Genomic DNA, 72,089 nt, shown 5'->3' on the forward strand with positions numbered 1-72,089 from the left:
GAATTATAAACTCTGAGCAGGTAGCAGGAATCTCATACTGAGACCTATAATACGCTGCAGACCTTTCAGTGTGGAAATAGTTAACATGTACTACCCAAGTTATACTCACCAATCGTATGAAAATGTACTTGAGATGACGTAAACAGCATAAGCTGTCAGCATCATACAAACGATATAGCTCCTACTGAAATATTGTTGTATCACTTTCTTTACTTTTGTACTCCTAAAAGACAGACATTAGTAGCTTCTATAGTAGACGCATATGTGTTTACATTGTCAACTGACGGGACACCACCTTGCTTGCGTATTACCGACTACTACGCGGCAGTCAGAGAAAGGTAACGGACGAACCATAGCAACGTAAACATTGGACGGGTAGAAAGATGCGACGAGCAGGCTAGGTACTACTGAAACAAGCAATTAAAATGTTCACGGCGAGGTCAAGAACGTGTAATACGTCTTACGAAAACAATGAATGAAGTCCAACCAAATGTTTTATCTTTTACAACGTTACCATCAAATAAAACGTGTTTCCCTACGTGCAAAATCAACCAATTACCACGAAATTTGTTGTGCAATAACTACAATCAACTGTTTCCTCTTTTTACAACAACACCATAACGAAAATAAAATTGAGATTATTTTCCTTTCCTACAACAGTACCGTAAGGGAAATTACACTGAAGGGCCAAAGAACCTGGTATAGGCATGCGTATTCAAATACAGAGATACGTAAACAGGCAGAATACGGCACTGCGATCGACAACGTCAATATAAGACAACAAGTGTCTGGCGCAGTTATTAGATCGGTTACTGCTGCTACAGTGGCAGGTTGTCAAGGTTTAAGTGAGTTGGAACGTGGTGTTATAGTTGGCGCACGAGCGATGGGTAGCAGCGTCTCCGAGGCAGCGATGAAGTGGCGAATTTCCCTTACGACCATTACACGAGTGCTCCGGTAAAACATCAAATCTCCGACATCGCTGCGGCCGGGAAAAGATCCTGCAAGGACGGGACCAACGACAAATGAAAATCATTCAACGTGACAATAGCGCAACCCTTCCGCAAATTGCTGTAGATTTCAATGCAGGGCCATCAACAAGTTGAGCGTGCGAACCATTCAGCGAAACATCGATATGGGCTTTGGGAGCCGAAGGCGCACTCGTGTACCCTCGATGACTGCACGACACAAAGCTTTCCGCCTCGCCTGGGCCCGTCGACGCCGACACTCGACTGTTTATGACTGGAATCACGTTGGCTGGTCGGATGAGTCTCGATTCACGTTGTATCGAGCAGATGGACGTGTACGTGTGTGACGACAACCCAAAAGTAAAAAGCTAGTGGATTTAAATCAGGACTGCGTAATGCCATCGTCGAGGACCAAAACGTCCTATCCATCATCCTGGAAAACGTCTATGCAAAAACCTGTACTGTGTGATCAGGGTCGGGTGCAACATCGTGGATGAAGCACATGTTATGACGTGCGGTTAAAGGAATATTTTCTAATAAAGTAGGCAACTATGTCTCCTCTGGAAAGGTCCGGCTATTGTTACCAGTGAATCGTGTAGGTAAAACGTAGGGCCCAATAATGTAATTATCCGTTATACCCGCCCAAACACTTCCGGAAAAGCGGCGCTGGAAATGTATTGCTACTACTTGGCGCGGATTGTGAACACCCCACGTGTGCATTTTATGGAAATTAATTTAGCGAGCGAAACACACTTCATCTGTGAAAAGTATCTTGCTTGCAAAATCATGCTTCGCATTTTGTAGCAAAAATTCTCGTCACGGAGGGAAATTTTGCTCTTCCAACGCTTGTACGCGTTGAATGTGGTAGGTGAAATCTCTGAAACCTAAATCTGGATGGCCGGACGCTAGTTTAAACCTTCGTCCTCCCGAATGCGAGTCTAGTGTGCCAACTTCTGCGCACATCGGTCGGGTACGTTCTGGGTCTCTGCCTTCTGTACACTGTGGTGAAGAGCCAGTGTCTCTCAATCTATGAAATTAAAAATACGTACTCGTAAGCGGTATTCTGTCATAATTTATGTAACAGTAAAACGAAAGCATATCAGAACAGAAAATCCGTTTCGCGTACAGAATTAAATATAGAAAGGTAAAGATAAGTACTGCACTGTTTTACGAATAAGGAGCAGAATAATCGAGTAAAAGTGGAGAGTTATGATGATACAAACCTTTAATGAACAGCAGCAAATGTATGTTGTTAAAGGAAGTCTTCGTTGTGGGAAGCGATCTCGATAAATTGGTACAGCTGCCCTCGCAACACCTTTTGGTTCGAATCGCTCTGAGAACTACGGGATTTAGCTGCTGAGGTAATCAGTCCCCTAGAACTTAGAACTACTTAAACCTAACTAGCCTAAGGACATCACACACATCCATACCCGAGGCAGGATTCGAACCTGCGACCGTAGCGGTCGCCCGGTTCCAAACTGTAGCGACTAGAACCGCTCGGCACCCCATACGGCGCAACACCATTTGCTTCACAATAAATTAAATGAATATCGCATCGTTCAGTGATTGTAAATCTCCCTTCTATCCCAGTGTTTAACGGAGTGGCAATAACATCACAGGAAAGTCGACGGCTGCCGACAGTAGGTGTATTACAGTGACTCAGCCACGCAGGCCGTTGTTGCCTACGTTTTTGCGACTCACGCCCGCCATGTCACTACGTGCAGCGATAACTAAAAAAACCGATTGCTTACAAAAGTGTACCTGTGTTGGGGGAGGTGTGGATCAGGCACCCCATAGTATTTTGATCTCCTTTAGCGAATTCTCCCATCTTACTGCACATACTGTTTCCGCAAGTCCCATGAACCATGGACCTTGCCGTTGGTGGGGAGGCTTGGGTGCCTCAGCGATACAGATAGCCGTACCGTAGGTGCAACCACAACGGAGGGGTATCTGTTGAGAGGCCAGACAAACGTGTGGTTCCTGAAGAGGGGCAGCAGCCTTTTCAGTAGTTGCAGGGGCAACAGTCTGGATGATTGACTGATCTGGCCTTGTAACACTAACCAAAAGGGTATAGTGGTATAAGTATTAGCAGGTCAGCAACTGGAAGCATAAATTATCTAGAAGTACGCATTAGGTGTGATTTAAAATGGAATGATCATATAAAGTTGATCGTCGGTAAAGCAGATGCCCGACTGAGATTCAATGGAAGAATCCTAAGGAAATGCAATCCGAAAACAAAGGAAGTAGGTTACAGTACGCTTGTTCGGCCACTGCTTGAATACTGCTCAGCAGTGTGGGATCCGTACCAGATAGGGTTGATAGAAGAGATAGAGAAGATCCAACGGAGAGCAGCGCGCTTCGTTACAGGATCATTTAGTAATCGCGAAAGTGTTACGGAGATGATAGATAAACTGCAGTGGAAGACTGTGCAAGAGAGACGCTCAGCAGCTCGGTACGGGCTTTTCTTAAAGTTTCGAGAACATACCTTCACCGAAGAGTTAAGCAGTATATTGCTCCCTCCTACGTATATCTCGCGAAGAGACCATGAGGATAAAATCAGAGAGATTAGGGCCCACACAGAAGCATACCGACAATCCTTCTTTCCACGAACAATTCGAGACTGGAATAGAAGGGAGAACCGAGAGCGGTACTCAGGGTACGTATGTAGAAAACGGCGTTGCTGTGCTGGTACTGCGAACGTCTGAAGGCAAGGGGAAACAACGGCCGTAATTTTTCCCGAAGGCATGCAAGCTTTACTGTATGGTTAAATGATGATGGCGTCCTCTTGGGTAAAATATTCCGGAGGTAAAATAGTCCACCATTCGGATCTCCAGGCGGGGACTACACGAGAGGATGTAGTTATCAGGAGAACGAAAACGCGTTCTACGGATCGGAGCGTGGAATGTCAGATCCCTTAATCGGGCAGGTATGTTAGAAAATTAAAAAACGGAAATGGATAGGATAATGTTAGATATAGTGGGAATTAGTGAAGTTTGGTGGCAGGAAGAACAAGACTTCTGGTCAGGTGACAACAGGGTTATAAACACAAAATCAAATAGGGGTAATGCAGGAGTAGGTTTAATAATGAATAGGAAAATAGGAATTCGGGTAAGCTACTACAAACAGCATATTGTGGCCAAGATAGATACGAAGCCCACGCCTACCACAATAGTACAAGTTTATATGCCAACTAGCTCTGCAGATGACGAAGAAATTGAAGAAATGTATGATGAAATAAAAGTAATTATTCAGATACTGAAGGGAGATGGAAATTTAATAGTCATGGGGGACTGGAATTCGTCAGTGGGCAAAGGGAGAGAAGGAAACGTAGGAGGTGAATATGGATTTGGGGTAAGAAACGAAAGAGGAAGCCGCCTGGTAGAATTTTGTACAGAGCACAACCTAATCATAGCTAACACTTGGTTCAAGAATCATAAAAGAAGATTGTATACATGGAAGAGTCCTGGAGGTACTAGAAGGTATCAGATAGATTATATAATGGTAAGACAGGGATTTAGGAACCAGGTTTTAAATTGTAAGACACTTCCAGGGTCAGATGTGGACTCTGGCCACAATCTATTGGTTATGAACTGTAGATTAAAACTGAAGAAACTGCAAAAAGGTGAGAATTTAAGGTGATGGGACATGGATAAACTAAAAGAACCAGAGGTTGTACAGAGTTTCAGAGAGAGCATAAGGGAACAATTGACAGGAATGGGGGAAAGAAATACAGTAGAAGAAGAATGGGTACCTTTGAGGGATGAAGAAGTGAAGGCAGCAGAGGACCAAGTAGTTAAAAAGGCGAGAATTAGTAGAAATCCTTGGGAAACAAAAGAGACATTGAATTTAAGTGATGAAAGAAGAAAATATAAAAATGCAGTAAATGAAGCAGGCAAAAAGGAATAAAAACGTCTCAAAAATGAGATCGACAGGAAGTGCAAAATCGCTAAGCAGGCGTGGCTAGAGGACAAATGTAAGGATGTAGAGGCTTATCTCACTAGGGTTATGATAGATACTGCCTACAGGACAATTAAAGAGACCTCTGGAGAAAAGAGAACCACTTTTATGAATATACAAGCACTAGTTGGGAAGGGAGTGAGACAAGGTTGTAGCCTCTCCCCGATGTTACTCAATCTGTATATTGAGCAAGCAATAAAGGGAAAAAAAGAAAAATTTGGACTAGGTGGTAAAATCCATGGAGAAGAAATAAAAACTGTAAGGTTCACCGATGACATTGTGATTCTGTCAGAGACAGCAAAGGACTTGGAAGAGCAGCTGAACGGAATGGACAGTGTGTTGAAAGGAGGATATAAGATGAACATCAACAAAAGATAAATGAATAACGGAATTTAGACGCGTTAACTCGGGTGATGCTGAGGGAATTATTTTAGGGAATGAGGCACTTAAAGTAGTAAATGAGTTTTGCTATTTGGGGAGCAAAATAACTGATGATGGTCGAAGTAGAGAGGATATAAAATGTAGACTGGCAATGGTAAGGAAGGCGATTCTCAAGAAGAGAAATTTGTTAACATCGGGTATAGATTTAAGTTTCAGGAAGTCGCTTCTGAAAGTATTTGTGTGGAGTGTAGTGATGTATGGAAGTGAAACATGGACGATAAATAGTTTGGACAAGAAGAGAATAGAAGCTTTCGAAAACTGGTGCTATAGAAGAATGCTGAAGATTAGATGGGTAAATCAAATAACTAATGAGGAGGTACTGAATAGAATTGGGGAGAAGAGATATTTGTGGCACAACTTAACTAGAAGAAGGGATCGGTTGGTAGGACATGTTCTGAGGCATCAAGAGATCACCAATTTAATATTGGAGGGCAGTGTGGCGGGTAAAAATCGTAGAGGGAGACCAAGAGACGAATACACTAAGCAGATTGAGAAGGATGTAGGCTGCAGTACTTACTGGGAGATGAAGCAGCTTGCACATGATTGAGTAGTATGGAGAGCTGCATCAAACCAGTCTCAGGACTGAAGATCACAACGACAACAACAATAAGTAAACAAAAGAGCAATAAATTGCAAGGAGATTATAGATAACATGTTGTCATCTTACGAAAAACTTGGATGCAACAAGTCATTGAAAATGCATTTCTTACATAGTCATCTTGACTTCTTCCCAAAAGATTGTGGTACAGTAAGTCATGAACATGGGGAACAATTTCATCAAGATATTGCCACAATTGATAAGCAGTATGTCGGAAAGTGGAGCCCTACTATTTTGGCAGATTACTGCTGGACTGTCATAAGGGATGTTCCCGAGTGTGTGTATAAACATCAAACCAAGCGAAAACGGTCATCTTCTGAATTTATCTCTGAACAAAATTTGTAGCTGTATATGCTCTACATTTGGACACTTAACATTTATAATTCTTTATATATATTTGTGGCCATTTAATTTATATATTTACTTTTGTGCTTTACGTAGTTCTGGTAAAAAGTAGACTTAGAAAGTATTTTCATTCATGTAATGTTATCTTCATTTTTTCTTAATATTTTACTTTTGTGCTTCCAGAATGACACTGAAGTTTATCAATGCACAATACATAAAATAATTTAAGTAATTATTCACTTACAATTTTTATGTTGTATCTTGGAACAGTAATGCATATTCAGGTAGTAAGTTATGTATACAAAACTACAGATTACATTTAAAAAACTAGGGCTACATGTTTATGAAGATGATGATTTTATATCATTTTATACGGAAATAAACATAACTAACTCAAAATCATGCGATTTAAACACTTTCACTTCAAATTTGTTGTGGTGTTACTTGTGTTTTGCTAACAAGATTTGTTGACAGCTTACAAAATAACAAGGCACCTCACCGCAGGCTACGTTGGCAGTTGGAAACCCTTGAGTTGGAAGTCGGAATTGCAGTCGGAAATGTACCTCCCTCCTTCCTTTTTGAGGCTATTGTCAACATTAGTCTTTCATGAAGATTTGAGAGGAGCGAACCTTCCAATAAATTTTCTAGTTTACTTATCTTTTCACGTAGAGCTGGCTCCAGTTTTTACTGCCTAGGAGTCTGATTCTTGAAGCTGAAATTCTCATATTTTAGGTCCTCATGTTTAAATTGATCTTAATAATTTTGAAGATCGTTGATACAAAAATTTGTTGTTACGTTAATATATTTTGTCACATTTTAATATATCATACTGTCTTCTGATTTGTCACGTTAACTAAGTCGAAATTATATTGTTCGTACAAAATACAAAAATTGGTCCTATCACGTCAGATGCATGCTTACTACTGTCTCACTACGCGGAAATAAAAATATTCCAAAGGGTTCAGAATTTTTCTTCAGAAATGATTTTCTATTAATTTTGAATATTATTCCATAAATTAATCTAGAAATAAGCGTAGTAAACAGTACTACATTGCGTAATTAGTAACAGAAATTTGAAGTGTGTCAAATAATTCATAATTTCAAATGTTTCTAGAAACAAATAACTATAACTGTACATTCAGAACTAGTGCTTATCGATTATCACATTCAAAATAAAATAATCCCTTTTCATAAACTTTAGCTTGAAATTCTTGAAATATAACAATCTCTGTATAAAATTATATCAAAGTTCTCAGAAAAGAAGCTGAGATAATATTGACGATTCCAAAATCATAAAAATGGTATTGGGCCGGCCGGAGTGGCCGAGCGGTTCTAGGAGCTACAGTCTGGAACCGCGCGACCGCTACGGTCGCAGGTTCGAATCCTGCCTCGGGCATGGATGTGTGTGATATTCTTAGGTTAGTCAGGTTCAAATAGTTCTATGTTCTAGGGGACTGATGACCTTAGTTGTTAAGTCCCATAGTGCTTAGAGCCATTTGAACCATTTTTTTGGTATTGGTATCGACAAATGATGTTGAGGAAAAGTAATGCTAGAGGAGGTTGTCAATTTACAAAGGACATCTACAGCTTTTGAAAATTCTCACAATTACGGAAAGTCTCACAGTTAAGGGTATTATAGTATGAACAGGTTTTGAATTCAATGAAGAGGTACTGGCAATCGTAAATGCAAAGGCAGAAACGTGAAATGGGTACGTTGAAAACAAAGTTAATTTTCATCTGACGATAACTGTCACCTTCCCCACCTTATGCGTGCCATACTCCGCAGCGGCAGGGACTGGACGAACAGAAATGCGGAAATGCGGAAATGTTCGTCGATAATTATGGGAGAGCGAAGAGGCTGCCGGTGGGGTCCGGGCAGCGCCGGCAACCAACTTGGGCCTAATTCCGAAGTTGGACAGAGCGCAGGCAGCCTCCCGCGCCTGCGGCTCTCGCATTGGTGGGCAGCTGCGCTCGCAACCTCTGACGGATTCTCCGCAGTTTAATTACCGACGGGCCGTACGCTCCGTGGCGAGCGCTGTGGAGCAGACTCGCTGGCTACAGCGACGCCTGCGTCTTACCGGCCTTGCCAGACAATTATCGCACCTGTTAATTAAGGATTCTGATGAGTCTTAGGCATGTTGTAGGGAGACGTATCTGGAGTACCTGGCTGCCGGATTTTCATTCGACGGCCCCTTGATATCAAAAAACTCGATGTTGGAAATTTTATGCGTAGTACCTTCACCTGTCTCGACTACGCGGAGACAGCTCAGTGGCTAACGTTCAGATCCAGCCTCTGTACACTTTTTTTTTCAGTTTTATCATAAGGTGCTTTGGCCCATAAGTACGTAGTGTTCCTCAATTTAATTAATAAACGTAACAGACACACATAACGGTGACTTAAGTCATCAATAATATACACTACTGGGCATTAGAATTGCCACACATCGAAGATGACGTGTTACAGACGCGAAATTTAACGGACAGGAAGAAGATGCTATGATATGCAAATGATTAGCTTTTCAGAGCATTCACACAAGGTTGGCGCCGGTGGCGACACCTACAACGTGCTGACATGAGGAAAGTTTCCAACGGATTTTTCATACACAGGCAGCAGTTGACAGGCGTTACCTGGTGAACCGTTGTTCTCATGCCTCGTGTAAGGTGGAGAAATGCGCACCACACGTTTCCGACTTTGAGAAAGGTCGGATTGTAGCCTATCGCCATTGCGGTTTGTCGTATCGCGACATTGGTGCTCGGGTTGATCGAGATCCAATGACTGTTCCCAGAATATGGAATCAGTGGGTTCAGGAGGGTAACACGGAACGCCGTGCTGGAACCCAATGGCCTCACTAGCACTCGAGATGACAGGCATCTTATCTGCATGGCTGTAACGTATCGTGCAGCCACGTCTCTATCCCTAAGTCAACAGATGAGGACGTTTGCAAGACAACAACCATCTTCACGAAGAGTTCGACAATGTTGGCAGTAGCATGGACTATCAGCTCGGAGACCATGGCTGCGGTTACCCTTGACGCTGCATCACAGACAGGAGCGCCTGCGATGGTGTACTCAACGACGAACCTGGGTGCACGAATAGCAAAACGTAATTTTTTCCGACGAAACCTGGTTCTGTTTACAGCATCATGATGGTCGCATCCGTGTTTGGCGACATCGTAGTGAATGCACAGTGGAAGCGTGTATTCGTCATCGCCATACTGGCGTATCACCCGGCGTGATGGTATAGGGTGCCATTGGTTACACGTCGCGGTCACCTCTTGTTAGCATTGACGGCGCTTTGAACAGTGGACGTTACATTTCAGATGTGTTACGACCCGTGGCTCTACCTTTCATTCGATCCCTGAGAAACCCTACTTTTCAGCAGCATAATGCACGACCGCATGTTGTAGGTCTTGTACGGGCCTTTCTGGATACAGAAAATGTTCGACTGCTGCCCTGGCTAGAACATTCTCCAGATCTCTCACCAATTGAAAACGTCTGGTCAATGGTGGCCGAGCAAGTGGCACGTCACAATGCGCCAGTCACTACTCTTGATGAACTGTGGTATCGTGTTGAAGCTGCATGGGCAGATGTACCTGTACACGCTATCCAAGCTCTGTTTGACTCAATGCCCAGGCGTGTCAAGGCCGTTATTACGGCCAGAGGTGGTTGTTCTAGGTACTGATTTCTCAGGATCTATGCACCCAAATTGCATGAAAATATAATCACATGTCAGTTCTAGTATAATATATTTGTCCAATGAATACTCGTTTATCATCTACATTTCTTCTTGGTGTAGGAATTTTAATGGCCAGTAGTGTATATTGTCCTTCACTACAAGAGTCTAACAACGCTGGGTTGACTTTTCGATTCCGCGACTGTAGAAATCACGCAGTTTTGCGGCGAAGAACTCATCGAACAATATTCGGAGCGCATTTGCATCCGGTAAGGAAGTAGCCTGAAGGTTTTTCGATAGAGAGCGAGAAAGGAAGTCTGAGGGCGTAAGGTCAGGTGAATAAGGTGGGCGCGGAATGACTTTCCAACCTATTTCCTGTAAAGTGATTTGTATCATTTTAGCAGGATGTGGGCCGGCGTTAACGTGGAGTCTTCGTGGTCGTTATTCTTCTAATGCTTCTGGAAGGTGTCTCAGTTGTTGACAACAAACGCCAGCAGTTACGGCTAATGTAACAGCCCAAGGACAGAAAACACCAATTAACAGACTTTGTGAAAACTTAAAGTAGGGAAGTGAGTCATCTTGACCGTGAGAACAACTATTGGTGATAAAAAAAGTTAATTACACTGATAATGTTTTGAGTACAGTAATAACTATAACTCTTAAATGCTGAGAGTAACGTACAAAAGAGGGGATGAAAGGAAAGGGTTATCATGCATTATCTTTTAAACATCTGTAGAATAAACTTAAATTAATATGAACGAAGGTTAAATCCAAGGAGGTAATTCGGTCAAAGATAATATTTACTATGGAAGAGAGTTGTAGCCACATCGAAAGGGAAATTCAATGCGCCTACAATGCAACTCGGATATGGAAATGTTTGGTTAGTTGCTCTTGAGTCGCTGTAGAGTACTACTGCTATAGTCTTCTGGAAGCAACCGTTATTACATTTATTCAGTTGGGTAAGTTCGATAGTTCGTGAGAGAGAGAGACTAAAACCATACGCAGTCATTCGACTGAATAAAGTAATCTTTACCGTTATCAACGCGACGCTGATTTTAATTGAGTGATTCTGATTTACAGGACTTAACCTTTGTAAGTAGGCTGTTTAGGTTTTCTTGTTGGTAACGCCACATAGCGCTCTGTATGAAAAATCACTGGCTGTGCTGTGGGCAGTCTGTGGCTAGTTGGCATTGTTGTAATACTCGCCATTGTAGTGTTGGGCAGCGGCAGCTGGATGCTAACAGCGCGTAGCGTTGCGCAGTTGGAGGTGAGGCGCCAACAGTGGTGGACGTGGGGAGAGAGATGGCGGAGTTTTGAAATTTGTAAGAATTGGTGTCATGAACTGATATATATATTATCACTATAAAGGTAAATACATTGTTTATTCTCTATTAAAATCTTTCATTTGCTAACTGTGCCTATCAGTAGCTAGTGACTTCCATAGTTTGAATCTTTTAGTTAGCTGGCAGTAGTGGTGCTCGTTGTATTGCAGTAGTTCGAGTAACCCAGATTTTTGTGAGGTAAGTGATATGTGAAACGTATAGGTTAATGTTAGTCAGGGCCATTCTTTTGTAGGGATTTTTGAAAGTCAGATTGCGTTGCGCTATAAAAATAATATGTGTCAGTTTAAGCAGTCTTGTACAATTTTTCTAAGGGGACGTTTCATAGAGAGAGACTAAAACCATACGCAGTCATTCGACCGAATAAAGTAATCTTTACCGTTATCAACGCGAAGCTGATTTTAATTGAGTGATCCTGATTTACTGGACTTAACCTTCTGACTGAAGAAAAGTTGCGAACTTGATAGTAATGGATCAGTGACACGAAAACAATTTGTGGTCTTGAGTAGGACACAATAATACAAAGTAATGAAGGAAAACTAATACGCCGTTCAATCAAAAGCTGTTGTCAACGCCACGATTACTGGACTGGTGGGAAGTTAATCTCCAATGACATATCGCTGTGTATACATCATAGGAACAAACAGTTAATTACATAAAGATTAATAAACTATTAGTCAAGAGGCATATCAGATGTGTCGCCTACATTATTCAAGGAACAATGTTACATATGTTCATACTAATGACTGAGTCTTTTAAACATTTTAAGTTACTCTGTGAGGATAGGAATAAAGGGTCTGTGAAAGGTGAATAATACAAAAATCCGCATTACGGCGTGTTACAAGGTCGTTACTTCAACATAAGGTATCTCTGGAGTTACGTTGGACCGTTGTTAATAGTTTGACATAGCAACGGCATAGCAAAGGAATTACGAACAGCAATTATTAATCCTCGCTAATGATGATGTGAAAAACGACCTAATGATAGTATTAAGAACCAAGATTTCACTGCTGAACCAAACTAACCGGGCATGAGATAAAAGATAAACAACTGGTCAGTTGACACAAGCTGATAAGACTGTTACGGACGAACAACATAATATTTCTTAATTACGCGAGGAGCGGTGTTTTACGAGAGTTACAGGTACTGTTCCACGTCATACTGACGGGGGCGAACATCATTACGAGTCGCGTCTCCTCCCGACGAGTGCAGAAGGAGGGAAGGGACGTCAGACCACACATCAGGGCACTAGTTCGTAGTATACGCCCTACATTACACCGTGACTGTGCCACCATACACAAATAACAGTAAACCCACAATATTTATGGGTGTCAGTGCAAGCCACAACAAAGAAGTAAAATAATATTTAGGAGATAGGTCGGTACCAATTATTAGGGATTAGGAAAGGAAAATACGCAAAACACGCTCACTCATTTTTATAATTGAATAGTACTAACTGTGTAAATGTAATTCTATCAAAAATTTTATGTTCAACATGTGTATCAAGTAGTAGTGGCAGCAGTGTATAACAGTCAATAATAGTTAGTCAATGTCATAGTCATGATGTCAAGACCAATGTTTGCCAAGCCAAGTCAAATGTATGGTTGCTGAAGAACTGTCAGTGTTCCAAGATATGCAATTACTTCATCTCTCCAAAAAAAAGTATATACTGCTTATTGATTTAACAAAGTGTGTGTGTAGACAATTTTCCTTCTGCTTGAGTGTTCTAGTCAGCCACCTTCATCCTCCTTGTTCCATATAAACAAACAAACAAAAGTGTTCCTCGCTTACTTTACCTCTTATCCACCAAAACTACAATAATCATCAGCATCACATAATCTTAATACTTCAATAATACATCTTCCGTCGATACATATAAACCGTATCGCCAATATCATTTCACTTCCATAACAATTCTTTCCTCTAGTCAGTCTCCTCGAACAAGTACAGATAAAATCCTAGTGCAAACTTCAATTCATCATCCCATAGAATCCAAAGACATAATGTCCACACACAACTTCTTTGTAATCCATCTGACCCAAATCTTCTACTCATTATGAATTATAAAATACATTTTGGTTACCTTGTCCATCATTAAATAAAAGAAATGCATTCATGACCTCTAACAGCCTTTAGTTTGAATAACTTTCAGTAAGTAAGTACGAGTACGGAGTGTGAATGGTCGTAATATTTCACAGTGCGTACACCACTTCAAGAATCACGGCAAAACAGAAGCAAACATGTGGAGTATTTCTTGTGTCAAGTGTCACTTACTATTTCAATTGCTCACGAAGAATGCAGTGTAATATCTGTCAATGGTCTAAACCTAGTGTTGCTATGTCATGTCGTTAGCTTCCTTCCTATTAGCATAAATTTATACAGCTTCCATAAAACCTCCAGCTCATGTGACTTCAATGAAGTTTCTTGTACCAATGTCGTTCGTAGAAATATAGCAGTTCATTTTCTTATCTTAAAATATAAGGCACTGAGCGTAAGTAAAACATGCAATAGGGAGTAAATGTACCAGTAGAGAACAGATTGTTAACAAGTGGATGTACCACAATCCCTAGAACGAGGCACTGCCAAGCGAACAATCTATAATTAACACCATAAGGTGACCCAAACTCCATGTTCGTACACCGCATATCAGCATTTTTATATACCAAATCAAAGAGTAGTTATGACAACAAAACAGAAATGTGTAAATATGCAATCCATACGCAAAGCAGCAAATATATATCTTACATAATAAACAGATCATTAGCATCATATCAGCATAAGCAAATAAATGTTCATATGTAATCTTAATAAGTAAAAATGAAGGCGCTAGCAGATAAATCACAAAGTATAACTTACATACATAACCATATCAGCACGACTAATCAGGTGACAATTATAATTTAAATAAATAAGCACAGCAGGCACATTATAAAAAAATGTGACATCAGTGAAAAAGCATTGCAGCCAAGCGATGCATAATATACATAAGCAAAAACCCTGTTCATTAGTAAAACATTGTCAAAATCAGCAAATGTACGCAAGCACGTCGCTTCACAAGTAAATTCATGGAACATAAAATTTAGCACAAAATATAAATCACGTAATCGCGAGCAGCAAATTACGTATAAAGTACATACCTAAGTAGAAGTTACCTGAAAAATAAACTCAATTAATAGTTACCTTTTTAGTTAATTACTTTCTTCTTCGAAATGACATTCTTCCTGAAATTTTCTCGATGACAAGTCCTCTTAACGTCGGACACAAACAGAATTTACCTGAAGATCTTAAGTATTTTATACAACTGTATCCTGAAAAATACTGAACGTTAATAACATAATTCATCAAGTCACTATAGCTTTATACTGAATTTAACCAGAGAAATTAGACTGTGTATTTGTTTACGGCTATCAGTGCATTCGCACTGAGCGCTCGATCAGCTGTAGGTACGCGTGACGGAGGAAGTAATTGTATGTGGTCAACGACAGCCTTGTGCGGCGCGCAGACTTGACTGTTGCTTTGAGTATGTGCCGCCGCCAGGACACGGCGCGGTATCCTTGTAGTCTCCGTGTGTTTACGTGGAACTGTTAGTTTTTCCAAAGTATGTCATTCCACAAAAATTTTAACGTTCGATATATGTGTATTCCCTTAGAGCGCCGCGATTTAAGAGTTCCTACTTCGACAGTGTTATCACGAATAATTTTGCGAACCCTATATGAACCGTTATAAAGCAGAAAAAATTAGCGACACAAGCCTTTTCCTTTGTGAGACAAACGGTGAGACTTAATTAACACATTTTGACCAACTGACAAGGTTTTTAAACAACCAGGACGTTTGGATGATTTCTCTCCTCTAGCAGCCGCAGATGCAATATTTTATAGAGCCAGGTTGACAACTTCAGAATGCCGCAGTTTCCGTGAAGGCGGAAAAGGAACGATTTCAGAAATGCGATTTGTCGGTGCTTTATTTTTTAATATCAATATAGGCGGTAAAGAAGTTGAATCATTAAGGAGTTCATTCAGAATGTTTTGAAAAATATGAAGATACTGATACCACGTTCTGTGATTCTTATGACAATAAAGTCGACACGATTTATTGGTTTCCTTCAACCATTTCTCTGGAGCGTTAGATTGAGGGTGAAAAAGTGAAATGAAAATTGATTTAATCTTACGACGCCGTAGAGTACGAAGCCAAATTTTGGAGCGAAACAGTGATCCATTATCTGATATAACATTGTCAACATGCCCCAATTCTTTAAGAAAATGTTTGATGAAAGCATTAGATACTGAACGAGCTGTTGCTTTGCGTAAAGGTGTAAAACATACATACACTCCTGGAAATGGAAAAATGAACACAATGACACCGGTGTGTCAGACCCACCATACTTGCTCCTGACACTGCGAGAGGGCTGTACAAGCAATGATCACACGCACGGCACAGCGGACACACCAGAACCGCGGAGAAAGCCGTCGAATGGCGCTAGCTGTGCAGCATTTGTGCACCGCCGCCGTCAGTGTCAGCCAGTTTGCCGTCGCATACGGAGCTCCATCGTAGTCTTTAACACTGGTAGCATGCCGCGACAGCTTGGACGTGAACCGTATGTGCAGTTGACGGACTTTGAGCGAGGGCGTATAGTGGGCATGCGGGAGGCCGGGTGGACGTACCGCCGAATTGCTCAACACGTGGGGCTTGAGGTCTCCACAGTACATAGATGTTGTCGCCAGTGGTCGGCGGAAGGTGCACGTGCCCGTCGACCTGGGACCAGACCGCAGCGACGCACAGATGCACGCCAAGACCGTAGGATCCTACGCAGTGCCGTAGGGGACCGCACCGCCACTTCCCAGCAAATTAGGGACACTGTTGCTCCTGGGGTATCGGCGAGGACCATTCGCAACCGTCTCCATGAAGCTGGGCTACGGTCCCGCACACCGTTAGGCCGTCTTCCGCTCACGCCCCAACATCGTGCAGCCCGCCTCCAGTGGTGTCGCGACAGGCGTGAATGGAGGGACGAATGGAGACGTGTCGTCTTCAGCGATGAGAGTCGCTTCTGCCTTGGTGCCAATGATGGTCGTATGCGTGTTTGGCGCCGTGCAGGTTAGCGCCACAATCAGGACTGCGTACGACCGAGGCACACAGGGCCAACACCCGGCATCATGGTGTGGGGAGCGATCTCCTACACTGGCCGTACACCTCTGGTGATCGTCGAGGGGACACTGAATAGTGCACGGTACATCCAAGCCGTCATCGAACCCATCGTTCTACCATTCCTAGACCGGCAAGGGAACTTGCTGTTCCAACAGGACAATGCATGTCCGCACGTATCCCGTGCCACCCAACGTGCTCTAGAAGGTGTAAGTCAACTACCCTGGCCAGCAAGATCTCCGGATCTGTCCCCCATTGAGCATGTTTGGGACTGGATGAAGCGTCGTCTCACGCGGTCTGCACGTCCAGCACGAACGCTGGTCCAACTGAGGCGCCAGGTGGAAATGGCATGGCAAGCCGTTCCACAGGACTACATCCAGCATCTCTACGATCGTCTCCATGGGAGAATAGCAGCCTGCATTGCTGCGAAAGGTGGATATACACTGTACTAGTGCCGACATTGTGCATGCTCTGTTGCCTGTGTCTATGTGCCTGTGGTTCTGTCAGTGTGATCATGTGATGTATCTGACCCCAGGAATGTGTCAATAAAGTTTCCCCTTCCTGGGACAATGAATTCACGGTGTTCTTATTTCAATTTCCAGGAGTGTATTTTGATGTCAGTTCCACTGCTACCAAAATGTTCGCAAATCCATTAGTAGAACGAACCACTGGACCGAACAAATCGACTGCAGCCATGTCCTTTAATTTCACTGGAGTGATAGGAAACAACGGTGCTATGTGAGAAATAGTTGGCGGCTTAGCCTTTTGACATATTTTGCATTTGGCAAGAACAGATCGAATACGTTTTTCCATATTACTGGAGTAGCAATTTTCTCGTAATTTATGAAAGCATTTTCTGGGGCCAAAGTGTGTATAACTGAAATGTATATACCAAATCAATTTATTAACCCACTCATGAGGAATTCAAACTAACCAAACAGAGTTGTCGACCGATTTTCGTTTAAAAAGAATATCATTGCGAACTAAATAATACTGTCTAATCGCTACTCTTTCCTTTCTCCTCCGCTTCTCCTTAATGTCCTTCCAGATTGGATCCTTATTTTGCTCCTTAGTGATGTCCTGGAACGCAGACGAAATAAAATTTTTAAACGCAACACCTTGAATATACATCAATCAGTAATTGTTTTCATTGCAGTCCTCCTCAGCATTTTGTTTCTACATCTACATGACTACCCTGCAATTCACATTTAAGTGCTTGGCAGAGGGTTCATCGAACCACAATCATACTTTCTCTCTACTATTCCACTCCCGAACATCGAGCGGGAAAAACGAACACCTAAACCTTTCTGTTCGAGCTCTGATTTCTCTTATTTTATTTTGATGATCATTCCTACCTATGTAGGTTGGGCTCAACAAAATATTTTCGCATTCGGAAGAGAAAGTTGGTGACTGAAATTTCGTAAAAAGGTCTCGCCGCGACGACAAACGTCTATGCTGTAATGACTTCCATCCCAACTCGTGTATCATATCTGCCACACTCTCTCCCCTATAACACGATAATACAAAACGAGCTGCCCTTTTTTGCACCCTTTCGATGTCCTCCATCAATGCCACCTGGTAAGGATCCCACACCGCGCAGCAATATTCTAACAGAGGACGAACGAGTGTAGTGTAAGCTGTCTCTTTAGTGGACTTGTTGCATCTGCTAAGTGTCCTGCCAATGAAACGCAACCTTTGGCTCGCCTTCCCGACAATATTATCTATGTGGCCCTTCCAACTAAAGTTGTTCGTAATTTTAACACCCAGGTACTTAGTTGAATTGACAGCCTTGAGAATTGTACTATTTATCGAGTAATCGAATTCCAACGGATTTCTTTTGGAACTCATGTGGATCATCTCACACTTTTCGTTATTTAGCGTCAACTGCCACCTGACACACCATACAGCAATCTTTTCTAAATCGCTTTGCAGCTGATACTGGTCCTCGGTTGACCTTACTAGACGGTAAATTACAGCATCATCTGCGAACAGTCTAAGAGAACTGCTCAGATTGTCACCCAGGTCATTTATATAGATCAGGAACAGTAGAGGTCCCAGGACGCTTCCCTGGGGAACACCTGATATCACCTCAGTTTTACTCGATGAATCTGTGATGTGCAGTTGCTTGAGGCGTTGCAGGAATCTTCTGAGTTGAAAATGTGGTGAATACATTTCCCCACATATGGAGACAGGAGACCTTTCATGTACTTGGCTGTTGTGAACGTAGCTGCCCCAATATTACTGACAATTGGACGTAGGGGCACACCCTCCATGTGGCACTGGCGCTTTTTCTCACAGTTGTCTGATGATCTTATTGGACATCCCTGTATCCTTCAAGAGAGCACTAGTCTTCTTGGCCACCTTGTCCATGGGGTCACACTCCAGAATTCCGTATGCAGGGTCCTCCAGAAGTTGGCGTACTTTCTCATCATAACCCACCTGCTGCAAGATGACAGTGGAGTTCCCTTTGTCTGCTGGCAGTACCACAGTGCTATTGTCTTCCCTGAGTTTCTTGAGGGCCAGCCTCTCCTCGGTTGTGATGTTCGATTTCGGCGGCCTGGCCTTCGTGAGGGCCCTGCAGGTCTCTCGGCCGACTTCCTCGGCCACGTTAGGTCGAAGTGTGGATGCAACTTGCTCTACTGCACTGACGAAACCTGAAACGGGTACGTTTCTAGGGGTTGTAACAAATTTGAGACCCTTGCTGAGTACCTTTAAGGTTGTATCATCAAACTGTATGCCACTCAGATTTGTCACAGTCCGTGTCTCTTCCATTTGCGGTTCTTTCTTACTCATGTGTTCAAACTTTGCAGATAGGTAAGATGAGGCATTCCTTCTAGCACACTCAGCTAAAGACCAGGAGGCACGGTCTACCCAATCCCAATCTTCTCTTGCTAAGGAGGCTGCCATGTACAGATGAATGTGTAACACCTCCCTAGCCACAACATCTAACCTGTGGCCCATATCTCGAATCCTCTCTCTCACCAATGCCACGCTGGCTCTGCGTTTTATCTTGTTCGCCGCTCTGGAGATGGAAAACGAGCCCCTGACGGACTGCCAGGCGCACCAGACCGAAGATGGAACACCCAGAAGTGGGACTGTTGGGCGCGGACCGCAGAGGGAACATTCAGAGCCGCAGCGGACGAAAAACGGAGCGGTAACGCTACAACAGGTCGTCGTGAGCGGGGGCGGACCACAGGGGGAACACGCGGTACCCCGGACCGCAGATGAAACCCCCAGGATCGGGTTTGGTGGGCGCGAACCGTAGAGGGAACACCTAGAACCGCAGCGGACTGAAAACGGAGCAGCAACGCTCCAGCAGGTCGCAGGGAATGGGCGCGGACCACAGAGGAAGCGCCTGCACCCGTTGGTGGAGGGGGAAGGCCATAGGCATAAATACTGGACCAGGTCCACTCGAGGAGCAGTCTCAGGTCGCACCTGATGAAGGTTACGAGCTACATGACCGAAATATCGTGCAAGTACGACGCTGATATCCAGCAGAACACCCGACAACCCAAGATGTCATTAGATCGCCGGGAAAGCCTGAAGAGTTACATGTTTATTTATGTTCTGGTACTCTACGGTTTCTGCAAATGGCAATGGAGCTGTGTCGTCTGAATCTCTGTCCCCATTTAAACTAAGACTTGTCACTTTATCTGAAATCTCCTCAACTCTTTCCAATAAGTTAGCTATTTTTTCTTTCTGTTTATTTACGTCTTATGTAAGTGTCGCGACTTGGGTTTCACATTTAGTAGTTAACTGTTCATACTGTTATGTTAAGTTATTATTCTGTCGTTTGGTACCGATTGCTCGATGCATTCAAATATTTCTTCCTTATTGTGTGCATGTTGTAAATTTAAGTCTGAAAATTTTTGTACTATCACGAGATCTCTTTCTTCCTTTTCTCTATCCTGTTGCTTTTGGCTGATTTCTATTGAAATTAATCTATTATTGTGAGCATTCAAAATCGGTTGTACTTCTTCTCTAATTTCTTTCTTTAACTCATCTTTCATGTTTTTGAAACATGTCCCTATTCGTCAGTCTAACCGTGTTTCCACTGTTCCCATATCAGTTTTAATTGTTCCTATTTGTGATCCCACTGTATGTAATTCAGATCCTAACTGTGATCCCAATGAGTCTAACCGTGTTTCCATTGTTCCCATATCAGTCCTAATTGTTCCTATTTGTGATCCCACTGTTTGTAATTCAGATCCTAACTGTGATCCCAGTGAATCTAACCATGTTTCCATTGTTCCCATATCAGTCTTAATTGTTCCTATTTGTGATCCCACTGTTTTTAATTCAGATCCCAAATTTAATATTGCACTCATCAACTGCTCCATATTAACTGGTTTGAAACTCTTTTCACCCCTAACATTTCTGGCAAAATCAACTTCTTTCTTCATAGCTGTAAAGCTATCTGTGTTCGATACTATTCCAGAATCTTCTGATGTTAATGTGGAATTATGAAAATTTTTTGATTGTGAAAAATTTTGAACTGGTTCCAGACTTTTTCCGGCTTATTAAATTGTTTTCTACTTCATTATTCATCATACTGTTCTCATGTGTTGGCGAGTTCGCCATGTTGACAATTTCGTCATTCTCACTATCCATCATTTTTGCCTTTTTCATCGATCGTGTAATCATTTACAAAACATACAAAACTCGTCACAATACGAAAATTACACAGAATACAACACTTTATCACCAACAATGCCATTCACACGAAATGCTTCCAGACAAACACGCCTAAGGAACAATTAATATCTTCATGGTTGCACAAAATTGTCAAACCTGTATACAAGACATCAAAAATTAAATTCTGCCAAAATACCATTGAAAGAAGACAAGACAACCACAAATGTCAGTTACCAAATCTACACATGCAACACAGACTACAATTACTAAACTACAAATTACTACAATAATACTGCTGCCTGCTATTTTTACTATCAAAAGAATTCCAAGGGACGATCCTGTCAGGGTCGCCATGTGCATGGGGGCTTAATTAAATAAAATGCAAATAATTTTAATTTTTAGTCACTGTTTGTCCGATTATGCAGTCTCGTAACCGGTTGGCCCTGAATAATATTAGTACGCAATCTGACTGCATAGAATAACAAAAAAGAATGAAAGGAAATTTCTGTTAACAAATTAATTAATTATGTCCCCAGCAACTATAAAAGCTACGAAAGCATAAGTGTAACTGTTCTGTGTGTGGAAGTGCAATTCAACATACACATCTGGCATGGTTCTTCCTCAATACGACAAGATGCTTTAAACGCCATTTACAATGAAGTAATTAAAAAAAACAGAAATACTATGATTGCACATAGAAACCATAATTACACTCTAATACATGAACACAAGCTAGATGTTTTGTTCACTGAATCTGTGACCAAGAGGCATTGTTATTTAAGACATATGAAATAAAAAAATTTCTTTACCTTCACATATATTGACGAAAAATGCACTCTGATCATTACAGCATCCCCAGTCCAACAACATCTGGTGTCTTGCCCAACAGAACAACTGCACACGACATGCTCAAAACTAGTACTGTAACTACGGCTACCTCAGAACTACAACTGCCCATAGCAACTTCTCAACAAGCACTGCCAGTGGAGGCAGCTGAATAATACTCTTTGGCGCAATCTCTGGCTCTGTGACTCAGTGTAGCCACCTTTCAACTTCCTTGTGGAACTGACTGTAAATTAAAATATCACCAGTGAACTACAAATAAAAAATGACATCTAATAAATAAAGTCATAGTAACTGGAATACCGACATGCAAAACAAGAACACTACCAACTTACACAACAACCTAATAGTACACTTACGCAAAATTATTGAAAATAGCCATTTTTGCCACAGTAAATTCATTAATAAATCAGTCATTACTGCAAACGTTTTTCGAATGTGTATTCCGTTTGTTACAGAGTAGGTTGCAGAAACGTCTTACTCGCTATCGCTTGCTATCCTAGAATAGAATTCAATATAGTATTTCTGTAGAAGTACAACATGATACAAATTCTTATAGCACCACTTAATGAAAGCTACCAGAGTTTTCAGAAGTGATACCGGAGAACGCAATGCGTTTAATTTCAAAAACATTGTTGTTTTTTCAACAAATTTCTATGTGTAACACGCCTATTTGATCTTTGATGACAAATTAGGTGCACTAAATCGAGTCAGAATTAAAGAATGTATTTGTATGGAATCTTCACTCAGAGCGATTTCTCTGTTGAGAACATTTTGTTGTGAAAATTTTAACCTGTCTGTAAGCAAAACATTAGGGGGTTTTCAAAGTCGAGTGTATTTCGGTAAGATAATTTTATGGACCAGGTGCATGCATTTCTTTCATCTAAAAAGCATCTGATCGTAAAGTATCTCATCAGTCTGCTCTCTCCACGAATCAAATGAAGCATGTCCAATTAATTGCAATTTTAACTACGAACTACAGATGGGATTGAAATTGAAGAAAGTTTGCTGTGATGATCAATTTATGAATGAAACTACAAAAGGGAACATCACTATTTTTAAAGTGTTCCATGAGGTATACTGTTTCATAATATTCTCTACGATGATTGAAAAGAAATAAAGTACATGGGCAGGGTCTAAAGATGTACCGCAAGCGTTAAAGCCGTGAACCTTTGCCGCTCCATTACTTCCACGTGCTCGAAAAGTGTCTAACGTTACAGGTATAGAAGGAAAGCATAAAATTTCAATATCTATTCTCTCAGAAACTAGGTGCCGTCCAATTAAAAGCCGTTAGGCAGTTATTCAGCGCAGTTCCCTCTCAACATACCTAAGAGTCGTCAAAATCTATGATTAACAGCCATGATACTTCCCATGTGATGTTTATAAGGTGCATTTGACATGTTCTTTTTATTGCCAATATGTTAAATAACAACATACACTATTGTTGTTGATAATTCTTCTGGGTTATATGGCCGTGGTCCATTGTATAAACATACACTATGTGATCAAAAGTATCCGGACACCTGGTTGAAAATGACTTACAAGTTCGGTGGCCAATGAGAGAGCGTCTAAGCCAACACACAGACTTAGAGCTTCTTGCTATTCTTGTACTCAATGTCAAATCACACCACTTACCCAATCAGAGGGTTTCTAGGCCAAAAAACACGTCTTTTTGACCTCTTCTAAATTTTACCAGCCATTACAGTGAAACACCATATCTCATCCAATCATTTTAGTGGCCATTAAAACGAAACAACCTGTCCCCACCTTTGTCGTGAAATCCATCGTTAAGTTGTGAAATCCATCGTTAAGTTGTGAAATCCATCGTTAAGTTGTGAAATCCATCGTTAAGTTGTGAAATCCATCGTTAAGTTGTGAAATATTTTGTGATTGCGATTTACTTTGTTTTGTAGTCCCTCAGAGATTTTATTTAGTAAGCAGGCTGTTATTTCTTATTTATCCTCAACATTCTACCACCAGAGTATTCGCTGAACAGCAGATGGAATGACATAGCACTCTGCTCGACACAAATGTCTAGCAAAAGAGCTGAATATGAGACAAAACTTATTAATGGTGTTCGTTTAGCAGTTCTGTCCATCTGACAACGATCTGCTGTGGAAATGTTGTTATTGGCGGATGTAACTAACTACACAGAAAAATAGATCAACTGTTGATACTGCTGTGTATAGAAAATATACATAAGTATCTATTTATTATTTGCATGGTATGCCATTATACATATAACGTAACAATGAATTAAAAAAAGGTTCATCTTCTGTCATAAAACATATTTTTTGTTTTATTTAATTTTCAAACATGTTTCAGTACAGTTTTGACATTTTCGGTGGGTTTTTTCTTTCTTTGCTTCAGAAATATATACATAGAAAATATATAAGGCGTTGCAGACAAGAACCTCACTAGTCAGAAAGTCAAAATGTTGGTAAAAACACTTATCTTCGTCCCATAGGTAGCTAATTTGTTTTTGTCTTGTCTAAATATTATGTAGGCATCAAAAATGTTATCAGAACTAATTGAGTGATACCAAATTGTATTCTATTGTTGTGGAGAAGGGAGACGGATTGGATTAGCGGGCCTATGATGAAATTCAATAAGAAAGTCACTAATATATTGTATAATAATATTGCAGTTACGTACTAAGTAGAGGTTATTATTATAGTTAAACAATATATTAAGACTTGTATTAGTTAAACAATTATTTATTAAGGATAGAGGTCGAAAAATATGATGTACAGCATACAATTATATCTTAAAGAGTTAGGCTTCACCTCCATCATAACTGCCATCATTGTCTGTCTCTTGCTCACACCTGGACGTAGGTGAATCCACTGATGAAGCTGTGACAAACAATCTCAAGTAGTTTTCTTTGCTTGCACGATTTTCGAGGTATTCATCAAGTTTTAATACGTCTTTTCGAAAGTTTCACTTGAGGAGAGATTATGAAAGCTCCTGGTAAATTCATTGTGTCTGAATGTCGGAGCTGTGAAGATGTGACGGCTCCAAGTATAATGGTACGCGTCTCGCAAATGTACAGCTTTAAAAAAGAATAGTGAAACTGCATAGGTCGACCACCCTAAAACTGAAATCGGGCTTTGGATTTTTTAAAAACAAACTTGAGGTTGCTTCTTAAAAAATCTCCAAAAAATGGAGACAGACGCTTTCAGGACTTCAGAATCATCTCACCGTAGATTTCGAGAAGTTTGGTGGTGCCAGTGTTCCTGCGTTAAGCAGAAACAAGTGGAAAAACCCCCGTCTTTTGGTGGGAAGCTATAACCAAGAACGGGGGAAAGGTATGAAATCCTTCAAAAATTTTGAGACTGTGCACCACACAGAAGAGGATCCAGATCATTCTTTTATTTTTGTTTTCCCCAGAACAACTGTCACTTGTTAAAACCAGCACATCCGTTAACTCTCAGTGTCGGATGCTGTTTATGAAATGCAGCAGTATTGAGAAAACCTCATTGGGACACTTGTTTCCTCATTTTCCAAATATCCATTTTTTTTTTAATTTCCTGTTTCCAAATCGTGTACCTCAAAAACGTAATACCACAACTGACGCATGCGGTGTTCAATATTTGTTGGTAAATGAGGAAGACGTAAATTCTGCATAAAATCAATCGAGATGCAGTTAACTTTCCCCTGTCTGTATTTCATAATAACTGCTCCTCTTTCATCCCAGAAAACCTCGAATTCTCTGAGATGAGCAGTTTTCTGAACCTCAGAAGCTTTTCTCTCCATACCTTCTTTACCTGCACTTATTTTTTGCTGAAGCGAATCGCATTCTTTGCAAGTGTCAGATCTGGGATATCCGAAATGGCTGTAGAAAGGTTTGGAAATCTGCCAGCAAAATTTATAGAGTACATTTATTCAGTAGACCTTACGGAAATCCTCATGCACATCCTTGATAGTGAGGTCTTCTTTCAGACAGTGGCTAATGGGGTTATCTCAGATTGAGCAGTGGGGTTTCCGGCCAGGTGTGTACTTGATATGGAGTATCATTTACACGTGTTTGTCGTGGCTAGTAGGAATATTTACCATGAACGTCTGTCGGGAAGTTCCCAATATGAAGTAAATTATTTTGTAGTCTTCTCAGTTTGTTGTAATTAACTCCATCCAAAGTAAGAAAAAGCATGTTTGTAAACAACATCTTCTTCTGTTACCAGCACTTTGTAGGTGAATGTCGCGGCCTGAGGTGTTACATTTGTAAGTAGACTGTTTAGGTTCTTATATTGGTAACGCCACCGCCACGTAGCGCTCTGTATGGAAATTACTGGCTGTGCTGTGGGCAGACTGTGGCTGGGTGGCATTGTTGGAATTTCCTATTGTAGTGTTTGGCAGCTGGATGTTAACAGCGCATAGCGTTGCGCAGTTGGAGGTGAGCCGCCAGCAGTGGTGGATGTGGGGAGAGAAATGGCGGAGTTTTGAGAGCGGATGATCTGGGCGTGTGTCCATCAGAGACACTAAATTTGCAAGACTGGATGTCATGAACTGCTATTCTGTCAATTGTAAGTATGTCTATCAGTAGTTAGTGCCTTCCGTAGTTTGAATCTTTTATTTAGCTGGCAGTAGTGGTGCTCGCAGTAGTTCGAGTAACGAAGATTTTTGTGAGGTAAGTGATTCATGAATGCTATAGGTTATTGTTAGTCAGGGCCATTCTTTTGTAGGTATTTTTGAAAGTCAGATTGCGTTGCGCTAAAAATATTGTGTGTCAGTTTAGTGTTGATCAGAATAAGTAAAGAGAGAAATGTCTGAGTATGTTCAGTTTTGCTCAGATGTTTGAAAATCAAATAATGTAAGAGGTTTATCAGCACAGTCACTCATAAATTTTTCTAAGGGGGCGTTTCACATTGTCTTCAACGTCTGCTCTTGGCCCAAAATTCGAGATATCATGAGTCCTATAAAACCAGTGAGATGACTATCCTGGACGTGTTTCAACTCCGTTTTGTTAAAGTCTTCTTCCCCCATTTTCTCAAAACAAGTTAGCTCGAAGTCCTTGATAAAAAGAACAGACAGAAAAAAACGGATTGTATTTTAAAGATAAACTGAGTAGGGACTGCATCTTAATCAGATATGGTAAGTATCCCCCAATCAAAGAAACAGTAATATTAAAGATAACTAAAGTGGCCATTTTTGCTGATTTCACCAGTCAGTACTGGTTCCTTGATTACTGCCCTGGATTGTCGTGTAATAAAACCAATACCCTTGCGAAATTTAAAAAAATTAAAAAAAGAAAATCCCATAAGTTTTTGGTTTTGTATAGTTACGTTTGTAGTATAAATAAAAGAAGAACATGTTACGGCACTCTTTCTCTTAAATATAAAAGGAAGATAAAGACAAACAGAGATAAAACTGACATCTGAGCTATTCCTAATTTATTTGTTTAGGATTTACAATGTGGTCACCTTATGATAATGTATGCGACACTAATGAATAAAGATAATACAGCTAACACATAATGCTATGAACCTGCAGTCCTCTCCAGTCACTCGAGCTGGTATCAAGTTATCAACGTGATTAATGCGTTCATTGCCACGCACTTTGGCGTCACGAATGTTATCATGGTTTTGCGTCTTTCTTACTCACTATCGCGGCCACCCTCAACCATTGGCGTCCATATTAACGTAAAAACTTGGAGAACGTGAGCATAACCTAGAACAAAGAGGTCGGTTGTTACGGAAGTGTAGCGTATCAGCGGTTTACCGGCTGCTGAGCCGCGCGCTCTCTGGCGGCTGACTGAAGCAGCACCAGCTGGTGGTGTTCTTGCTGGCGACAGTCAAGACATGTGGTGTTTTTCGTTTTTTTTTTCAGAATAGTCGTATTTTCAGAGACTTATACAGTACGATTTGAGACGCTTGTGACAAAAGCGACTGTGTATTACCGTGTCTAATTCTGAACATTACATGATGGCGCCTCTACCTCATTTTTAGAATATTTGACGAGTGGTGTTGATGATAGCAACCATTCATATGTATGCAAAGAATATATTGACATCAGATTTTCTTCTTGTTTAGACTACATATGAGTCTTACAACAATAAAATCGATGTCAATACGCTACTAACGTACGTAAAATTTGTATGTGTATATTTCACAACAACAGAAGAGTAAATCCACTGAAGATATCACAACTGTGTTGCAAAATTTTGATGATTCAAAGGAAAGTGTTTCCGCAAGAAGGTACTCCATCTTCAATTCATTATTATTTTTTGCAAGCACGGGAACAGAACTGAAACATAAGAGCGTATGATGAAGAAGCATTTCTCATGATTTACAGATAGTTCTCGCGTTCATGGTGAGCATCTGAGAAAAGACTACACAAAAAAATTTAGTATTTTCGTTAATCTTCTGTATTTATCAGGTAATCTATATACACTGAAGAGCCAAAGGAACTGGTACACCAGCCTAATATCGTGCAGGGCCACCGCGAGCACGCAGAAGTGCTGCAACACGACGTGACATGGCCTCGACTAGTGTCTGCAGTAGCGCTCGAGGGAACTGACACCATGAACCCTTCATGGCTGTCCATAAATCTGTAAGATTACGAGGGGGTGCTCTATTGAACAGCACTTGCAAGGCATCCTACATATACTCAATAATGTTCATGTCTGGAGAGTTTGTGAGCAGCGGAAGTGTTTAAACTCAGAAGAGTGTTCCTGGAGCCACTCTGTAGCAATTCTGAACGTATGGAGTATCGCATTCTCCTGTTCGAATTGACCAAGTCCGTCAGAATCAACAATTGATATGAAGGATACAGGTGATCAGACAGGATGCTTACAGTAAGTGTCACCTGTCAGAATCGTATCTAGACATATCAGGGGTTCCATATCACTCCAGATACACACGCCTCACACCAACACAGAGCCTCCACCAGCTAGAAAAGTCTGCTGCTGATGTGCAGGGTCCATGGATTCATGAGGTTGTCTCCATACTCGTAGATGCCCATCAGTTCGATACAATTTTTTAAACAAGTCTCTTCCGACCAAGCAACATGTTTCCAGTCATCAACAGTCCAATGTCGCTGTTCATGGCCCAGGCGAGGCTAAAGATTCGTGTCGTGCAGTCATCGAGGGTATATGAGTAGGCCTTCGGCTCCGAAAGCCCATAAGACGATGTTTCGTTGAATGGTCCGCACGCTGATACCTGTTAATGGTCCAGCACTGAAGCCTGCAGCAATTTGCGGAAGGGTTGCACTTCTGTCACGTTGAACAATTATCTTCAGTCATCGTTGGTCTCGTTCTTATTGGTTCTTTTTCTGGCAACAGCGATGTCAGATTTGATGTTTCAAACGGGATTGCTGATATTCACGGTACACTCGTGAAATGTTCTTACAGGAAATTCCCCCTTTCATCGCTACCTCTAAGACACTATGTCCCATTGTTCGTGGCCCTTCTGTAACACCATGTTCAAACTCACTTAATTCTTGATAAACTGCAGTAGCAGATCTAACAACTGGTCCAGACACTTGTTGTCTTATGTAGACATTGCTGACCGCAGCCCCGTATTCTCCCTGTTCGCATACCTCTCTATTTGAATAAGTATGCCTATACCAGTTTCTTTCGCACTTCAGTGTCCTCTGTAGATTAAACGCTATTCTTAGATATTTTATACCAACCATGATTTAAATTTTACCCTGACTGACGTAAAAGCAAATCTGGTATTTTCAAATTTGAACAGACCGATGTATTGGGTTGGTGCATAAGTTACTAGCAGTTTTTCCCATAAGATTAATAAACACAACAGTTACACAGAACAGAGACTTTAGTAATCAATAATACATTCTCCTTCACTATTTACAACAGTCTGCCAACCCTGGGGTAGGTTTTCGATTTCGCGACCGTAGAAATCTCGCAATTATGAGACGAAGAACTCGTAGAGCCGTGTTTGGAGCGCATTTTCACAGAAGGTTTTTCGACAGAGAGCGGAAAAGGTGGAAACCTGAGGGGGAAGATCAGATTAGTAAGAAGGGTGCAGAATGACTTGCCAACTCATCTCCTGTATAGTATTTTCTGTCAGTCTAGCAGAATTTGGGAGGGCGTTATTGTGGGGTAGCATCAGCTCAGGCAGTTTTCCTGGTCGTTGTGTCTGCAAGACGTCTCAGTTGTTGACAATAAATGTCAGCTCTGGTCTTTAAACATCGGGGAAATAATCCGCAGTACACCACACCGTTTCCATTCCGCAAGACGCCTAACATAATTTTTCGTGGATGTCTTTGTACGGTGAATTGCTGCTTTGTTTGGACTCAACCATTGCTCTCTTTTCCTTATGCTAGCATAAAGAGGCCATTTCTCGTCACCAGTAACAATGCAGAATAGTCAACTGATGACGAGCGAGCAGAAATGCCCACATAGCCACCCTCTGATTTTTGTGATTTTGTCTTGGAGCCTATGGTACGTATACGTACACTCAATTTCTGAAGCTTCCCCATTGTATGCAAATGTAGCGCGATGGTAGAACGATCACAGTTCATACACATCTGCCAGTTCTTTAGTACAACGGCGTTGATCACTGTGTATTAAGGCGTTTAAAAGATCTTCATCAAACCGCGAAGGTCTTCTTGGTCTTGGAAAGTTACTAATGTGGAAAAAAATCCTCCTTACAAAGTGAAAAACATTTTCTTGTTGTGCTCTGTACAATGGCATTGTGTCCATACACGACACAAATTCTTCTGGCTGCTTTCCTCACCACTCAAACAGAAGAAGACTTCGGATATGTTCTGATGACTCCACATGGCACTAGATTTTCTACAGTCCTCAGTCCCTGTCACTATCTATAAGTGACAAAATGACTATACATAAACTTAAATAACAACAGTTAATTACAAATAAAAATGTCAATCGATAAATAAACCCACAGTAACCGAAATTCCAATGTACAAAACATAAACGTTACGAACTTATGCTCAAACCTAATAATATCATTAGTTCAGCGTCCGGCAGCGAGATAAGTTTCACATATCTGTGTTTGACATTCCCTGCAACACTGACGCTTCCGCTCGGTTACGTTGTTGATGGATTATTTGCACTGTGAAGATAGTTAAAAGGAAAACTTTGCAAACAAAATATTGGCGGAGCATGTAGAACGCTTTAAGGATTCAGGAAGTTATAATGAAACGAAAACACTAATTTTCATACAGAGTGAAGTTGGCAGCATGGGAGACCGTTCCACGGGTGCGTTGGCGCCTGCCGAGTGTATTTTGTTCTAAGACAGCTTCAGCAATGGTTATGCTAGCATTTTCTTCCGCACTATCACGTATTCTCAGTGGAAGTATTAAAGTCCGAAGCAAGTTAATGTGTTCATCTGTTAGCCATGTATAAAAGACACGTCTTGTCACATATGTTAGAAAATCATTGGGAACGTCCCATAGTTCGATTTTCGAGAGTGTAACCAGAAAGAACCATATATCTATAGTTTCATGTTAGCTAAACCAATTGGATCTCTCATGGAAATCTACTTCAAACAGAATGATGTAAAGCGATGATTATATTTTCATAAAGGAGAAAATATAAAAATGCAATAATTGAAGCAGGCAAAAAGGAATACAAACGTCTCCAAAATGAGATCGACAGGAAGTGCAAAATGGCTAAGCAGGGATGGCTAGAGGACAAATGTAAGGATGTAGAGGCTTATCTCACTAGGGGTAAGATAGATACCGCCCGGCCACACCGGCCAACTTTGGACATTTATCAACGCGCTCAGAGGTCAATGTGTACATGACTTCTCACCCTAACCAGTACGCCCACATTTTACCGATGAAGGACAAGATGGCTTCCAGGATGCAGCCAGTGCCTGGACTCGTGATGAACGCTGGTGCCGTTTTTAAGATTCGTGGGAAATTAAGGAGATGGGACCTGGTTAAACTGTCTAAATCAGAGGTTGTACAGAGTTTCAGGGAGAGCATAAGGGAACAATTGACAGGAATGGGGGAAAGAAATAGAGTAGAAGAAGAATGGGTAGCTTTGAGAGATGAAGTAGTGAAGGCAGCAGAGGATCGAGTAGGTAAAAAGACGAGGGCTAGTAGAGATCCTTGGGTAACAGAAGAGATGCTGAATTTAATAGATGAAAGGATAAAATATAAAAATGAAATAAATGAAGCATTCAAAAGGAGTACAAACGTCTCAAAAATGAGATCGAAAGGAAGTGCGAAGTGGCTAAGCAGGGATCGCTAGAGGACAAATGTAAAGATATAGAGGCTTATCTCACTAGGGGTAAGATAAATACTGCCTAAAGGAAAATTAAAGAGACCTTTGGAGATAAGAGAACCACTTGCATGAACATCAAGAGCTCAGATGGAAACCCAATTCTAAGCAAAGAAGGGAAAGCAGAAAGGTGGAAGGAGTATACAGAGGGTCTATACAATGGCGATGTACTTGAGGACAATATTATGGAAATGGAAGAGGCTGTAGATGAAGATGAAATGGGAGATACGATTCTGCGTGAAGAGTTGGACAGGGCACTGAAAGACCTGAGTCGAAACAAGGCCCCCGGAGTAGACAACATTCCATTGGAACTACTGACGGCCTTGGGAGAGCCAGTCCTGATAAAACTCTACCATCTGGTGAGCAAGATGTATGAAACAGGCGAAATACCCTCAGACTTCAAGAAGAATATAATAATTCCAATCCCAAAGAAAGCAGGTGTTGACAGAAGTGAAAATTACCGAACAATCAGTTTAAGAATTCACAGCTGCAAAATACTAACACGAATTCTTTACAGACGATTGGAAAAACTAGTAGAAGCTGACCTCTGGGAAGATCAGTTTGGATTCCGTAGAAATATTGGAAAACGTGAGGCAATACTGACCTTACGACTTATCTTAGAAGAAAGATTAAGGAAAGGCAAACCTACGTTTCTAGCATTTGTAGACTTAGAGAAAGCTTTTGACAATGTTGATTGGAATACTCTCTTTCAAATTCTAAAGGTGGCAGGGGTAAAACACAGGGAGCGGAAGGCTATTTGCAATTTGTACAGAAACCAGATGGCAGTTATAAGAGTCGAGGGACATGAAAGGGAAGTAGTGGTTGGGAAGGGAGTGAGACAGGGTTGTAGCCTCTTCCCGATATTATTCAATCTGTATATTGTGCAAGCAGTAAAGGAAACAAAAGAAAAATTTGGAGTAGGTATTAAAATCCATGGAGAAGAAATAAAAACTTTGAGGTTCGCCGATGGCATTGAAATTCTGTCAGAGACAGCAAAGGACTTGGAAGAGCAGTTGAATGGAATGGACAGTGTCTTGAGAGGAGTATATAAGATGAACATCAACAAAAGCAAAACGAGGATAACGGCATGTAGTCGAATTAAGTCGGGTGATGCTGATGGAATTAGATTAGGAAATGAGACACTTAGAGTAGTAAAGGAGTTTTGCTATTTGCGGAGCAAAATAACTGATGATGGTCGAAGTAGAGAGGATATAAAATGTAGACTGGCAATGGCAAGGAAGGCGTTTCTGAAGAAGAGAAATTTTTAACATCGAGTATTGATTTAAGTGTCAGGAAGTCTTTTCTGAAAGTATTTGTATGAGTGTAGCCATGTATGTAAGTGAAACATGGACGATAAATAGTTTGGACAAGAAGAGAACAGAAGCTTTCGAAATGTGGTGCTACAGAAGAATGCTGAAGATTAGATGGGTAGATCGCATAACTAATGAGGAAGTATTGAATAGGATTGGGGAGAAGAGAAGTTTGTGTCACAACTTGACCAGAAGAAGGGATCGGTTGGTAGGACATGTTCTGAGACATCGAGGGATCACCAATTTAGTATTGGAGGGCAGCGTGGAGGGTAAAAATCGTAGAGGGAGACCAAAAGATGAATACACCAAGCAGATTCAGAAGTATGTAGGTTGCAGTAGGTACTGGGAGATGAAGAAGCTTGCACAGGATAGAGTAGCTTGGAGAGTTGCATCAAACCAGTCTCAGGACTGAAGACCACAACAACAACAACAACATAGCAAATGTTTGGCTGGCTTATTGCTGACACATTCAGGAAACGTATTTTTGGCCTCTTTGTTGTCCACTTCTTTCTACTTCCTCACGTACCCAAATAAAAAAGGAATCAGAGTTTTGAAGTGTCTGTCTCTAAGGCAATATTTGCACGATTTGCTCAGTACAGAAAGCTGTCAAGAACTTGCACACATCGTAACAGTAATCTGTGTCTCCACTTTACTTGTATGTTTATAATATTCTTTATTCACCTCTGACGAAAAATTAGGTCTCTTTTCATTTCTCAAAATTTCCGAAAACTGTTACGTTGTTTGCCTTAAGTATTACGATATCTCAATTTTCGGTTTATAGTGAGTTGATTTAAATCCATACTTTGTCACCATCTGTAATTCCTGTGTGACAAGTACCGAAAATATGTAATTCATTTTGATCTTTACATGTATTATATTTTCAGATATCAGCTAACAACCACTTTCTTTATGTATCAAAAGATTTACATGAAGTGTTTCTTTTTAATGTACAATGCAAGCCTATGTTATTTAACTGCGTTCAGCAAAAACTTAAGAAAGTATACATATTACGTGAAAGACCCATGAGTAATGAAAGACAGAAATCGTAAAATCAATTAAATTAAAATGAGGAATACTAACAACACAAGTTAGAGAAGGTATTGGTATGATTGCAGCACGTTCATAAACACCATAAGCCGATTTGTTTGATGGTAACTAAATTTATTTTAACAGGAAGGGAAATTTACATTCTTCTGATAATTGTAAATGTGACAGTCTAGCTGTATTGGTTTCGTAGTAAAAAGACTTTTTCCGGTGTTCCATTTTTTATTGGTGGTTTATACTTTTTTATTTAATTTTTCATGTCTTCGTGTGGTATACAGAAATAAATAATTTTTGCGATGCAACTAGCATTTATCTTTTAAAATAGTTACAGAACTATTTAAAAGCAGTCAGTCAGTTCATCACTGTTTTACAGGTTGACACAAACTGCAAGATTCCATGCTATGTGTGACTTCTTCAATTTTTCCTATAGGACCATTGTATGATTTTCAGCGAGTGTAGTATTTCAAAATCACCGCCATTCGAAGTGCTTCATTACCATAGGACTACATCTCACATTCACCTTGGTCTGTGTAACTATCATTGAAGTATGTATACTAATCACAAGAAAGTCAGAGTCCACAAATACTGCTGAAATACGTTGCCAGATGAAACCAATCAAGCACCAGAAGACGTGATTGGATGCCAATTTAAATTTGTTATATGTACACTAGAGTTAAAATTCTCTGAGATCGGTAGAATGGCCACCAGAGCGCATTAGTGTTGTTCGTGCTTAGTGTTCTTATCAGGCATGGTAGAGTGTGTAAGAGTCATAAGCAGCGTCATATGCTGAGTGCTTACTGCGGAGGATACGAAGATGCTGCATACTCATATGAGACTGAGTTAACAGCATTTGTCAGAGCTTGAAAAAGACCTCATTGTGACCATCTATTTGGCCAGCTTGTCTAATCATGCAGTCTCCTGATTTGCTGGGCATTTGTCGACAATATCCACATTTGTCGGGCAAGGAAGGATCGTCGTGTTGTGCACCAAGCACATCTAAAGCCCTTGTCTTGTGCACTTTTCCATCCAACAGCAAGTAATATGCTCTCATCAACTTTCAGTGTCAATTCGCACCATTGATCGGAGAGTAGCAACAGCCAAACTGGAGAATTACTTTCGCATGTGTAGGCTGCCATTTAGGAAAGGTAGAGGCACTAGAGAGGCAATTCTGACATTGCAGTTGATAATGAAATCAAGACTAAAGAAAAATCAAGATACGTTCATAAGACTTGTTGATTTGCAAAAAGCGTACTACAGTGTAAAATGGTGAAAGATGTTTGAAATTCTGAGAAAAATAGGGGTAAACTATAGGGAGAGAGGCGGGTATTATCCAACATGCACAACGGCCAAGAAGGAATAATTCAAGTGGACGACCAAGAACGAAGTGCTCCGATTAAGAAGGATGATAAGACAGGGATGTAGTCTTTCGCCCCTACTGTTCAATCTCTGATTCGAAGATGCAATAATGAAAGAAAAAAAAGGTTCAGGAGTGGAATTAAAATTCAAGAAGAAAGTATATCAATGATCATTGATGACATGGCCACAGCGGCCGGCGAAATGACTACAGAGAGAAACTTTGCATCAGGATTGATGGTCATGAAGTAGATGAAAATAAAGAATTCTCTTACTAAGGCAGCAAAATAACCAATGACGGACAGAGCAAGGAGGACATCAAAACCAGAAAACTGGCAAAAAAAGCGTTCCTGGCCAAGACCTTAATTTGAGGTAGAAATTTCTGGAATGTACGTTTGGAGCACAGTTTTGTATGGTAGTGAAACATCGCCTATGCGAAAATCAGAGTAGAAGAGAATCGAAGCATTTGAGATGTGGTGCTGCAGGCAAATGTTGGATATTAGTGGACAAGGTAAGGAATGAGGAGGTTCTGTGTAGAATCGGGGAGGAGAAGAATGTGTGAAAGACACTGACAAGGTGAAAGGACAGGATGATAGGACATCTGTTAAGACGTCGGGGAATGACTTCCACGGGACTAGAAGGAGCTACAGAAGGTAAAAACTGTAAGCAGAGATTGTAATACATCCTGCAAATAATTGAGGACGTAGGTTGTAAGTGGTACTCTGATATGAGGGGGTTGGCAAAGGAGAGGAATTCGTGGAGGACCACGTCAAACCAGTCGAAGGACTGATGACTCAGGAGAGGGAAAAAAAGGCTGCCATTAACACCACTACACAAACGGCTTCGTTTGGAGTGGTGACCGGGAAGCATGGACTGGAAATCGATGGCATCGCATTGTGTTTAGCGATGAATCGCATTTCTGCACCACTCCCGATGGCAGTCATTGACCAGTATGGCGGCGACCTGGGGAGAAGTCCTATTCTTCCAATTTTTTGGAGAGGCACAGCGGTGTTGCTTCAAGGCCCACAGTGTGGCCCCGGGTTGGATTTCAGGTCAACACTGGTTGTGACTGAGGGAATTCTTGAAGTCACAACAATACGTCACGGACCTCCTTCCTCCTCATACTTGCTTTTCATGTGACAGTATCTAGACGCCATTTTTCGACAGGACAATTCTTGTTCACACATGGCATGTGTCTCTATGAATGGTGTGATATTGAGATACTCCTGTAGTCACCAAAACCCCAAATATGTCCCCCATAGGCCGTGTGTGAGATCGGTTCAAATGTCAACTCCATCCCAGTGCCGCTATCCAGGATATCTAGAAACATTTCTAACAGTTATGGGGCAGCTTGTCTCTGAAGAGCTTCAAGACATCCTCACCAACAGAATCAGTGCTTGCATCTAGGGCAGAAGGGGTGCAACGTCTCACTGATAAGTGGGCTGATACTGCCTAGTTCTTCGTAAATTTCATTCGATTTGGTAACCACTAATATGGCATTATATACCCCTTCAATTCCTCCTAAGAGCTTCAATTTTTTTTTAGGGGGCGTATGCAATAACACTTCAAGCCGTCATATTTAATATGTCACTGTCATTGAATGCGAGATCGAAAAGCAGGTTAAATGATTGGCCGTAGAAATATTTCAGACACTAGTAGAGTGAAATCAATAATAAAGAGCGTGGGAGCACTGACATGGAGCGCTGCCATGGAACGCCACCTGTCCGGTCAAAGTTTGTGCACGATGGATATGATACTCAAGGTTCGCACAGAATGTAAAAAGTAATTGTTTACAATGTACCACAGTGGTTTGGAGGATGTCGAGACGAGCAGCTTCAGTCGGAATAACTGCGGTCTATGAAGTCGGGAAGCTACCTCAAAACAGGCCAACAGAAGAAAAATCGCTTACTGTAGAAACATCCCCTTAGAAAAATTATACATGACTGTGCTTAAACAGACACACCATATTTTTTTAGCGCAACGCAATCTGACTTTCAAAAATCCCTACAAAAGTATGGCCCTGACTAACATTAACCTATACGTTTCAAAAATCGCTTACCTCACAAAGATCTTGGTTACTCGAACTACTGCAATACAGCGAGCGCCACTATTGCCAGCTAAATAAAAGATTCAAACACTACAGAAGGCACTAACTACTGATATGGATAGTTAGCAAATGAAAGATTTTAATAGAGAACAAACAATGTACACTCCTGGAAATAGAAATAAGAACACCGTGAATTCATTGTCCCAGGAAGGGAAAACTTTATTGACACATTCCTGGGGTCAGATACATCACATGATCACACTGACAGAACCATAGGCACATAGACACAGGGAACAGAGCATGCACAATGTCGGCACTAGTACAGTGTATATCCACCTTTCGCAGCAATGCAGGCTGCTATTCTCCCATGGAGACGATCGTAGAGATGCTGGATGTAGTCCTGTGGAACGGCTTGCCATGCCATTTCCACCTGGCGCCTCAGTTGGACCAGCGTTCGTGCTGGACGTCCAGACCGCGTGAGACGACGCTTCATCCAGTCCCAAACATGCTCAATGGGGGACAGATCCGGAGATCTTGCTGGCCAGGGTAGTTGACTTACACCTTCTAGAGCACGTTGGGTGGCACGGGATACATGCGGACGTGCATTGTTCTGTTGGAACAGCAAGTTCCCTTGCCGGTCTAGGAATGGTAGAACGATGGGTTCGATGACGGTTTGGATGTACCGTGCACTATTCAATGTCCCCTCGACGATCACCAGAGGTGTACGGCCAGTGTAGGAGATCGCTCCCCACACCATGATGCCGGGTGTTGGCCCTGTGTGCCTCGGTCGTACGCAGTCCTGATTGTGGCGCTAACCTGCACGGCGCCAAACACGCATACGACCATCATTGGCACCAAGGCAGAAGCGACTCTCATCGCTGAAGACGACACGTCTCCATTCGTCCCTCCATTCACGCCTGTCGCGACACCACTGGAGGTGGGCTGCACGATGTTGGGGCGTGAGCGGAAGACGGCCTAACGGTGTGCGGGACCGCAGCCCAGCTTCATGGAGACGGTTGCGAATGGTCCTCGTCGATACCCCAGGAGCAACAGTGTCCCTAATTTGGTGGGAAGTGGCGGTGCGGTCCCCTATGGCACTGCGTAGGATCTTACGGTCTTGGCGTGCATCTGTGCGTCGCTGCGGTCTGGTCCCAGGTCGACGGGCACGTGCACCTTCCGCCGACCACTGGCGACAACATCGATGTACTGTGGAGACCTCAAGCCCCACGTGTTGAGCAATTCGGCGGTACGTCCACCCGGCCTCCCGCATGCCCACTATACGCCCTCGCTCAAAGTCCGTCAACTGCACATACGGTTCACGTCCAAGCTGTCGCGGCATGTTACCAGTGTTAAAGACTACGATGGAGCTCCGTATGCGACGGCAAACTGGCTGACACTGACGGCGGCGGTGCACAAATGCTGCACAGCTAGCGCCATTCGACGGCTTTCTCCGCGGTTCTGGTGTGTCCGCTGTGCCGTGCGTGTGATCATTGCTTGTACAGCCCTCTCGCAGTGTCCGGAGCAAGTATGGTGGGTCTGACACACCGGTGTCAATGTGTTCTTTTTTCCATTTCCATTCTTACAAATTTCAAAACTCCGCCATCCCTCTCTCCACATCCACCACTACTGGTGGCTCACCTCCAACTGTGCAACGCTACGCACTGTTAACATCCAGTTGCACAACACTGGAATGGCGAGTATTACAACAATGCCAACCAGCTACTGACTGCACACAGCACTGCCAGTGATTTTCATACAGAGCGCTACGTGGCGTTACCAATATAAAAATCCTAAACAGCCTACATACATAGCCCCCATGTTCCCCACAAAAAATTTTAAAAATTGTTTTGGGCACTGACCAATACAGATTTGAAATTTTTTTCGTAATTATGATTACAATAACAAAGAAATCAAATGCACACACTTATTGATACAATGTTGGTCAAAAGCTAAAATTTTCTCACAGTCCATAAAGACAGTCCTGATCATTCTTCACAGTAAAATTGCAGTGTTTTTTTTTTCTCAAAGTCTGAGCAGCAAAAGAAAGTCCACACGGAAGTAGTGGATTTCCATGCAGTCTTGAAGAAGTAGTGTTGTCCTTCCAACGGAAAGACAGTGCTGACTCTTGACATGCTGTCAGGTAATGGGCCACAACAGAGCAAACCCACTGCATGGTCAGTCGAAGTTTTGAAGAATATTGGTAGGTAGGTCGTCACAGAGCAGACCCACTGTAGTCCGGATAGAGATTACAGGATTGGTGGGCCACCAGAGGTGCACACCCACTGTAGTCCTTGAAGAAATAATGGTATTCGTGGCAATCAAAGGTGTAAACCCACTGTAGTCCATGTAGGGACGGCCAGCAGCCATCTGTTGCGACTGTGCAGGTGCACAATCACCATCGAAGAGTCTTGCGGAGAATATAGCTAGTCCATAAACCACCACTTGTGCACTCACAAAGTTTTGGAATTATCCTTAGAACCAGCAATGCTGGTAACCAGTCCCTTGCTGAATTGTCAACACACGTGCAAACACTATCAGTCCCTACTTCTCACATATTGTCCATATACTATGACCAACACAAATGTGTGCAGTGAAATGTAACTTACAAGTTACTTAATTTGATGAACTGGTGTCAATTACAGTTTTATAACATAAGAATACAATAACAAAGGTACAAAATACATCATTAAAGAACATAACAATATAGATAACATTTGTAGTAAAACAGGCTTTACAAAAGAATAGAAATAAACATGTACATGAGTGTTACAAGAATTATGACATAAGTACATACTTAAAGAGCAGAATAACTTTTGAAAAATCAACTCCACATACGAGCAACAAAACAAAACAGAATAATTAATGTCTAAACATCTTTACAAAGAAAATAACATAGTATTAGAAAATTATACAATGTAACTCTCATCAGATAAACACATAAAGACAGGAAGAACACAAATACCCAAGGGTACACAAACACATAGTGGGATAACACAAGGAAAGGACAGGGTTTGTTTTACTGCAGTATTTTGCAAACAAAACTTTCTTTACTTCTCGGAGATCTCCCTTCCTTCTTCATTATTTCCAAACAGTCCTATCTATACCTGCTCTCTGTACTTTTGTTGTATAACTTCTCAACGCATTTCTTCCAATTCATAAATACTTGTTCTCTTATATAGTCTACCCCCTCTTAAGCTAACTTAAATCTACTGAGCTCAGATGCTAAGCTAAGGGATGAGGCAATGCAGCAGCACAAAACAATTAACACAAACAGCAATGACAAAAATGGAAATTGTCAAAGCAAAGCAGCAACAAATGGAATAACTTATATCTAAACATGACAAAGCTCAAGCAGAAAAAATATTACAGTAAAAATGGCCATGTTTCATACCGATATCACACCTTAACACTAGAGCGATGCATCACAAAAACTTACTCTGCAAGAAAGTTACCAAGTCGTTAAAAAAATTAATTACACAATCCCTGTGAGGGGAAATGTTTATTTGTGTTCCTCCTTTTTTACGAAACTACGTCATAACATTATTCTTTACTGGGTCTGTAGACAGAAAATAGTTATATTAGTACATGTATTAAATTTTTATTTTAACCAATGCAGCAGTGCAGCAAGAAACTAGATATTAAACAAAATGAGCAAATATATAAATAAAGCAACATATGAAACGTCATTCACTAGGCAAATGGCGTCTCCAAAGGCAAAAAAATTCTCTCAACTAGAAAGACAATAGATGTAAAATGTTTCTCATCATTTCATTAGGCATTTTAGTAACTATCATAAATTAAGAGCTCCACAGTATAATCATATGTTCTCAAGTTTGAGCGTGTCGTATTTGCGATGCTTTCTACAAAGGAATGTCAATGGCGAGGATAATGGCCCCTTTTTTTCCCACCTGTGCCTCTGAGAGGCACACACTAATGGCTTGTTTGCAGGTGGCTGTCGCGCAGCTGGGTGCCCACGACGCATTACATGCAGGTGGTCACTTAACTTTCTTACCAAAATATTTACGACACCAGTTTCCGCTACAGTGGCAGTCTCATATGAAAAATTTCACAGGTCAAGAATCTGCGTTACAAATCTGTGGAAACAAAATCCTATTGATATAACAGTGTCCAAAAACTTTTCCTCGGCATTGTAATACATTCACGCATTTACATTCATTTCATAACTTAAAGTACGATTCTTGGTTTCCAACAACTTTTTTCACAAACCAGAGTCCCTAACCAGTACTCATTATTCCTTGCTTTATTACACATATACATATTCGTACACACTTCCTCAATATTTCACCATAATAAATACATAGCAAAATCAAATTCCTCATATAGCATCACCTTATTGATCATAAACATACCGCAACAGCGTAATACACATCGTCATCATAACATCATAAATTCTCAGCCGAATCTCAAAATCGTCATAGCTTCTTCCTTCAATAATTTCAAAACCTAAAAAAAATTCTCTGCTCATTTCAATAGTGTCATCTACCTCAAACGTACTTTAAAAATCATGATCCCGTACCAAATACGACAGTCAAAGTTCTCATTGTATCACAATGGATCCGAAAAAATATGAACAGTTCACAAAGTGCAGACAAATACAATTTCGTAAGTGTGAAGTTATCCAACTATGTAATTACGTAAACAACTGTCACTGACATAGTAAAAAAATGTTTCTTTCTCTGTTAAATGATCAGATAGCTGTGTAATTCTGTGTTAGAGGAATATGGTATCGTTGTGTAAGTTGTATAAGCAAATATCACGTACTTGCCAGACACATGGTACACAAAGTAAGCATGTACCCCCCTGAGGATTAATGTAATTATACCCTTAGGTGTTACAGATTACAGCAATGGAATGAAATGTATCACGGAAAACCTTTGTAATTCAATATTCGTGAAAAATAACAGATTCAAGTACAGAATTAATCACTCAAATGCGTGTCCTGTAGCGCTAAATGTGCGTCTTGTTGTAAGATAATTCTGTGGAAGTGTCGTAATTATCGTCCTCTGTAAGCAAAGTTCCGCTGAAGTCAACGTACTTACCTCGTAATAAACGAAGTGTATTGCTATGCGTATAGATATCTTAGTTATTACGCATATTGCCATGATGAAGGAAGTACTGTGCTGTAACGTATTGTTGTGCTGCGGAAAAGGCTGTCTCATTGTAGCTATACCACAAATGTTACTACTAAAACATGTTTTACTTTCCAGATTAATTCAGAAAAACTGTGCAGATATAAAACAGAAACACCGCAAAAGCAACATTGTACATTGTCACTCATTAGCAGCGTAGTGATAAAATCGTGTAGCTGTCACATAAACTAACCACTGTGTCATCTGGTATCTCACCGAAAGAACTTTAAATGCAGAATGTATTTTCAAGGAAACGAAAATATTGCATTAAAATCTCATTAGCAGTACTGGTAAATGTTCTAAGTATGTGAGCCTTATAGTCGTTACGTAATCGTGCAACTAACAAGCAAGAATATACACACACAATAACACTTTGTCGTCTGTTCACTACAACAATGCAATTCGTAATTTCTGTTTAAAAATGTTCCCTAGGTTCTAGACTGGATATTTAACTTCAAACATTGTTGCATGTTAACAGTTTCTTAAGTCTGACAAAGCATACTAGAAATGTGAAGTGAAATGTTTTATGGCAAAGATAAAGTTAAAGGGCAGGTTATCTCTCAATAAAGGGTTTTACATGTGACATGTGGTGCCATCCTTTACTCTTCCTAGTGGACAGAGTTTAAACTTCAAAGCAATTATCATGTTGTATACGTCGGTAAGGAATACTGGAATTTTTCTCAATGTTAGCGTCTATGTTATTTTTCTCTGAGCCTGCCGGCGCACGTGGCTGCCTGCCGTGCGAATCATTATCTGTATCTTTGTTGGCGCGCGTCGTTATTGGGATTAGGAGACCAAACTTCTACAAATTCACCTTGTCGAGAGAGTCCTACTCTGTTTGAATCCCGCCAGTTCTGATGCAATTCAAGTCTGTCGTTACGATCATATCGTCTGTCGTCATGTCGGTAGATCCTGTAGTTTCTTTCTTGTCGGTCACGTGGTGGAGAATTTCTCCATGAATCGTAACTGCCCGCTGGACCGTTGCGTCTGAAGTTATTCTGTCTCCCTTGATAATAATTATTTTGGTTTCCATATTGTCTGTTTCTCTGATTGTCTCTGTGATCGTCATTACCGCGGAGATGCGACCTTTCCCTGTAATTATCAATACTCTGCCAACGGTTGTCAAACGGGTGCTGTCTGTTTTGGTCACGATTTACGTTGTAAGAATAGCCTTGTCGTGTATTATTTCTGTCATCGCGGAATTGTGACAGATGTGACCTGTAATTGTTGTGCTCCTGTTTTCGCGTTCCGCGATTGTCAGTGTCAATTTATAATTCTTGTAAGAGTCCCTGAATAGCTTCAATGTCGTCTTTGCAACGTTCTGCCAAAATAATATGCCGTAAATGTTCAGGTAATTTGATTAAGCAAATGCGAATGAGTTCTAAGGGGCTGTATGGGTTTGACAGTTACTGATTCTTGTGCAACATATCTTAAAAATATTTCACAAGACTGGAAAATTCAGATTGTTCAAAATGTTTCATCATTATGGTGCTATGTTTTACTCGGTCTTGCGTAGCTTGAGACCAATATGCTGAGAGGAAGGCATGACAAAATTCTCCTTCACTGTGACAATCGTGAATGACCGATCGCAGTCTTACAGTTGGTTCATTCTCTAAGTAGCCACACAAATTCTAATCTGTGCTGCAATGACCAGTTGGGAGGAAAAAATGAGAAAATTGATAAAGCCATGCTCGTGGATGAATGTCTTTGCTAGAATTCTTAAATGTTTTGAATTTACGTGTAGTAATGAACAGCTTATAGTAAAAATCATCATGTCGGCGAGTCGCATGTCGGTCATTGTTACGTCGTTTCGGCGGTTTTCATGCCGCGAAAGAAGTAGGTTGAAAATGCTCACAAATCTGTGTTTTTACGTCATTACAGACTTTTTGACATTTCGATTCAATGTTATGTAACTCAGTAGTTAAATCTCCACGTGTTTGTTCAAGAGTGGTCTCTAACTTTTGAAGCTTTTGCTGTGTTTGTCTCTGATTTTGTTCCATTGTGTCTAACTGTTGCTGTGTTTGTCTCTGAATTTGTTCCACTGTGTCTAACTTTTGAAGATTTTGTTCCAGTGTGTCTAACTTTTGAAGATTTTGTTCCATTGTGTCTAACTCTTGAAGCTTTTGCTGTGTTTGTCTCTGATTTTGTTCCACCGTGTCTAACGTTTGAAGATTTTGTTCCATTGTGTCTAACTTTTGAAGCTTTTGTCCCATTTGTTGCATTAATTGTAATAACAATGCACTGGTGACTGAAACATGTTCCTCAGTGCTATTCGGTAATGCATTTGAACCGGCAATATTAGCAGTTTGAAAAGCAGAAAATGTGTCTTGACTTATTTGAGAAAACGGTGAGGACGCAAAACCTGAATCTACAGTATTTGCAAGATTGTGTCCTGTCATTTCGGATTCCTGAGGCAAGCTGTTGCCGACCGATCGGTCGATAATGCTTCCCTCTTCACTAATTGTTTCACTGTCTACACCATTGTTTGCAGCCCGCACCATTTCCCTATGTACAATTACCAAATTAATACTTTGAACATTAGTTAATTCATTACTCGGTGGCGCTAACACGCTGCTTTCGTCTTCACTGTCACCTCTCAGTTTAGTTTGGAGCCTAGTATTACGTTTTTCACATGTCATTATTGTCACAATATTTCACACGATAACACAGAAAAGCACTATTTGAAGAGCAAAAATAAGAGAACACATTAACGTAGCACTGAAAATAATATCTCGTTTATTGCAACCGCAGCTGCGAAATACTTTCTGCAAATCTACATGCTTGCCACAACTCTTTTACTGTACAACAATGAAAAACTACAAAGGAAATTCTCTCTATAATTACGCGCTAGCAATAAACAAAAGCTACACTAACTACACAAACTGCAAGAAAAAATCAGAAGATTCCAGTGAAGTATCTTCGGCTAAGGGTCGACGTACGAAACGTCCCCTTAGAAAAATTATACATGGCTGTGCTTAAACTGACACACAATATTTTTTTAGCGCAACGCAATCTGACTTTAAAAAATCCCTACAAAAAAATGGCCCCGACTAACATTAACCTATACGTTTCACAAATCGCTTACCTCACAAAAATCTTGGTTACTCGAACTACTGCAATACAGCGAGCGCCACTACTGCCAGCTAAAAAAAAAGCTTCAAACTACAGAAGGTACTAACTACTGATAGGGATAGTTAGCAAATGATAGATTTTAATAGATGTATTTACCTTAATAGTAATCAAAAGTCATAATATATATAGTAGTTCATAACATCCAGTCTTACAAATTTCAAAACTCCGCCATCTCACTCACCACATCCATCACTGTTGGCGGCTCACCTACAACTGCACAACGCTATGCACTGTTCACATCCAATTGCCCAGCACTACAATAGCAAATTCCAACACTGCAAACCAGCCACAGACTGCACACAGCAAAGTCAGTGATTTTCATATAGAGTGCTACATGGCGTTACCAACATAAAAACCTAAACAGCCAACTTACAACTGGGATACGTTTTCGCTGGACGCCGCCTATTTCGAATTCTCTGAATCTAAGAAAAACTTTCAAAACTGAACTTCAGACACATGTTTTTCTTGAATAACACGAAAACCACCTTCTCTAGCGAAACCTTCTTGATACACAACTAAAGTAGATTGAAATTTGAGCCTACCCTGCTAGCCGCGCTGTCTAACGCGCTGCTTCGCGAGCGGGAAACTGTACCGGCTCCTGGCGCGAATCCACCCGCCGGATTAGTGTCGAGGTCCGCTGCGAGAGCCAGCCTGTGGATGGTTTTTAAGGTTCTTTCTTTATATCTACCTCGGCGAATGCGGGCTGGTTCCCCTTATTCCGCCTCAGTTACACTGTGTCGGCGATTGCTGCGCAAACGTTTGGGGTTACACTCGTCTGGTATGAGACGTTCCTGGGGGTCCACTGCGGGACGAACTGCACAATAACCCTGGGTTCGATATGGGGCGGAAGAGGGGTGAGTAAACTGCTGTGACCTGTTGTGGGGTTGTGAACCACTGAGGGCTACGGTTGGAAGAAGCCTATCCGTCGTTTCTGGGTCACCGGTTTCATATTTACATACATTAAAATTTTCTACCGCGAAAGATCGTACTCATTTTTTTTTCTTTAGACCTAATAGTTTGTGCGTAGAAAGCAAGATAATATGCGCTCATGAGCTGTGCCTTAAGTGGTTTTTATAGGCTAATCTGAAGTATTTTCCCTACTTGAATGACGACAGTGCCTAGTATAAAATTGATCATCTGCAGGCAATTTGGTACATGGTACACAATTATCGTTAGCACTTTGCAGAGGCCTCTGTATGGAGTTCACTTGGACGTCAGATTATCTGTGAGAAACTGAAAAATATTACTAGTATTTGAGTTTGGAAGCACAATCTACGTGAAACTTACTGTATTCAAACATTTTTGAGACTACCGTCAGCAAGAAAAACTTGTGTTTCTGTTTCTAGCTGTTAGTTTTTCATCCCTTATGCTCTATCCGGCTATATCGTGTATGACGTTATTCTAATCACATACAAACACACACAAACTACCATTCAGGCCTTCATATTTGTGTCTAAGACATTTTGCTGGACAAACAAAGTAAAAATAGCTCCATTCACTAGTTTCCGGAGAAGATTATAAACAGAAAGTGTCAAATGGTTCAAATGGCTCTGAGCACTGCAGGACTTAACTTCTGAGGTCATCAGTTCCCTAGAACTTAAAAGTATTTAAACCTAACTATCCTAAGAACATCACACACATCCATGCCCGAGGCAGGATTCGAACCTGCGACCGTAACAGTCGCGCGGTTCCAGACTGTAGCGCCTAGAACCGCTTGGCCACTCCCGCCGGCCAACGAAACTGTCGTAATCGGAAATTTTATCCCAGACAGTACAAGCTGGGAACCGCTATGCTCCACTGTCAACTTGCTGGGAGTTGGACGAAAGGGTAAGAGTCGATTGAAACAGCCATTAAAAAACATCGGCCCAGAGAATGAAAAATTAAACAAAAATTCAATTTAACTCTGTACGTCTCTGGTAAGCTCCATCTCCAAATCAACAAAGTATTCACAAATGCAATGAAAATTTGCCTCTTCTAGCGTCAGGCTTGCTCTGAAGATGAGCTCAGTTTCAGTACAGCAATCATCAAACAATGTGTTCATGGAAAATTAAGTGCACTTCCGGAATTTCAAGCCATTCTGCAATTGCAAACAGAAGTGCTCCTATTACGAAGATTGGCAATATGAATGATAAATTTGATTAGTGTAATGTACTTAAGAGGAATGTTGAAAATCCTGTTACGTACTGTAGTGGTGAAAATATCCAACTTAAATCATTAGATGACTTTTCTAAATTCTTTCATGGTTTGATAACGAATGTATATCTTAACCATAGAGTAATATCAGTAAGTTCAGCAGTTTCTTCCAAATTAAGTTTACTACAGGTAAAATGACGGTATAGGTAAACATTCGAAATGCAGTGGCAGGTTTGTCACTTGGCTGGAAGTTCGTTATCGTAACATGAAAGTATTGCACAGTTCATATGCATACATATTCGTTGAGGCAGTAGAAGAGTAGCTAGTTAAATATGCTCCAGTGGCTCAAGCTAGAGATTGAGATTGAGGAAAAGCAAGTGACATTGTTCACTTGCTGCATATTCAAGATAACATATAGCGCCAAGAGAGAGAGTGGGATGCCCCTCCCCCCCCCCCCCCCTCTCCCCGAAACTTCTCCTCTGCTAGATGAAGTGCGCACATTGCCGTACCGAGTTTGCAGTTACATATGGCCAGCAGCACATTAAGGAATTACAGTAGTTAACATACGACAATTTGTTTCAATACGTATAAAAATAGTGTGATGGGAATGTCGTTGTCCTTACTTTACGTTCAAGCACGTAAATCGTTAACAAGTTTTTACTTTTGAACAATGATGTAATCACTCTCGTTGTCAACAACCTTTTGCCATGTAATGTGCAAAAGTTTCAGTGCCCGAGCCATAAAAATCAGTTGCTTTTCGAGAAAAATATCTGCTGATGTCACTTCGGCCAAAATCCACATTTTAACCAGCAAGTTGACGCAGTGGTTAGAACAGCTGTCTCTCATTCGGGAGGACAACGGTTCAACATCCTGATTTAGGTTATCCATCAATTCCGTAAGCCGCTTCAGGCAAATTCCTGGATGGTTCCTATGAAAGCGCACAGCCGATTTCCTTCCTCATCCTTGCCTAATCTCAGCTTTAGCTCGGTCTACACTGATCTCGTTGTCGACGGGACATTGAACACTACTCTCGTTTTCCTCCTTCCCCTCAAAACCCGTATTTTCATTTTTTCTTTTCTCTTTTTTTGCGATTTAGAAAACGTTTCAGTGATTGGAATAAATGGAAATTCGATACCATAATATCGGGTGAGTATGGTGGGACAGGAAATACTTCCCACCCCAAATAAATAATTTTTTCAGGTTAAGTCTTGCGCATTTCCGTCCTTTATTACTGTGTTGCAGGATATCACCTTTTCTGTTGACAATCTTTGGAGACTCTTCAATCAAAGATTCATTTGCTGGATCTAATTATTCACATTAAAGGTCTACACTTTTAGTTTTTCCATGTTTCAGCACGCCAGGATGAACGACCCCGCCAATACTTCAGGCAAAGCTCCTTTTTTTGAGATGTAAAACTGACTTAGCTGTGTGTCCGATTCATGCGAAGAGAACCACCGCCTTTTCCGTTTTGGATCATAACAGAAGGCCCATTTTTCATCTGCAGTGATCAAACGATCAAATTGCGCTTCTGTACTGTGCAACAAGAGCAATAAGTTTCATGTGGTGCACAGGTTAGCTTTGTTTGTCTTTACCAAACTGTTGCATATGTTCCTGGGTGGTAGAGTATGGCTGGTTGAGAGTGTATGACATTTCCTAGATTGTCTGACACAGATTTGCTTCCACCTCCGGCCTCAAAATGTCATTGCTAAAGTTGTTCGTCTACCTGATCGGCCATCTGTGATGACTTCGATGTCGAAGGGACATTAAATCCTAATATCGCTCCTTCCCGATTAACAGGACTCCCAAAGGGCAAAATTATCGGATTTGAACTTACAAAGCCGTGGCATTTACGAACTACTGAAACTATCCGATAAACATTGCAAACATTTTTGGTAGGAAGTGTTGTGTTGCTACCCATGCAAAATTCAAGAAGCATACAATGCCGGATAGGTATCTCATCTGGTATTTAGCCATTTCGCCCATGATGTGTATAATCAGACCGAAACCACGAATGAAAATTTGTGCCTGGGTTTCCTGCTCAGACAATAGATACGCTAACCACTTTGGTACCCGGCCACAGCAGCTTTGCACAACTGCAGGGACTACTTCTTTCCCCTGGCCAAAGTCCCATTCACGCCTCAGGCCACATGGTGTTCCCCAGAACCTCAAACTCCAATACAGTTGCAGAGCCTCTGCAAAGTTGTTCGAGTTTAAGGGAAGTACCATGTGGCCTGAGGCGTGAATGAGAAGTTGGCCTGAGGAGAGAGGCGCGACAGGGTAGTCCACACAACGCCGTGCGCAAGTGGCATAGTGTTAGCGCATCTGCCAAGTGAGGAGGACACCCAGGTTCGAATCCTAGCCTTAGCAAAAAGGTTCATTGTTCGCATCAGTCACCATATATATATATATATATATATATATATATATATATATATATATATATATATCAGACTTGATTTCACAATCAACTGCAAATATATAAAATAAAAATATAAAATGTTGTTGTTGTTGTGGTCTTCAGTCCTGAGGCTGGTTTGATGCAGCTCTCCATGCTACTCTATCCTGTGCAAGCTTCTTCATCTCCCAGTACCTACTGCAACCTACATCCTTCTGACTCTGCTTAGTGTAGTCATCTCTTGGTCTCCCTCTACGATTTATACCCTCCAAGCTACCCTCCAATGCTAAAATGGTGATCCATTGATGCCTCAGAACATGTCCAACCAACTGATCCCTTCTGCTTGTCAAGCTGTGCGACAAACTCCTCTTCTCCCAAATTCTGTTCAATACCTCCTCATTAGTTATGTGATCTACCCATCTGATCTTCAGAATTCTTCTATAGCACCACATTTCGAAAGCTTCTATTCTCTTCTTGTCCAAACTATTTATCGTCCATGTTTCACTTCCATACATGGCTACACTCATACAAATACTTTCAGAAATGTCTTCCTGACACTTAAATCTATACTCGATGTTAACAAATTTCTCTTCTTGAGAAACGCTTTCCTTGCCATTGCCAGTCTTCATATTATATCCTCTCTACTTCGACCATCATCAGTTATTTTGCTCCCCAAATAGCAAAACTCATTTACTACTTTAAGTGTCTCATTTCCTAATCTAATTCCCTCAGCATCACCCGACTTAATTCGACTACATTCCATTATCCTCGTTTTGCTTTGTTGATGTTCATCTTATATACTCCTCTCAAGACACTGTCCATTCCATTCAACTGCCCTTCCAAGTCCTTTGCTGTCTCTGACAGAATTACAATGTCATCGGCGAACCTAAAAGTTTTTATTTCTTCTCCATGGATTTTAATACCTACTCCGAATTTTTCTTTTGTTTCCTTTACTGCTTGCTCAATATACGGATTGAATAACATCGGGGAGAGGCTACAACCCTGTCATACTCCTTTCCCAACCACTGCTTCTCTTTCATGTCCCTCGACTCTTATAACTGCCATCTAGTTTCTGTACAAATTGTAAATAGCCTTTCGCTCCCTGTGTTTTACCCCTGCCACCTTTAGAACTTGAAAGAGAGTATTCCAGTCAACATTGCCAAATCTTTCTCTAAGTCTACAAATGCAAGAAACGTAGGTTTGCCTTTCCTTAATCTGTCTTCTAAGATAAGTCGTAAGGTCAAAATAAAATTAAAGACGTAATTATTTACGGCTAAATAAGTCAATCTAACCTTAAAACATCTTTGGTACGTTTCGGTATACACAATGAGTTAATAAATAACAAACAAATGTCGACATGCGCAGAAACGACATTACATTCCAGTCCTTCTAATTTATGCAGACTTTGGCAATGATTAATGTAATAATTTCGGCCTATATTGATGTTTATCGTAGTTTTGATCAGAGCGAGATACGAAAGATACGAAGCTGAAATTTTGACAGTAAATGTATTTCGTCATAACATCACCAGCCTGAAATGCCCGTTATGACATAGTTTTCCAAATTTTTCCTGTAATGGTGTAATGTGGTGCAAAATTATTAGAAACATCGTAGATACTCTGACAACTAGTTATAAGTTATAATTTTAAATTTCTTCTACATAATTCACTTGATTCAAGAAGATGCACCAGTTTTCAGGATGAAACGTAATATTTCATGTTATGGAGACTAGGAACTGAATAGTATAGAGAAGAGGAGAAGTAATTATTTAAATGATGATCCCAAATTATACCACTGCACTCATGAAACCTTTCACTATCACAGAAAATGTGTAGAGGATGCTAGGGGTACAAGTGCAGACATTTTGTTTGGTGACTGAGGACAGTACATTGAACAATATGCATTAGTATGTGTTAAATTTGCAGAATAATAATCATTGCTATAAGGAGTAGTATGTTTTTAGGTTGTTTAGTACCTACAAGTATGGTAAGAGGAAGTCATTAATGCTTTTTTCCCCTGCGACACCTGCTGAAGTGTGCGCACGCAAAACCGATAGCATATTGTGGTAGGTGAAGTCCACTTTGTGGTGTAGTTACGACTGTGCAATAAACGTCAAGTAGTAAATTATGTGACTTGTTTGCGGAAATACTGTTACACGCAGAGAAAAAAAAAACATTTATGATACTGAAGTGGGGACATAGTAAGGTTCCAATGATCACAATATCTGCTCTTATACCTCTAACACCGTCTGTAGATCGATTGACAACTTTCATATAAATTCACCAAAATATTTACATTATTACAACAAACCCTCATTGGGGAAGAACTTTTCATCTGCTGAAAGCTCAGAAGTATACATGTGGAATGTAGGGAAATAGCGGAAAGGTCGGGGAAGAAGGCCAGTGTTCACTCTGTCTGCTTGCCGGGGGGTCTCATCCGAGATGTGGAGGAGGCCCTACCGGCGGCGATAGAGAGCACTGGGTGCACCCGACTGCAAATTGTTGCTCATGTCGGCACCAATCACTCTTGCCGTCTGGGTTCAGAGGTCATCCTCAGTTCGTACAGGCGGTTGGCGGAGTCGGTGAAGGTGGAAAGCCTCGCTCGCGGGATGGAATCAGAGCTAACTATTTGTAGTATCGTTCCGAGAACCGATCGCGGTCTTCTGGTTTGGAGCCGAGTGGAGGGCTTAAACCAGAGGCTCAGACGATTCTGCGGAGAGCTGGGGTGCAAATTTCTCGACCTCCGCTATCGGGTGGAGAAATGTGGGGTCCCCCTGAATAGGTCAGGCGTGCACTACACGCCGGAAGCGGCTACGAGGGTAGCGGGGTACGTGTGGAGTGCACATGGTTTTTTTTTAGGTTAGTGAATTCCCTCCCTAGGCCCGACAAGACGCCTCCTGAGACGCGGCAAGGCAGGAGTAGGCAAAATGCAACAAGGAATAACAATATTAATGTGCTAATAGTAAACTGCAGGAGCGTCTATAGAAAGGTCCCAGAACTGCTCTCATTAATAAACGGTCACAACGCCCATATAGTACTAGGAACAGAAAGTTGGCTGAAACCAGACGTAAACAGTAATGAAATCCTAAACTCTGATGGGAATGTATACCGCAGAGATAGGCTGGACAGTGAAGGGGGAGGCGTGTTTACAGCGATAAGAAGTGCAATAGTATCAAAGGAAATTGACGGAGATTCGAATTGTGAAATGATTTGGGTGAAGGTCACGGTTAAAGCAGGCTCAGACATGGTAATTGGATGTCTCTATAGGCCCCCGGGCTCAGCAGCTGTTGTGGCTCAGCACCTGAAGAATAATTTGGAAAATATTTCGAGTAGATTTCCCCACCATGTTATAGTTCTGGGTGGAGATTTTAATTTGCCGGATATAGACTGGGAGACTCAAACGTTCATAACGGGTGGCACGGACAAAGAATCCAGTGAAATATTTTTAAGTGCTTTATCTGAAAACTACCTTGAGCAGTTAAACAGAAAACCGACTCGTGGCGATAATATATTAGACCTTCTGGTGACAAACAGACCCGAACTATTTGAATCAGTTAATGCAGAACAGGGAATCAGCGATCATAAAGCGGTTACTGCATCGATGATTTCATCCGTAAATAGAAATATTAAAAAAGGTAGGAAGATTTTTCTGTTTAGCAAAAGTGACAAAAAGCAGATTACAGAGTACCTGACTGCTCAACACAAAAGTTTTGTCTCAAGTGCAGATAGTGTTGAGGATCAGTGGACAAAGTTCAAAACCATGGTACAATATGCGTTAGATGAGTATGTGCCAAGCAAGATCGTAAGAGATGGAAAAGAGCCACCGTGGTACAACAACCGAGTTAGAAAACTGCTGCGGAAGCAAAGGGAACTTCACAGCAAACATAAACATATCCAAAGCCTTGCAGACAAACAAAAATTACGCGAAGCGAAATGTAGTGTGAGGAGGGCTATGCGAGAGGCTTTCAATGAATTCGAAAGTAAAGTTCTATGTACTGACTTGGCAGAAAATCCTAAGAAATTTTGGTCCTATGTCAAAGCGGTAGGTGGATCAAAACAAAATGTCCAGACACTCTGTGACCAAAATGGTACTGAAACAGAGGATGACAGACTAAAGGCCGAAATACTAAATGTCTTCTTCCTAAGCTGTTTCACAGAGGAAGACTGCACTGTGCTTCCTTCTCTAGATTGTCGCACAGTTGACAAAATGGTAGATATCGAAGTAGACGACAGAGGGATAGAGAAACAATTAAAATCGCTCAAAAGAGGAAAGGCCGCTGGTCCTGATGGGATACCAGTTCGATTTTACACAGAGTACGCGAAGGAACTTGCCCCCCTTCTTGCAGCGGTGTACCGTAGGTCTCTAGAAGAGCGAAGCGTTCCAAAGGATTGGAAAAGGGCACAGGTCATCCCCGTTCTCAAGAAGGGACGTCGAACAGATGTGCAGAACTATAGACCTATATCTCTAACGTCGATCAGTTGTAGAATTTTGGAACACGTATTATGTTCGAGTATAATGTCTTTTCTGGAGACTAGAAATCTACTCTGTAGGAATCAGCATGGGTTTCGAAAAAGACGATCGTGTGAAACCCAGCTCGCGCTATTCGTCCACGAGACTCAGAGGGCCTTAGACACGGGTTCACTTCCGCAAGGCGTTTGACACAGTTCCCCACAGTCGTTTAATGAACAAAGTAAGAGCATACGGACTATCAGATCAATTGTGTGATTGGATTGAGGAGTTCCTAGATAACAGAACGCAGCACGTCATTCTCAATGGAGAGAAGTCTTCCGAAGTAAGAGTGATTTCAGGTGTGCCGCAGGGGAGTGTCATATGACCGTTGCTATTCACAATATACATAAATGACCTGGTGGATGACATCGGAAGTTCACTGAGGCTTTTTGCAGATGATGCTGTGGTGTATCGAGAGGTTGCAACAATGGAAAATTGTACTGAAATGCAGGAGGATCTGCAGCGAATTGACGCATGGTGCACGGAATGGCAATTGAATCTCAATGTAGCGAAGTGTAATGTGATGCGAATACATAGAAATATAGGTCCCTTATCATTTAGCTACAAAATAGCAGGTCAGCAACTGGAAGCAGTTAATTCCATAAATTATCTGGGAGTACGCATTAGGAGTGATTTAAAATGGAATGATCATATAAAGTTGATCGTCGGTAAAGCAGATGCCAGACTGAGATTCATTGGAAGAATCCTAAGGAAATGCCATCCGACAACAAAGGAAGTAGGTTACAGTACGCTTGTTCGCCCAATGCTTGAATACTGCTCAGCAGTGTGGGATCCGCACCAGGTAGGGTTGATAGAACAGATAGAGAAGATCCAACGGAGAGCAGCGCGCTTCGTTACAGGATCATTTAGTAATTGCGAAAGCGTTACGGAGATGATAGATAAACTCCAGTGGAAGACTCTGCAGGAGAGACGCTCAGTAGCTCGGTACGGGCTTTTGGTGAAGTTTCGAGAACATACCTTCACCGAAGAGTCAAGCAGTATATTGCTCCCTCCTACGTATATCTCGCGAAGAGACCATGAGGATAAAATCAGAGAGATTAGAGCCCACACAGAAGCATACAGACAATCCTTCTTTCCACGTACAATACGAGACTGGAATAGAAGGGAGAACCGATAGAGGTACTCAGGGTACCCTCCGCCACACACCGTCAGGTGGCTTGCGGAGTACGGATGTAGATGTAGATGTAGATGTAGATAGGAAACTCCTTCAGACTTTTCAGGTTACATGCTTTAGCAGTTAGCAGACACTTCTTATGTATGTGGATTAAACTCTAGTTTTTTTGTGACGTATTATGGTTCAGTTGAAGGAAACGAAACGCAAGTTGTATACTAATACAACCATGCTTTTGTAACATGACATTTCCTGGCCTCACATCCGTCGGCTATTGTCTATGACAGGGTAGGATTCAAGGGGAAAGAAGCTTTCTTCAGCGTGGGGTTGAAGGGGCCGATCTTACTCTGATCCTCCTAAATGAGTTGTGACCAGAGTCTACATGGCTCGCTTGGTTGGTTGTTCATGTTTCCAAACTCTGTTGCAGAAAAATTTTAGCAGTGTAAGCGGTACCAGGAAATGGCCAAAGACTATACGCACGTTCTTCTCCTCAGTATGTTTGAGGAATAGGTGTTCATGCTAAATAATTTCATGGAGGTTTTGGTCTCGCGGAATAGCGGGTTCGGTCAACAACCATCGTGGAATCGTGGAGCAGTGCACACTCTGGAGTGAAAGTGGTGTTTTCAATGTGTGTTTCTGGTGTCAGGAGTTGGTGATTCATCGTGAGCAACTGAGTTACTTATTGCAACATGCAGTCACAAAGCGGAGATCATTTTACAAACACACATTTGTATAGGTACGAACTTAGTGATACTACGCCTTCAGCTACTTTTCAGTCATCCAAACATTATATCGATTACATACCAGAGTACTAATATTATCTTGCAGTACAAAACATTTATCTTCTTCTGATAAGACGTTTAAACAAACTGTCATATGTTTTAGCAAGATTGTTACAAACTGCCCAAACTACATCTATGTTACTACGAAACTGTAACAAAATTTTCCATGCGTCACTGTTACAGCAAAACTGTAAAATAGTTCTCTATATAACATGATGTTACAACAATACTGAAACAAACTGCCTCATCTTATACCAAAAATGTAACAAACTGCCCCTTACATCGACACGTTACGTTGAAACTATAACAGATCGCTCCATACATTGACATGTTACCACAAAATTGTAATAAATTATCCCACGCATCCAGATATCACAGAAAAATTGTAACAAACTGTTTCATAACTCGAACTGTTACAGAAAAATAGGAGACCGATCTGTAGAACAACATGTTATAACAAAATTATAACAATCTGTACATCGTCATGTTACATGAAATTATAAGAACCTGTTCTATACATTACCATATTAAACAATACTGTAACGAAATGCAACAATACTGGTTGTTAAAAACTAACTAAAACCATCACCAACTATCTAAACCAAATACTGTTCAGTGATCAGACCCACTAGCTTATACCTACTGTCAGATATGATATATACACAGTCACTATACATTCTGGTAATGATAATCGCTGTGTGACTAAAACCATCAACTGTCTGAAACCAAATATTGTTCAGTGATCAGACTCACTAGCTGATACCTATTGTTAGCTATGATACGTATACAGTCATTATAAATTCTGGTAATGATAATCACTGTATCAACTGGCAATCATTATTCCATGCAGTGGATCTAGCAGGTAACGGTAGTCACCCAATATACTGACCATAATTATCTTTGTAGCATTTAGGGCAATGACAGTCAGCTTTTCAACTGACCATCACTGTCTCAGTTGCATCTGAGGTAATGGTAATCACAAAATGGCAACTACCTATCATTACCCCACAATGGCATCCAAAATGCAAGTGTACCACTACATTTGTTTGCTTCTATGTGAGATATGGTTTATACTCTACTGTCTAACGGTGCTACTTTTGTTTCTCTCTGGCCTCACTCTAAAATGGCTCTAAGCACTATGAGACTTAACATCTGTGGTCATCAGTCCCCAACACTTAGAACTACTTAAACCTAACCAACCTAAGGACATCACACACATCCATGCTCAAGGCTGCATTTGAACCTGCGACCGTAGCAGCAGCGCGGTTCCGAACTGAAGCGCCTACAATCGCTCGGCCACTGCGGCCAGCTGGCCTCACTCTAGTGAGGTATATAATCCTTGAAGAGTGCCTATTATGCTAGGCTAAATACACTGTCTTACAAAAAGGCGTGGGCACTGGTACCCCAAGAATAGTAAAGGAAGGAAGCAAGTGATTTACTTAACTTTCGTCTCACTCTAGTTGACTGTACGCGCAATGCCGATCTTTTAGCACGATTTATAAACTTCATCAAAACTCCGATATTTCACTGTGTAACGGATGAGCTCCTATAATACTGTTCGAATAAACAGAGATGTAGTGGACATGACATAAGCACCCATTATTATTATTATTTTGAATATAAAAGGAATTGATTTATCTTCTGGCAGTTCCACTATGGAATGGAAACCAGGTCTGATTAAAACTGATGATTTATGATGATTTATTATAATGATCCACAACCACATGAAATTCACCAACTGTCATCAAACCAATGATAAAATTACACAGTCCCTTCTTGCATGACAGCCATGCTACAATTAAATTACAGGGTTGCATCAGTGTGAATGACTACAGAGGTAAGGACACGAAAACTAGGAAACCACAGAAAGTCGAGAACAATCCTGCACTGACACTAGAATAATGACAAATAACACAGTGACTAAAAGAGACAGCTCCTTCTGCGGCACACCTGTACCTCTCCGGAGAATGAGACTGAGCTACAGTTTGAAGTCAGAACCTTCCCATTAAAACTAATAATTTCCATGCCTGTTGCGGAAAATTTGTGGAATTTGGGATTCTTCCTGTTTAGAATCACTTACTCTACTCAACAGGAAAACCTGTGCCCACGGTACCTTTACTTTGTTCACAACTGGCTGTCAGGCCAGAAACAGAAAAACAACGTCAAATGCTATGATCAAATTCTCGTACACATAAAAACTAGGCCTTAACCTCAGAAAGCGAAGCAGTTTGACTAAGTAGTTGCAAATTTTACCTTATTTCTACATGAGGTTCATCACAGAAATTTAGGAATCTCCTTATTGTTCAGAAAATTAATTTATATCAAAGTTGTTATATTTGCGAATTGTAGAAAACACAACATTTAAATATCTGCTGAAATATTCTCAATGAAAGATACACCAGTGATGGTAACAGGTGGTCGGTATTGATATGAACAAAGAATGAACTCATGTTCACAAATCAGTCCTGAAAATTCATAGAAAAACACCATGATCTGATATAAGAAACTCTCCCGAACGTTCCGCGAAATTAATGAAGCGATCATCTAAGAAAAGATAAATATTTTCCATAACCAATCGAAATAGAAATCTTACCAAAACATGTTCCAAGGAACATAAATGCTTACTAGCTCGGCGTCAGAGCCCAGGACCACGTTCAAAAAGGACAGCGAGGGGTGGTTTCCTCAAAGACCAGTTTTTTAAGGGAGCGAGGGAGAATTCCATGACAATAGTTCAGAGAGAAAAAGAGTGAAGAATTAGACTCGCAACGAAGCCAGACCTCTCTGGAGAAGATCATTGAGGTTGCCACTACAGTAACGAAGAGCCCTCACCGCCAGGTTTGAATACATACACTCACACATTCACACTTGCAGAGATTGTTCCTGGAGATGGAGTGATTGAGGAGAGGATACTTGATATTACACAAAATGAATATTATAGTAACAGAATCTTGAAAAGCACCAGTTTGCTTTTACAATATTACTTTTATTGCTAATCTGTTTTCGGATTATAGGGCTATCTTCAGACATTTACTGAGTGTTATCACCAAAGATGTAACAATTTTGGCAAACTACTTTGGAAGGAAGTAACACGTCTAGGCTGAAGTAGAAACATACAGTAAGTAACATCTTTGACAGTGTGATGGTATTACAATGAAAAAAGAAAAATTAAACAGTATGTAAATAACAATGGAGGAGACAGGATAACCTTTAACACAAAATAGGAATAGAAAGCTTACATAACAGTTTCTATTAATAAACAAAACTAATAAAACAAAATAAAATTAGTACTATACAAAGCTACATCAAGAGGTATGAAACATGGAGAGCGATAACCAAACCAAATAAAAGAAGAGACAATTATCAATGTAATTATAGAATACATAAGGAACTTAAGCAATATCAATAAGATAAACAGAAATGCAGGGAAATGAAGGCATTTGAGGGAACCTACAGTAAATGCAATCTTTGAAAGTGTGGTGGTACTGCATTTTGACATTAACATTATAATCAAAAGAATGGCTATGTAACAGTTTGTATTAAATAAATGAACAAAGTAACATATGAACAATATTTGATGAGACGACTAAAAGGGGTGTTAAACATGGACAATAATTCAAGTACCAGTTAAAAGAAAGCCTTAACTATTGAAACTAAAGCTTAGAAGAAATACAAAGACAACTTTAACAAAACAATAGAACTTAATGAATACAGGAAAACGGGAACATGTAGGAAGAGACAGTGTGGAAAGTAATGAACAACAGAGATGATTATATGAAGTTTACGACAGGGAAGCGTCTTTGCTGAGCGTGTACTGAGTGAGGGTCACAACTACCAGCCAGAGTCCCGTGTGCTTCACCTAGCACAAAAAGGCCATAAACTCAACCTGCTGGAAGCCCTGGAAATTAACAAACATCTTGTTCACAGTCCAGATATAATCCTAAATGACCAGACACAGCTCAACACTTGCCCTCTCCTAAACTTCATATAATCATCTCTGTTGTTCATTACTTCCCACACTGTCTCTTCCTGTATATTCCCATTTTCCTGTATTCACTAAATGCTTTTGTTTTGTTGAAGTTGTCTTTGTATTCCTATTTTGTGTTAAAGGTTTTCCTATCTCCTCCATTGTTATTTATGTACTGTTCATTTTTTATTTTTTTATTACATTACCACCACAGTGTCAAAGATGTTACTTACCGTATGTTTCTACTTCATTCTAGAAGTGTTACTTCTCTTTCAATGTTGTTTGCAAACACTGTAACTTCTTTGGTGATAATACTCAGTAAATATCTGAAGATGGTCTTGTAAGCCGAAAACCGGTTAATAACAAAAGTAATATTGTAGAACAAAAGCAAAACTGGTGCTTTTCATTTATTAAAATGAACATTGTCACCCGACGCGTATTCTGTTATTAAGAGACTACAAGACACAGAAAAACCATCTGTGCAATCTATAAACGAGGTTACCATGAACCATTATACGACAAAAAACTAAAGCGAGCTCAGACAACCCCATTTGAAAGCTACTGCTAGTCACCATGTCGAATGACTATCATTCTACCACAATAATTTGTGGGGAAATAGCAGTCAACATAAGCCAAATGCCCGTAATTGCTCCACAATAGTATCTTTGATAACGGTAGTCATCACGAATGAGCGCTGCATTTGCTGTCGAATAGATTCTGTACCGAAGAGGAGGGCTCTGATCATCGCATATTCTATGCCATCATCATCGGACTCTGACCCGCGTGTTCTTCGGGGTGTGCACTATCATTGTGACCGGTGTTGTACGGATTCCAGTGGCGGGGAGTTAGGCTGTTATTGCCACATACGCAGCGTCCTCGACATTGGACTGTACTGGACTGCAGCGCTAAAGAATGCTATCTCTCTGTACAAACGGATTTCAACTGTAGTACGTAACAAGTTTCCTAAGCACATGTGACGCCTCTAATTAGGTAATTACAGTGATATAGGATCAACAAAGAATATATATCACAAGTAGTGAATTGAAAGTTGAGATTTCTCGGTGACATATAAGCATTTATGAACTACTGTATAAAGGGAAGACGCCATATTATCTATTTCTTATTGTTTGTATTTTTGACCTTGTTTCTTAGCTCTTGTCTTGTGTTACGCTGATGGCTCTGTATGCCATTCGATGTATAGAGGCTTGCTACCTATTCAAGTAACTTGAATTAACGTAAGTCCGCAGCTCGTGGTCTTGCGGTAGCGTTCTCGCTTCCTGCGCACGGGGTCAAGGTTTCGATTCCCGGCAGGGTCAGGGATTTTCCCTGCCTCGAGATGATTCTACGTTGTTGTGTTGTCTTCATCATCATTCATCCCCATTACGGTCGGAGGAAGGCAATGGCAAACCACATGCGCTACGACCTTGCCTAGTCGGCTGTGCGGGTCTCCCGCATCATTCCCTACGCTCCTCGGAGTATGGGACCTCATAAATAACAATTACAAATGTTGAATTTTGAAAAATTGTTCTTGTTGTGAAACAGAAACTTTTTCCTCTCCTTACCATTTGCGTGCTTTGTGTTGATGAAAGCTCGTGTGGTATTTTAATTCAATTCCGAAAATAATTTTAAATTAAACTTCTTTCATTTCTCCTGCTCTACTTTCTGAACAACCTGCATCTAAAGTTATTTGCGAAGTACAATTTCCAGTTAACACAGCACGGTTATCTTTTATTGTTGAAAATTTATCTTTACATAAAACTGCACTAGCAAAAGCTTGCATTAACTTTGGCTTCAGCCTGTCGAAGAAATATTTCGGAATTGAACGAATTCTCAATTTATTTTGAGTCATAAAGAAAAAAATATTTAATATACATACCAGAGATGATTTTAAGTACCATTTAAATATATTTGTGACCTCAGAATAACAGTTTCTAACGTCAGGTGTTTTCACTTCACATAAAGGATATATTTCAGTGCAATTTCCATTATTAAATGTAGAAAGAAATGTTCATAATAATAAAAGCTATTTATTCTTGCTTTGACGATAATTGTTTAGGTGGACACTTTCTCTACTTCCCATAATAAAAGCAGGTAAGGATTATTTTATACTGTATACAAAAACCCTTATGAAGATTTCTGAATGTTGCAAGCAAAGTTTAAAATATTTTTATACACAAGAAGAGACCTTTGAATAATACAACAATAATACGCACAACCCGCAAATGAGGATGCGGAAGCAAGATGTCAAGCGTAAGATCGATTTTTTTTTTAGTAATTACTCTCCTCCTGAACCAAATTTTTGAATTATATTGACTGGACAAATTACAATTTCTGTCGTCCCGTATAATTCTTTCACTCTACGGTTCCCTCTCGTATTATGGAAATTATTTCGTGTCACCCTGTCGCGTCTTCTTGACTGTGTTTTCCTTATGTACGTACGTCGTTCAGCGATCACCTCATGTCCCACGCCCACTACAGGTGCGTCAGAACATACGGTTCCACCGCTATGTCTTACCACCTCATTTTTCTCGTGCAGCCTGGGATCATCTTGAACAACGATTTGGGCAACCGTGGGTAGCTGGTGGTGACACGACTGCTTGGCCTGCACGGTCTCATGACTTGAACCCGCTATGTTACTATCTCTAGGGTCACAAGAAATCCTTGATTTACGAGACCACTGTGGCATCCGAGGATGACCTACTGGCTGGGTTTATGGTTGCGGCGCATACTGGAGGGCAAGAGATTGGTGATCGTGTGTAGTCGTCACATCAGGCCCTACTTGTAAGCGGATCTAAGCTCGAATGACAAGCAGCATTGAACAACGTATGTCCTATTTTGCGGGTAGCGAGGAAACTGTATGTTTCCGGATAGGAGTGCCTATACCAAACTGAACAACCTTGGTCTCCGCTACAAGTCCTCAAAGTCTTTAAAGGGAATGTAGTTACACCGTGTTTACACGAAGATAATTTCTAAGTAGTATTAATATAGAGAACTGAAACATTTCTTCATATTCATTCACATGAATGCCGTTTAAAGTGGTCTAATATTTCGGCCTACTGTAACTATCTTTAATACTGATAGCTTTATAATAAACTTCACGATTACGTTGAATGAGCGTCTGATCTGTGGAAAAGATGCCGTGTTGCCTGTTGCAACTGCAAGAGGTATGCTTAATCTGTGTCATTGTTAGCAAAACTTTACACGTGTTGATTGGACAATGCAGCTCCCAATACCAATAATGAAATACAGTCACTGCAAAATACATTGAGCCCCTTAGGCACTGAATCATCTGGCCCCGTTCAAAAGTGATAATTTTGGTCCCTGTCCACCTAACAAATAAAACAAATTATCTTACCTCTAGAGTAGGGCGATGTATTCTGGTCTCTCACAATTAATATGAATGCTGATAAACGAGAACATTTAAGAAAACTCAGCTTCTTTAAAAAATATATGACCTGGACTGGGAGGCGGTACAGATTATATCGAATTACTAACACAAAGGATTTTTTTTTTTTTTTTTTTTTTTTTTTTGCGATTACGGCTGCCGAACTCCCCGAATGGGACCTCCTGGACAACAATGCCATACGATCATTTCATTTCTTTTCTTAGCAAAATTATATCGCCAGTTAAGCTTGTCTTTTCAAAAACATCTAACAATTTATTTATTTATTTTATCGTGTCTGAGCTACATCTGTAATTAATTAATGCGCTATATATACTAGATTACAGATACAAGTAAATGATAGTTATACATTCATATATACAGTCATGATCTTCACATATTGTAAGTCGTCATTATTGTCTAAAGCAAGGCTCATATCTCTCTCCAGTGTTCGGCACACTTCACTGCAGCGTTGTTGACCAACCACAGGTCTTGGAAAGTGCATGGGGCCACAAAGATGGACAGGTCAGCAGGTGTGTCATGGTTTGTTTTCCTCCACATTGGCAGGGCTCTTCTTCGGCGTATCCCCACTTGATCAGGTTATCCTGTGATCTTCCCATTTGACATCTAAGTCTATTTAGGCTCTTCCAGACTCTCCATTCCAATTGTGATCCAGCAGGAAGTTTTTCTTTAATGTTCCAACTTTTCAGACTGCCTTTATCCAATTTCTGTTTCCACATTGATTCTCTAGTTGTAGACTGACTTTCGGTTAGTGGACGTTCAACTTTTATGAAGTCTTTCCTAGATTTAAGTCTTGCCTCCGCTGGCTGATGTGCTTACAGGGGATGTCTTCTATCTTCGCACTGCCTGCTTCGTTCGGCCATCGCCGATGTTTGCCGTCTGATCTGGGGAGGGGGGGGGGTGCTATTCCAGAACACATATAAAGGAGATCACGCTTTGTAGGCTTCAGGCATCCCGTGATTAATCGACATGAGTCATTCAGTGCTGCGTCTAGCTTCTGAGCATGTGTCGACCTTCTCCATACGGGGCATGCATATTCAGGGGACAAGGAAGGAGCCTCCCAGAAGACTGTACACGTACAGTCGGGCGTCCCCTGGGAAACGGTAAATACCGGCAGATCCTTCCACACACTGAGCTACGTCTAAAACGACATGTATTCAGAATCTAACAATTGAAGTTACATTACTCACCGTTGATTCACAAACAATGATATTTAAACAGCAAGTATCATTAATCCAACGCAAATGCAGATCATCAAATTACACATAGCTCCGTTAACCAATCTTAAAAGCACTACAAAAATAATGTATTTAACTAGTTTCTTTATCAAAATCGTTTACGTACAGTCTAGGGTTACTCAGCACTTATAAATTATCAACCAAATCATCTATACTAATGCGCTAGCAAAAACAGAAATCATAATTATATAACACTTTTACTTTATTTCCATTATTAACAATACTGACGTACCTACATTAATCTAACTCCAGGTGAATTCACACAGTACACCACAGAAACTGCCGACTCCATCGTCTTTCCCTCACAGGCAGCTACCTACAAACGTGCGCCCAGCGCTATCTTACTCCAACAAAACAGTACAATATCTTTGGCTCTGTGGTCGCGCACAGTCAGCGGTCCTCATTATCGAGCCTATCAGAGACATTCATCGTTTATAGTACACTAGCTTCATTTTAATTTATTTATATTCTTATCTTATTCTGGTGCCACATATACAAGTGTGCCCCAGTATACTCCTTTTACAACTTAATACTAATCTAAAAGATCTGTTCATATTCGCCTTTGTGTGCAGAATACGGCAAAGCCAAACTAGCAACTCCGCTTTCCGTACTCGCGAGATGCCAGGTAATTGCTGTATAACAGTTGGATAATTTAGAGGAAGTAGTCATTTTCACTGCGCTATTAGCAGTTGGCTCTATTTCTTTTTGGCTGACTATGAGCACAAACAGAATGAATTTTCTGGTGATACAGTAATGATGGCTTGCATACAAAGGCCTAGGTGTGTATCCAGAATACAGTAAAATGAAAACTATCTTCTCAAAAGAAGATTGGAATGGTACACTACTGACCATTACAATTGCTACACCACGAAGATTACGTGCAACAGACTCGAAACTTAAAGAGCAGGAAGAAGATGCTGTGATATGCAAATGATCAGCTTTGCAGAGCATTCACACAAGGCTGGCGCCGGTGGCGACATCTACAACGTGCTGACATGAGGAAAGTTTCCAACCGATTTCTCACACACAAACAGCAGTTGACCGGCGTTGCCTGGTGAAACGTTGTTGTGATGCCTCGTATAAGTAGGAGAAATGCGTACCATCAGGTTTCCGACTTTGATAAAGGTCGGATTGCAGCCTATCGCGATTGCGGTTTATCGTATCGCGACATTACTGCTCGCTTTGGTCGAGTTCCAATGACTGTTAGCATAATATGGAATCGGTGGGTTCAGGAGGGTAATACGGAACCCCGTGCTGGATCCCAACGGCCTCGTATCACTAGAAATCCAGATGACAGGCTTCTTATCCGCATGGCTGTAACGGATCGTGCAGCCACGTCTCGACCGCTGAGTCAGCAGATGGGGACGTTTTCAAGACAACAACCATCTGCGCGAACAGTTCGACGGCGTTTGCAGCAGCATGGACTATCAGATCGGAGACCATGGTTGCAGCTACGCTTGACGTTGCATCACACACAGGAGCGCCTGTGATGGTGTACTCAACGACGAACCTGGGTGCACGAATGGCAAAACGTCATTTTTTCGGATGAATCCAGGTTCTGCTTACAGAATCATGAAGGTAGCATCCGTGTTTGGCGACGTCGCGGTGAACGCTCATTGGAAGCGTGTATTCGTCATCGCCATACTGGCTTATCACTCGGCGTGATGGTATGGGGTGCATTGGTTACACGTCTCGGGCACTTTGAACAGTGGACCTTACATTTAAGATGTGTTACAACCCGTGGCTCTACCCTTCATTCGATCCCTGCGAAACACTTCATTTCACCAGGATAATGGACGACCGCATGTTGCAGGTCCTGTACGGTCCTTTCTGGATACAGAAAATGTTCGACTGCTGCCCTGGCCAGCACATTCTCCAGATCTCTCAACAATTGGAAACGTCTGGTCAATGGTAGCCGAGCAACTGGCTCGTCACAATACGCCAGTCACTACCCTTAATGAACTGTGGTATCGTGTTGAAGCTGCATGGGCAGCTGTAGCTGTACACGCCATTCAAGCTCTGTTTGACTCAATGCCCAGGCGTATCAAGGCCGTTATTTTGGCCAGAAGTGGTTGTTCTGGGTACTGACTTCTCAGGATCTATGCACCAAAATTGCGTGAAAATATAATCACATGTCAGTTTTAGTACAATATATTTGTCCAATGAATACCCGTTTATCATCTGCATTTCTTCTTGGTGTAGCAATTATAATGGCCAGTAGTGTCCTTTCTGTGTCTAATGTTGGACTTCAGATAGGTTGCAGAGACTTTGCTAAAATATTATGTCCTGAACTGAAAGAAATGTGCACGTCCAACTTCTGTGAACTGACATCATTTCTTTATTCTTCCGTGTTTCTCCTCTCTTGCAGCGAAAAGCCGAAGTGATGAGACATTGTTCTCTCATTCTTGAGGATGGCGATTAAAACCAGGCAACTTTAAATTTTCCATGGTTTCCCTAAATCGCTCAGGGCAAATGCTGGAGTTGAGATCATTGAAAAGAATGCTGCCGATTCGTTCCACACCCTTCCCTTGTCCGAGGTGTCCCAACACCTCGTCATCAACTCTCACCAGGAAATTCTGCGTTGTAGGAATTCGCGGTACTCTCGACCGGTTTGGCAAGTGCCTTGATAAGTGCTGACCTTGAGGTGTGGTACTCAAACAGAGGGCTGTCATTACCAGCTGATAGCGAGCTCATACGGCAGGATCTAACGTAGCTTCTGGTTCATAGGTCGCACACTAATTGCAGTGCAGTATACGTCAACACAGTACATCACTCTACAGCACGCAAGAACGCAAAAGATGATGAAACACTCTGATAGTAGGATACTTACGTTACTTGAGTGAGAACAGGTTTGAAGGCCTTGTGAAGCGTTGTAACTGGTTTTTTATCACCCTGGGAAAACACATGTCACGGCCACCATTAAATTTACAAACTGAAATGTTAATTCACTTATCCACCTAGTAACGATCCAAAACAAAGTTTGTAACAAGTAGAGTACATTGATCGATAATGAATTTACAGATAGCTGCCATTTTGAAAGAAGGTATACCAGTCAACTTGGCCAAAAGGATTTGAATGATTTGTTATTAGTAGTTGATTGAGAGTCGTGCTATATATGTGCAAGAGCGATCATTAAGATATTGCAAGCAGATCATGAGAGCTCTTCATGTGGAGTGCATTCCCTCAGATGTTGTGCTATGATAGTGCTTCCCTTAGACCACTTAAACGAAGGTGTATTGTTTCTCAATCAGTATAAAACCGATCATATGTTGAAAGAATTTTCATGAGGTATGAGAGGATAACCACAAATACATGTAATAAAACAGAGCAACCTCAGCTGCAGAGACTATCATGGAAGTATAACAAGCAAGAAATTTGTTTGCACTACGTGCAACAATTGATAAGTCAATCTTGACGACGCGCATACAAATTGAGCTTCATTATTAAAAAGAATTTAATTAATGTGTGCTGTAGAATGGATTCACATATACTTAAATCAACACAACTATTGCTTTTAGTATTTGATAAATCTACATTGATTAAGTTGAATTTTGAGTGATCTTGTTGTTGTTGTTATTGTGGTCTTAAGTCCTGAGACTGATTTGATGCAGCTCTCCATGCTTCTCTATCCTGTGCAAGCTTCCTCATCTCCCAGTACCTACTGCAACCTACTTCCTTCTGAATCTGCTTAGAGTATTCATCTCTTGGTCTTTCTCTACGATTTTTACCCTCCACGCTGCCCTCCAATACTAAATTGGTGATCCCTTGATGTCTCAGAACATGTCCTACCAACCGATCCCTTCTTCTGGTCAAGTTGTGACACAAACTTCTCTTCTACCCAATCCTATTCAATACTTCCTCATTAGTTATACGATCTACCCATCTAATCTTCAGCATTCTTCTGTAGCACCACATTTCGAAAGCTTCTATTCTCTTCTTGTCCAAACTATTTATCGTCCATGTTTCACTTACATACATGGCTATACTTCATCCAAATACTTTCAGAAATGACTTCCTGACACTTAAATCAACACTCGATGTTAACAAATTTCTCTTCTTCAGAAACGCTTTTCTTGCCATTGCTATATCCTCTCTACTTCGACCATCATCAGCTATTTTGCTCCCCAAATAGTAAAACTCATTTACTACTTTAAGTGTCTCATTTCCTAATCCAATTCCCCCAGCATCACGCGATTTAATTCGACTACATTCCATTATCCTCGTTTTGCTTTGGTTTACGTTCATCTTATACCCTCTTTTCAAGACACTGTCAGTTCCATTCAACTGCTCTTCCTTGTCCTTTGCTCTCTCTGACAGAATTACGATGTCAATGGCAAACCTCAAAGTTTTTATTTCTTCTCCATGGATTTAAATACCTACTCCGAACTTTTCTTTTGTTTCCTTTACTGCTTGCTCAATATAGTGATCGAATAGCATCAGGGAGAGGCTACAACTCTCTCTCACCCCCTTCCCAACCACTACTTCCCTTTCATGTCCCTCGACTCTTATAACTGCTATCTGGTTTCTGTACAAATTGTAAATAGCCTTTCGCTCCCTGTATTTTACCCCTGCCACTTTCAGAATTTGAAAGAGATTATTCCAGTAAACATTGTCAAAAGCTTTTTCTAAGTCTACAAATGCTATAAATGTAGGTTTGCCTTTCCTTAATCTTTCTTCTAAGATAAGCTGTAGGGTCAGTACTGCCTCACGTGTTCCAACATTGCTTCGGAATCCAAACTGATCTTCCCCAATGTTGGCTTCTACCAGTTCTTCCATTCGTCTGTAAAGAATTCGCATTAGTATTTTGCATCTGTGACGTATTAAAATGATAGTTCGGTAATTTTCACATCTGTCAACACCTGCTTTCTTTGGGATTAGAATTACTATATCCTCCTTGAAATCTGAGGGAATTTTGCCAGTCTCATACATCTTGCTCACCAGATGATAGAGTTTTGTTAGGCCTAGCTCTCACAAGGTTGTCAGTAGAATCATCTTATATTTTATTTTTGTTACCAAATTTACCTTGAATTAAAAAAAACATTAGTTTTAAGAGTGAAAACATTTGAAAATATTAAAAACGTATCATGGGATTCAGTTTTATATATTAATTGAAATTCCCATGGTCTGCTTTTCTGGACCAAGACACAATTTTCAAAAATTGCAGGCGATGCTTTTAACGACTGCAGGCGATTATCATAGTCGGATAATGGTCCAAGCCGTGATAGTAGCAACAGCAGCATGTATCCAGCACCGTTTCCAACAGACGGTTTCCACGAACAGTAACCAGAACCGAATACCTACACTTTATTCACAATTACTTTAGAAGTGACACTTCGGTAGGAGCAAGTGGAGGCACGGAGTTGGATTGCCATATCTCGCACTTAACGCACGCTTTATCTTACAATCCATCCAGATCGGTCAAACTCGCAAACTATTCAGTGTACAAATATAGAACTGGTATCAATCTGTTGCGGAAGAGTTGCACAATGTTTTCGCTTCAGATTCATTTACGTCAACAAAAGTTTAAGAAGATACAAACGAAGATTACAAAAATGTATTTCCTAACGTCGTTACCAAATTTTTGGTGCATGAGAAACATTTTTATCGTTCAATTTAGGTAAACAAAATATGCTAACGAAATCTTGAGTATAAATTTTCATTTGCTACAGACCGGAGTTCCTTTAGCGATAATTTGAGATGACTATCCCATGTACATTATTACTGTGGAACTTTATGTTTAACTATATTTGTAGCCACTCACTATGAAACGGCTCGACGGATTTGGAAGAAATTTGGAATGAAATTAGCTTATACCTTGAACTAACACAAAAGATACATTTTAAAAGGGTGTAGTAAAAGACCTTTTTTATTTGAAAAATATAAAGCGAAACGTGAAACAATAATCACTCTTAGCAAAAAAACTATTTACTGTATCTTATTTGCCGGCCGGTGTGGTCCGAGCGGTTCAATGCGCTTCAGTCTGGAACCGCGAGACCGCTACGGTCGCAGGATCTAATCCTGCCTCGAGCATGGATGTGTGTGATATCCTTAGATTAGTTAGGTTTAAGTAGTTCTAAATTCTAGGGGACTGATGACATTATATGTTGAGTCCCATAGTGCTCAGAGCTATTTGAATTTGGTATCTTATTTGTGAAAATGTTTTTATTGTTTAATATGTCGTACATAATATGATTGAACATAACGAATACAGGCTTATACAGATCTAGAAGTATTTAATATATGCTCCCATAAAAACCCGTTGAATTTTAGTCACTGAGCTTCAGGCCCATCTTGGAGCTTCTGAGAAACTTGAAGAGTCACGAAACGGTGTCACTTAAACGCTATAGT

This window comes from Schistocerca gregaria, chromosome 8, assembly GCF_023897955.1.
Source record: "Schistocerca gregaria isolate iqSchGreg1 chromosome 8, iqSchGreg1.2, whole genome shotgun sequence".
NCBI classification, from domain to species: domain Eukaryota; kingdom Metazoa; phylum Arthropoda; class Insecta; order Orthoptera; family Acrididae; genus Schistocerca; species Schistocerca gregaria.